Source organism: Xenopus laevis, chromosome 4L (genome assembly GCF_017654675.1).
Source record: "Xenopus laevis strain J_2021 chromosome 4L, Xenopus_laevis_v10.1, whole genome shotgun sequence".
NCBI classification, from domain to species: Eukaryota; Metazoa; Chordata; class Amphibia; order Anura; family Pipidae; genus Xenopus; species Xenopus laevis.
The window spans coordinates 25225576-25297664 of record NC_054377.1 but is presented as its reverse complement, the minus strand read 5'-3'; the positions used below and the strand labels follow the sequence as shown (position 1 = coordinate 25297664).

Genomic DNA, 72089 nt, shown 5'->3' with positions numbered 1-72089 from the left:
GAAGTTCAATGATACTTAGGTTTGATCGCCAGTAGGCCTTGGTACTTGAGGGTGTTCACCTTCTTAATTATCTTGCGAGCGGCCGACTTGAACTAAATACAAAGCCGCCTCTCGGGCATTTGCCCGAATGGACAGATTGCAATGCCGGACCTGCCTCAGTAAATAATCATAAACGGACTACAAAGAGTTAGCTGTACCTACATTCATGCAGGACTTCTCAAACTGGAACCAACCAAAACAAAAAAAGAGAAAAATGTAGAACACACATTCCCATAAAGCAAAACCACTATTTATTGTTTCATTAAAACACTGAGGTGGCTGCTTTGGAATGGGTGCCTAACACATTTTGGGAACAACCCATAAAGGTATTCTATCTTGATTTTTCTGGTTTACTTTATATTTCTAAATTACAGTGTTTACATTGCAAATAATTCACTCTTGAAGTCAATCACACATAGAATGTATGGTCTCATAGGCTGTTCAGTTCCTTGGAGGGACCCCGCCAGTGTGTATAGTTTCCTCGTGGCTCTCACTGTGATCCTAGTGTGATGTCACTTCCTGCATGACACTTGGAATAAGGATTTGTGTTATACCTGGTCCGACCAATTCTATCCCCTTGATTATAATTGAGGTTGGACACAGAAACGTAACTAGAGGGGGGCGGGCCCTGGCGCAGGACGTGCAGCCGGTCCCCTCGCCCCCTTCTGTACACCCGGAACTGGCCGGGAATATGCGGCGCAAATCGGCGCGCAGACTGCCGGGGGGCCCTGAGGGGGTGCGGGCCCTGGCCCACTCGCACCCCCTGCTCCCCCGGTAGTTCCGCCACTGGTTGGACACACGTCAGTATAGCAATTACTTAAAACAGATTTAGAAAGAAAGAACCCCACTTATATCAAGTTACAACTTGACACTGGTTACTTATTCAACAGATAGCTCTCATTTTTTCTCAATTCACTTTGTAAAATGAATCATTAATTATCTATTAAATATACTTAACAGCAATGAATTCACTACTGGTCCTTAGGACTTATTTAATCATAGTAATTAAAGTACAGTGCAATAAATTAAAAAATCATGAATTAAATTAATTAAAAGAAATGTATTCCCAAACTTTCAGTGAGTCCCAATAATCAAGTAATTTGTTTTTATACTAGTTAGTGTTAGTGTTTTAGTGAATATGCTTAATATCTTATCTTAATTTAAAGTGCAGTACAAAAAATAATCACTTATTTAAATTCACAGTTCATGGTATTTAAAAATAGAGAATTAATTGGTAGCCGGAATAAATTAATTAAGAATGAATTATTTATTGCTCACATTGCATGAAATTGTAGGAAGGAAAATGAAATAAGTAGGGGTGGAGTTGTCCCGAGTTCTACTGCCTGATTATTTGCTTTCCCGGGGACACCACAATGCTTGGAGAACACAGGGTACCCGAGACTGTGTTCTCGTTGTTTACCTGCCCTGTACTGTTAGAGAAAACTAGCTAAACCTCAAAAACCACAAAACCTAGGCCCCTTAGAAGTGTAGCAAGAAGAGAATGTGTTTAAAAATTAGCTTCCCTCTTTTTCAACATTATTCAAGTTGCAACTAAGGGAGGAGCTCCACACTGCGGCTGGAGCCAAAATGTCGCCATGCAACAAAACGCATGGCACGTGTCGGATGTTCTGAAGATAACAGGAACTGAAGGAGAAATTGCAGGTAAGAACTACATTTATCTGACTGTCGGATGAAAACGCACGCTGGACTTATCATGGACTGGACTGATAATTATTGCTATGAAAGTGAGTTGCCAAGGAAAGAAACTCCATGGTGATAGCAATACAGTACCGTTAACAGACCCAAAGGGATAATCTGCACAGTATATTTAATAAAACACTTAGGCTGATTTAATAAGATTACAGACTGATTTTTTACCAATTAAAAGATTTCCAAATTCAACTTTTTTGGAAAAAAAAGAAATCTTCTGTAGTTTTACCACTAAAGTCATTTATTTTTTCACATTTCACAAAACAGTCAAATAATGTAGAACTGAATGCAGCAACTGCAATTATGTTTTAGGTTTTTTTTTATACCAGTGCCCTTTTACCATGAAGTACACATGCTTATTTTCCAATTATCAATTAAGTTAAAAATTACGTTTTTTGTGGTTTTTAAAATGTTTATTTTTTTCTACATTTTTGCTCTGCAACTTTCAAGCTTGGAACTGCAACTGTGATATGGTCTCTAATGCTTCATTTTCCTCAAAAACAAGCACTAGGTTTAAAGTCAGATTGGAAGATCGGTAGGAGAGGGTCTGATAAAAAGATAAGCAATTAGAAATAAGAATAAATCGGAGCCTTCACAGCCAATCTGCTTTGGAAATAGTCATTTCTGTTGCAAGTTGGAAAAAGGCAGAATAGGAAAGTTAAAATTGCAAAAAACATCCAAAATAAATAATTAAGACAAACTGAAAAGTTGCTCTGAACAGGGTAAAGGATAATAAAAAGGTTAATATCCACTTCAAATGGACAGTACACCTCTGGTTTAACATGTATTTAAAGAATAGGGCTTGTGTTTTACATAATTTGTGTTTTTGTTATACCTTGAGCTAAACACTGCAAAATGGGAAACTGAAGCGACTCCATATTTGGTCCTTTCAAGGCAGTGCTCCCTGTTTGGTGCAAGAAATAACACAAAAAAATAGACTTTTCATGAATAAAACAATAGGCAAAAAGTATGAACTCTGGAAAATGGAGGACAGGCTTGCTGGTGCTTATTACAGGCCTTGTGCTTGGGCCTTTGTGTACATTAAACATCAGGGTCTAATTTGAATCATAATCCATGCATGACTGTGTACTGATAATTTTAAATGTAAAGGTATTTCTACTAATATATATGAAACCAGCGGATATATATAAGTTGGTTGGCTATTATTTAATTATTATCTACTGGTGTTTAGTAAGTACTGAAATGTAATAGTAATGTGTACTTATGGGTTACAGCCTATTCTACACAGGTAATGATATATTGTTTTTTAGTTTGACTGGTAGCAACTCCAGACAAACTATATCAATTAGTGGTATCTAGGGCGCTGTGGCTTAGTTGGTTAAAGCGCCTGTCTAGTAAACAGGAGATCCTGAGTTCGAATCTCAGCAGTGCCTAGTTTTAACATTGTCTTTCTGGATAAGGAAAAACATGATTTGCTTGTGTTCAGTAGCTCACAACATGTAGGGCTGCCCTGGGGAGCTTACATTAGCAGACATTGTCAGTTAAGGGGTTCCCCTGCCAAGGGCTGGACCTTCAAGAGGTCTTGCAAAAAAAAAGTTCTCTGGCTTCTAATACCTGTATCAAAATTACTGGCCTAGGCCCTAGGCATTAACTGTTACTTAGTTCAAGTAAACACATTCTTTCTTTCATGCAAAGAAGCAAAATTTAATGCAGAAAGTTTTCTTCTGCGTCACTCCATATCAGCACAAATAAGCAGTATTAGCCTCTCCCACACTGGGAGGCAGGACCTATAACATTAGCCAATCAAAATAAAACATGACCTATAAGACCACCTGAATTCCTCCTCACCACTGTTACTTTTCGTCTTACTGGACAGGGAGGTAGTAGTGATGTGTGGGCTGACCTGATACCCCAGGGTTGACACACTGGTCGGGTGGGTTCGGGCTGAATTTTGGGCATCCATGGCGGGTGCGGGTCTGGTATGGGTCATACTGAGGTACTACAATACTGTAGTGGCTGTGTAGTAAGATATGGCTTTTTATGACTCGTACCACTGATCTGGGTTGTGGGCCCTACAATGCAAAGATTTTGCAGGTTAGGGTTGGGTTATGGTTTTGTGGATCAGGGTCAGGTGTGGTTTGATTGTTCCTCACCACTGGGAGGTAGAACTTCCCTTATTACTCTTTTGGTGAATCTTGATAGCTTTATTTTTTACTTCTGTGTGGACTCAGATGAATGATTCCCAGTTAATAGAGAAGAATTTACCTGATGCCCCAACATACAGTACATAATATGCCATTTCTTGCTTATTGGGAAGAAATGCAGATGTGGGCATAACCATGGTCCTAGTCCTGTGCTAAAATAGTCCCCTTGCTATATGATCAACCATGCACAAGATTCTGTCTGTTTGATCTTTGCACATGGTCCCTAAGTGGCTAGAATTGGAAGTATGTTTTGTATTTAAGATAATATATGATATAACTTTTCTGTAACATGGTTTGGAAATTTCCATTAGGTGAGGCTTGAATGGTGACAAAAAATTTTAACGAAAAGTAACAAAAAGTAGTAAAAAAAAGATTTTAGTGTTCCGTACTTCCTTGTGGCTCCATAGCTTGGGTTTTAGCGCACTGACCTTATAAATCAGGGGCTGCAAGGTCAAATCTTGTTGGGGTCTAGTGCCAATTTTTAAACTTTGACCTGAAATTCTATCAGCTGAAATCTTTAGTCAAGTAGGAGTTTATTGCCATTTGTACTTGAAGTACATAGGAATTTTTTGTGCAGCATAGGGCAGTAAGAAATTAGAACCAGTTGTTATGAATATTTAAAAGAAATCTTTCTTACAGGTAAACAGAATCCACAGATTTCCAGTCCAGGTCTGCCCTACACTTGTGTTAACTCTTTGTTACCGCTCACTTTTGTGAACTTTATTTTATGGGTACAGATTGGTATTCTTTTTTTATATAAAATAGTTTTTTATGGTGAATCCGCTATTCACACACAAAAGTCCCTGTTTGCTCCTTTGATAAACATGCCCCCTTATGTGATATGTTTCTAAAGAGACCTGTTTAGGGGTATAGTTTTAGTTTTCAAGTTATAGTTTTTATAAAACTCTGTGAAATCCTAGAAACGTCATCACAAACATAATGTTTGGCTAAAACCTGGAGATGCCGGGGATTGAACCCAGGGCGTCATACATGCAAAGCATGCGCTCTACCACTGAGCTACATCCATTCCATGGTAACATTTTAAGAGAAACTTTCAGTGATATTTTTTTATTTACCCTGTGTGCTGTTCAATATTCTAAAATAGCTATAATTCATGATTTTAGAAAAGTAACATTTCTGGGGAACTCTCTCGTGGGGGATGAATTCTTTCATAGTATAAGATGTGAACAAAATTACACATGCAGAAGGTTCCACCGAGATTTGAACTCGGATCACTGGATTCAAAGCCCAGAGTGCTAACCATTACACCATGGAACCACCCAGAGAAATAGACACACCTCTGAACCAGTCCTTCATCACTAGACATTATCTTGAAAATATTTTTTCTTCATAAATGATTCTTAATAAACTTCCTGACAATCACTACAGCCCTTAGTAACAGAAGTCAAAAATACAAATGTTTGCATCCTTTACACATCATATATGACACTTTTATTCTCACCAATAATTATTTCATTTACATTAAAGGGGTAGTTCACCTTTAATGAAAACCAATTGCAAAGTTGCTTGGAACACGTCAATAACTTTAATTGAATTAACCTATGAACAGCACTGTGAAAGGCTCATAGATTATAAAATAACATTCAGACCTCGTGGCGCAACAGTAGCGCGTCTGACGCCACATCAGAAGGTTGCGTGTTCAAAACATGTCGGGGTCTACACAGCATCGTGACCTGATCATCTACAGTCGCAGTTGGATTTTATAGCAACAGTTTTATGTTATATACATTACACTCTCTGTGGCTTGAGCTGTGAGGTCTAGCAAACCTCTAGGGACACTATCTCCCTACCCCTTTCCATCCCACCCCTCCCCCCCCCCTTTTTTTTTCCCCCTGCTTCTGCGTCTGCCTCTGTATCAATAGGCTTTGCCCATGCCTTGACCTTTGGCTGCCCCTTTTACTACAATAAATGACATCACAAAAGTGGTCAGTTCTACCAACATGCAATTTATCAATTGTAAGTTAGTACTTCGCATTGCAATGTATTATTACTACCATGTCTTCCTACGCCAGAAATGTCATTTTGGGTTTTTTATATCCTACTCCAATGTTGTTACCAGTTTACTAGACTGTTATATCTATCGTCTGACTATGTGTATTCTACTCCATGCCCCTCTATTCTACCTTTTCCTCTCCCCCCCCCTTTTTTTTTTTTTTTTTTCCCTTTTTCCTTCTCTCTCTTGCTCTTTTCTCTTCCCTTCCACCTCTCTTCTCTCCCCCACTGTTCTCGTTTTTCTTTTCTCTCCTATCCATATTGGATTTGCTACGTAATCCATATTCATGAGACTCTTTAGCCTCTTAAAAAAAGTGTTACTTACATAGTGTAACTGTACTTTACTATAAACAGTTTCTATTGTTCATGCTTCACATGTTCCTGCAATTGTTACGGTTTTTCTTGTTGAGCACCTCTGAGAACTGGTGCCCGAGTGCTGGCCGGGGCACCGGGGGCGGGGGCCCTCCCTCTGGTACCTTATAGATCTTCAGACTCACACCCAGACCCCCCTCTCTCACACGTCACTTGAAACCCTACAGGAGTAGTGCTTTGGGCCTACGTCTTGTAGCGACGTACTTCATTCCCCTTTCCCTTACCTCTTCCCCTCCCACCTCCGTCCCTCTGTGCGACCACATTTTAATACTCACCACTCTTAAAAGAGTCTTACTTCATGCCTGTTCTTCAATCGAAGACTCCAAAACGACTAAGCTCTTTTAAGATTGTTAGTATCAATGCCAATGGTCTAAAATTCCCCACAAAAGCGCATTTTACTTTCATCTGATCTCCAAAAACAAAAAGCCAATGTTATTTTTATCCAGGAGACACATTTTAAAGATGGTGCAGTACCCAAATGGAATAACAAACATTTCCCTGAGCTCTACACTAGTAGACCGCAACCTGCTAAAACACGTGGAGTTGCTATCACTTTCTCCCATAATTTTGGTTTTTCTGTGACAGACAGGAAAAGTGATGTAGCAGGAAGGTACATATTTTTGAAAGGCCTTTATATGGGACACAAATACACTTTTGACAATCTATATCTGCCTAATATCAACCAAGACCAAGAACTTGTGCGAATAACTGATGCCTTGACGTTGTTTGCGGAGGGCACTTTAGTGGTAGGGGGTGAATTTAATTTGCCGTTAAAGCCTCAACTGGATTGCTCTACAGGCAAATCTAGCATAACTTCCCGGCTTCTGTCATGCTGCAGACAAAAACTGCATTCCCTCCAACTCACAGACCCATGGCGCATTTTGTATCCCAGTGAAAGGGACTACTCTTTTTACTCCAACAGACACAATATTTATACGAGAATTGACTATATCTTTTTGTCCCATTCTGCTCTAGATAATGTAATAGCTAGTGATATTCTAACTAGAACCTGGTCGGACCACTCAATGATAACTTTAACACTACGTACTCCCCTCCCCACGTCCAAACAGGGTGTCTGGCTACTCAATGAATCCCTTTTGACAGATGCAACGATACGCCAAGACTTAATGACACAGCTATCTCATTATTTCGCTGAAAACCTTACCCCTGACGTCTCGCCCTTGACATGTTGGGAAGCCCACAAATGTGTGATCCGGGGACACCTAATTAAACATGGGGCCAAATTGAAGAGGGACAGGGAAAAGACCAGAAACAACCTCATTTCTAGGATACAGAAACTAGAGAAAAATCATAAGATAACACACTGCACAGCTATTCTTACAGAACTAACTGAAGCGAGAAAAGCTCTATTTGGGCACTTTAATATTTTTTATTCAAAAAGCGATCACTGTATTTAGACATAGGTTATATGAACATGGAAACAAATGTGGCCGTCTCTTAGCTAGAGTCCTAAAGCATAAACAAGGTAAGAATTTTATCCCGGCTATTAAGAAAACCACTGGGGTCACTGTACACACTCCAGAACTGATAACTGAGGCTTTCGAGCTGTTCTATAAGAAACTCTACCAGTTACCTGATAACTCTATGGACAATATGCCTGAATATGGTCACTCCCTACAGGAGTTTTTGTTCTCCTCCCATATGAAACGTATATCCTCCACGGACGCTGATATTTTGGACACTGATCTGACTTTGGGAGAATTAGAGTTAGCTCTCCAACACACACCAACAGGAAAGGCACCTGGACCAGATGGCCTGACTACCCTGTATTATAAAACATTCAAAGACTGTTTACTACCCAATTTACTTAAAGCTTTTCAAGATATCCAACACAGCTCCCATTTTCACAAGCAATCCCTGGAAGCGCATATTAGTCTCCTGTTAAAACCTGGGAAAAACCCGAACGACCCCGGCAGTTATAGGCCAATTTCGTTAATAAATGGAGATGTTAAACTTCTTGCGAAGATTTTAGCTAATAGGATAAATACCATACTTCAAAAAATAATAAATCCGGAACAGGTTGGCTTCGTAAAAGGTAGGGAAGGTAGAGATAACACCAACAAACTGATAAACGTTCTCCATTGGTCAAAAACCCACAAACTACCATTGATGCTTTTATCCACAGATGCGGATAAGGCCTTTGATCATGTCAATTGGTCCTACATGTTTTCTTGCTTGAAATACATTGGATTTGGCCCAAAGACATTATCTTGGATACGCTCTCTATACAATAACCCCATTGCCAGAGTACGAGTTAATGGTCAACTATCTAATTACATAGATATTCGAATGGCACTAGACAGGGCTGCCCCCTATCCCCAACACTCTTTATACTTGCCTTAGAGCCGTTTCTTTGTCATGTACGCTTGAGTCCAGATATTAATGGAGTCTCCATTAACAACCAGCATCACAAGGCCGCACCCTATGCTGATGATCTTCTTTTTTTCATTACACAACCCATTGTCTCTATACCTGTTTTGAACCAATTATTGACTCGCTACGGCTATTTTAGCAACTTTAAGATCAACTTTTCCAAGTCTATGGCACTAAATATCTCTTTATCCCCTAGAACAGTGCAAGCCCTATCACAAAATTTTCCTTATAAGTGGTCCCAGTCTCACATTACTTATCTAGGACTTCAAATTACCAAAGACTATAATGACTGGTGTTAAGTAATCTTAGGGTGCTACTGACAGCTATTACCAGGGATCTTAACTCATGGATTGACAAACCTCTTTCGTGGTTTGGCAGGATTAATGTTGTCAAAATGAATGTTCTTCCCCGCATTTTGTACATTTTCCAATCTCTCCCCCTGCCAGTTCCAGAACAAATGCTAGATTCTTTGCAGTCCACTATTTCTAAATTTATATGGCAGAATAAAAAAAGTAGACTCAGTTACAACACTCTTGTAAAACCCAAGAAACAAGGAGGGGTATCTCTCCCTGATTGCAGACTTTACTATTATGCAGCAGTTTTGGGACGAATTGTAGACTGGTCTCATCATGCCGAATCCAAGTTATGGGTTGGGATAGAGCAGCAATCCACCTTTAGCTATTTACTTCACCTACCCTGGTTGGATGGCAGATACCGCCGTATTCGTTATGCTGATCACCCGCTCCTTCTCCATACTCTATCTATATGGGATAAATGCCGACAGAAATTTAAATTAACTCAATTCCCATCTCCACTTACGCCGATAATTAATAACCCGGCCTTTCCAATAGGGCAACAATCAGCGTATTTCTCCCATTGGCTGATAGAAGGCAACCTACAATTATTCCATTATACTTGAAAAGGGAGAGTTCATCGATAAGGTTCAGTTTCAAAGGGTTAAGCCCTTTTCGAGGCTCGAATATCTGAAATTTGCACAAATCAAACATTTCTTTCATAGTCTAGGAGGTACCTCCATTTTGGGTAGGAACCAGACCGCATATGAATCCCTATGTTCAACTGAACTCCCTCCTTCCCATATAATTTCGCAAATTTATAAAATGTTGTGTCTTACACGCATCTCGAACTCCCCTTCATTTGTTACCTCGTGGACCACGGATTTAGGTATCCACTTTCAGGAGGGCCAATTCGCTGACACTATGACTAAACTCCTTAAGAGTACTAGATGCTGTAGAATACAGGAGACCAATTATAAAATCATTTCACGTTGGTATTTCACTCCTACCAGACTAAAACATATTTTCAAAAACACCAGCGACAGATGTTGGAGATGTGGCTCGGATACAGGCTCCCTATTGCATATTTTTTGGTCCTGTTCGCTTATTAAGCCTTACTGGAAAGGGGTGAGACAAGCTATGCAGGAAATTTTACATTATGATATACCCGACGACCCGGCATATATTTTGCTTTTTTATATGGATAAACCGTTTGGTACCTTCACTTCAACAATAGAGCCTCATTTATTAAATGCGGCTAAAATGCTCATTCCATTAAGATGGAAACAAACCTTAGCTCCAACGTTACAGGATTGGTACTCAAAAGTTGACGAACTCCACAAATTTGAAGAACTCTCCCTTTTCATGTCTGACTCATATGATACTTATAGTGTGAGATGGCTTCACTGGCTTTCATTTAAAGAATCTGCATGTAACAAGCAAACCTCTTGATTACATGTTGGTTGTACAGGATCCTATTGTTTTGACACCCTTCACTTTCCTGTTATGTCGGGGATTATGCAACCCCCCCTTTTTTCTTTTCTTTTCTGATTGTATCTCAGATTACAACCTTGATTATTTGTACTATCTGCCCCCCACCCTTCTTTGTTTTCTGTACCCCTGATTTTCCTTTTTTTTTGAAAACTCAATAAACATTCAATTAAGAAAAACACGTCGGGGTCAACATTTTAACAATAATTATAACTTACTCATTTGTGTTCATTTAAGTTAACTATGACTATAGCTACTTCTAATTAGCATTAAAAACTAAGAAATATCACTCTGGGATATCAAGCTAGTAAACTGTTCAAGTATCCCTTTCCTTGCATAAAATAGGGGCAATGTCTGCCACAGTATATGCTCTGCCATGAAACTTTCCAACTGAAGAACAAAGCTAAGCATACATAGCAAGTCAAGACTTTCAAAACAAAATATGTTTTTAGATTTTCTTTTTTGCAGTAGAGCTAAAGGCTCCATAGCTCGGGGATTAGAGCACAACTAGCCTTGTAAACAAGCGGTCAAATCTTGCTGGAATATGTGATTAGTCTTGTTAGTCATTGGTCTTTATTAATTTAGATACAAGAGGATCATTTTAAAGCAACTGTTTACTCACTTACTGTTTACCCACTTACTTATAAGTGGTGGTGTCTGGCCTCTTGTGCCAAAGGCAAACAAGTGTTCCAGTAACTGTTATCGCTTGAAAAATATAGAAAGTCTTTGTCTGGTTTCTTAATGCTGTCAGAGTGGTATTCAATGCTAGCACCTACTTATTCTTTTAATTCTTTATTTGTAATTTTTTCACAACAAAACAAAAAAAAACAAGAGTACTGAAAAAAGAAAGAAGGTCACAGGCAGGCCAAAAATTGCCAATAGTTTACATTTCTTAATAGAAAAGCTGTACACTGATTACAGGACCAAGCTAAATTACGATTGCAACAAGTATGTGGTGCAGCATTTTAATTAATATTAGATAAACTGCCAGAAGAGTGATGAAAAATGGAATGAAAGAAGAGCAGAGAAGAGACAGAAGGGGGAGAAATTGAACTAGTAAGGAGAGAGATCTTACATATTGCCCATGACTTTGAGAAAATCTAACCAAGGAGACCATATTTTCAAATATTCTGAACTTTTATTTTCCAAAATAAAGGTCAATTCTTCAAGTTGTCTAATCTCTTCAAATTTAGCAAGCCAGTCAAACAAAGTAGGTGATTGCCTCGATTTCCATTTTACTGGTATCAGGGCCTTTACTGCTTGGAGAAGATGTAGAGTTAATGCATTTGTGATCATATTATTTAACTCTTGGTTAAAGTTTAAAATGATTAACACTTGGTTATCCTTTCATAGATCACACTTAGTAACGCTATTAATTGTGTTTAAAATCTATTTCCAGTAAAGATTAAAACAAGAACAGGAAAGCCATATATGGGTATATGTCCCCTCTTCTATGTTACACCTCCAACATTTGTTTGAAGAATTGAAGTACATTTTTATCAATTTAGCGGGTGTGTAGTATGATCTTGTGATGAGTTTATATAATGCTTCAGTTGCTTTAGATGATCTAGATGTTTTATGAATTGACTTAAAAATATAGGACCATGTCTGCTCCGAAAGACTTGTTTTATAATTCTCTAGTACAGTGATCCCCAACCAGTAGTTCATGAGCAACATGTTGCTCTACAACCCCTTGGATGTTGCTCCCAGTAGCCTTAAATTACAGGTTTGGAGCCAAGTTTTGGTTGTAGAAAAACCAGGTGCACTGCCAAACAGAGCTCAATCTAGTTTATAATCCACATAGGAGCTACCAAATGACCAATCACAGCATTTATTTGGCATCCTAAGAAATTTTTTTATTCTAGCATTGCTCCCCAACTCCTTTTACTTCTGAAAGTTGCTCACAGGTCTGAAAGGTTAGGGATCCCTGCTCTAGCGCATGCTGAACAAAAAGATGGTGTGTCCTGGGGGGTTATTTATTAGTGTTTTGTAAATTTTAGATAACAGTTTGACTGTTATCATGTAGGTGTTAGCTGATTCTCAAGGGGGAGTAAAGGTGTGATCCAGTAACAATGGTTCCATAAATCTCATTGAGTCAGGGGTTCATTTTTCAAGTGATGTAACTGGAAGTAATGCAAATACCATTCAGATGAACTGAAGAAGCCACTGGTATGAAAAGCGAAACATTCAGACTTATAACTACTAAATATTGCGTACCTCCTATAAGTATTGAATTTGGCATCAAGGACTCCAAATAGGGGGATATTGTGGAAAGAGGGCTAATGTGAAGCATGTCTTGACATAACCCAAATGTTGGGAGGTATGGGTTTGTTGTATCACCTATACATGGCATCTGTTCCATGCAATGAAAAGTTCTTCATAACCCCCAGTGATAAGAACACTCCACACCTTAAGCATAGATTTTTTTTACCTTTTTCTATACATGAATAAAGTATATTACTGCAGAAGGATAAGGACCCCAATAGAAATATATTTCAATGAAACAATGTGACTTTATAAATTGTCTTGATAAAGTAAAAGTGACCTCGACGTGATTTGAACACGCAACCTTCTGATCTGGAGTCAGACGCGCTACCGTTGCGCCACGAGGTCCCCATAGTTCACATTGCCCTATTCCCCTACACAGCTGTGGTCATTTTCACAAAATATTAGTTGAAAAAGTCACCAAAAGTTCTTACAAGAAAGCCGTGCCATGATCAAAGGACATTTCAGAAGAGACGAACAAGCAGATATAGAAATATATTAATGTAAAAGTCCTCTGGCGCTGCCATGGATTGAAGGGGTGTAGCTCAGTTGTAGAGTGCTTGCTTTGTAAGTATTAGGTCTGGGTTCATCCCTGGCATCTCCACTTTTTCTCTTGTTATTCTTCATTCTATAAGAGAAACAAAATACTTAATTTTGAAAGCAAGTTATTGCTCAGTGGTTGAGTGCATGTATGGGACCCTGGGTTGAATCTGGGTAATCCATGTTTTCTATCATCATTGTTCAATCTAAATTTTTCTTTAGAACTTCCATGAAAGAGCAAAAAATGCTGAAAAATGACATTTAGTGTAAAGGAAGAACAAAGCTCTTTTGACTCAAAAAAGACTTAAACAAACAAGTAACTTGGCACAAAGATTCAGAGTCACCACTGACTCCTCAGTACAGGGCCGGACTGGGAGTAAAAAGCAGCCCGGGCAAAAAAATCAAAGCAGCCCACATGTAAACACTCGATGTATTCATCCACTCAAATATTGGGGTAAAACTGCAAATGTGCATAAAGAGCTGCCTTTCTCACTTAAGTGTATTTAATGTAAAATATGTAAAAGATTCTGCAGCCTTGAGCCTTTATATGGTCACGAAATCCCTCAGTGACTTCTAGGGGCATAGTTATCAAGAGTCGAATTGAAAAAAATTATAAATTCAAAAAGCCCAACTGAAATTAAGTCAACGTTTTTTTTTTTGGTCGAATAGGTTCGTTTTCGTCCGAATTTGAATCGAAGGAATATCGCATTTGCTCGAATTCGATTGAAAGTTTTTCCCAAAAAAACCTTTGATTTTTCAAAGTCCACCAATTGACTCCAAATAGGTTCTAGAAGGTCCCCCATAGGCTAAAACAGCAATTTGGCAGGTTTTAGATTTTTAAAGAGAGAGTACATGATACATTTCGATATTCAAATTTTCAAATTTGAATCGAATTTGGACTATTCCCTAGTCGAAGTACACAAAAATTAGCTTGAAATTTGAATTTTTAAACAAGAAAATTCACCTCGACCTTTGATAAATCTGCCCCCTAATATCCTTATCATTTACAGTAGGGGGTACATTAACCCTTATAATACATGAGTGATACTCAGAGCTTGCTGTATATCTCAGCCTGCGGCCTTGTGCCTTTATATGGTCACAGAACCCTTCTGTAAATTCTAATATCCTTATCATATACAGTAGGGGGTACATTATCCCTTATAATACATGAGTGATACTCAGAGTTCCCTGTATAACTTCAAAACAATCAAATTACTGGTCCCAGCGTAAAATTCAGTGGTTGTATCGCTGTGAATTCCTATGAGCCTGTGCCACACTCCAAAAAGTACACGATAAAGTTAAATACTTGGAATAAAACAGCTTCAAAGCAGTATTTTCAAACTGCATATGTTTTATTAGCAGTGCAACACACTACATGTTTCGGGTGAAACCCTTTTTCAAGTGTATTAGGAAGTGCAATTAAACATGAGGTTAAATACCCTCCTTCCCTCCAGGAACCTCCCCCAACCAAATCAGGAATTCAACGAGCTCCACAGTTTGGAACAATAAATATTGAATAAATATTAATAAATATTAATCTAAAAGTCCAAAAGCCAAATCCAAAGTGTCCTGGTGTCATTCCAAGGTGTACGTGAAATCCACAAGTCCAGTGTGTAATATAAAATTCATAACCGGGAAATTGCAATATTCAGCCTATCCCTGGTAAAAATGCAGAAAATTCAAAAGTACTGCAAACAAATGCCTACTTAAGGGTCACAAGAAGCATGTATATATTATTATTTAACAAGTTTAGAAAACTGAACCAGCATGTATTCAACCAGCATATTTAAATAAGCTTATATGAATATATCTTAATAGGTAACTCCGGTATCAGTACTTTACACTGATTAGTACATATTAGTTATTACTTACACGGCAGGAGTTCCGTGAAAAATTTCAACATCGCTATCTGACATTTAATATCTAAGAGAAAGGGAAAAAAGGATAGAATATTAATAGTTGGCATTCATTAACTTTTAAGAGCAAGAGAATATAAGAGCAGAGAGACTTTGTTACCTTAAACATTATTACAAAAAACATTTAAAACTATTATGATCATTCATGCCCTTAGGCCAGATGAAATGGAAAGTGCTGGAACAAGTAAGGAGACCCCCAAGAGGAGGGAATTGGGATAAACTCCTGCTTCAAAGTGAAGCACGGTGGATAATGAAATTAGATTGCATTAAACCTAAGGGTATGAATGATCATAATAGTTTTAAATGTTTTTTGTAATAATGTTTAAGGTAACAAAGTCTCTCTGCTCTTATATTCTCTTGCTCTTAAAAGTTAATGAATGCCAACTATTAATATTCTATCCTTTTTTCCCTTTCTCTTAGATATTAAATGTCAGATAGCGATGTTGAAATTTTTCACGGAACTCCTGCCGTGTAAGTAATAACTAATATGTACTAATCAGTGTAAAGTACTGATACAGGAGTTACCTATTAAGATATATTCATATAAGCTTATTTAAATATGCTGGTTGAATACATGCTGGTTCAGTTTTCTAAACTTGTTAAATAATAATATATACATGCTTCTTGTGACCCTTAAGTAGGCATTTGTTTGCAGTACTTTTGAATTTTCTGCATTTTTACCAGGGATAGGCTGAATATTGCAATTTCCCGGTTATGAATTTTATATTACACACTGGACTTGTGGATTTCACGTACACCTTGGAATGACACCAGGACACTTTGGATTTGGCTTTTGGACTTTTAGATTAATATTTATTAATATTTATTCAATATTTATTGTTCCAAACTGTGGAGCTCGTTGAATTCCTGATTTGTTTCGGGGAGGTTCCTGGAGGGAAGGAGGGTATTTAACCTCATGTTTAATTGCACTTCCTAATACACTTGAAAAAGGGTTTCACCCGAAACATGTAGTGTGTTGCACTGCTAATAAAACATATGCAGTTTGAAAATACTGCTTTGAAGCTGTTTTATTCCAATAATTTAACTTTATCGAGTTCCCTGTATAACTCAGCCTGCAGCCTTGTGCCTTTATATGGTCACAGAACTACCACTCAGTGACTTCTAATATCCTTATTATTTACAATAGGGGTACATTATCCCTTATAATACATGAGTGATACTCAAAATAGTCCCTGGCATTCCAAGTACAAGAGGCCCAAACAACCTCCTACCAGCCCAATAAACAGTAACTTTCTATGGCAACTTACAGCAGTCCCTCTGGCATTTGCCAGAATCCACAGATTTCCAGTCCAGCCCTGACTGTTAGAGAAAACTAGCTAAACCTCAAAAACCACAAAACCTAGGTCCCTTAGAAGTGTAGCAAGAAGAGAATGTTCAATGTGAATGAAGCAGTTCCTCCCAAACACCACTCCACTCTTAGAGTATCGGACTGAAAAAAGTAAAATTGTTTAAAAATTAGCTTCCCTCTTTTTCAACATTATTCAAGTTGCAACTAAGGGAGGAGCTCCACACTGCGGCTGGAGCCAAAATGTCGCCATGCGACAAAACGCATGCCACGTGTCGGATGTTCTGAAGATAACAGGAACTGAAGGAGAAATCGCAGGTAAGAACTACATTTATCTGACTGTCGGATGAAAACGCACGCTGGACTGATCATGGACTGGACTGATGATTATTGCTATGAAAGTGAGTTGCCAAGGAAAGAAACTCCCTGGTGATAGCAATACAGTACCATTAACAGACCCAAAGGGATAATCTGCCCAGTATATTTAATAACACATTTAGGCTGATTTAATAAGATTACAGACTGATTTTTTACCAATTAAAAGATTTCCAAATTCAACTTTTTTGGGAAAAAAAGAAATCTTCTGTAGTTTTACCACTTAAGTGATTTATTTTTTCACATTTCACAAAACAGTCAAATAATGTAGAAGTGAATACAGCAACTGCAATTATGTTTTAGGTTTTTTTTTATACCAGTGCCCTTTTACCATGAAGTACACATGCTTATTTTCCATGCTTATTTAAGTTAAAAATTAAGTTTTTTGTGGTTTTTAAAATGTTTATTTTTTTCTGTATTTTTGCTCTGCAACTTTCAAGCTTGGAACTGCAACTGTGATATGGTCTCTAATGCTTCATTTTCCTCAAAAACAAGCACTAGGTTTAAAGTCAGATTGGAAGATCGGTAGGAGAGGGTCTGATAAAAAGATAAGCAATTAGAAATAAGAATAAGAATAAATCGGAGCCTTCACAGCCAATCTGCTTTTTTGGTTGCCAGGGTCAGTGACCCAAAAAAAGAAGAAATAGTCATTTCTGTTGCAAGTTGGGAAAACCATCCAAAATAAATAATTAAGACAAACTGAAAAGTTGCTCTGAACAGGGTAAAGGATAATAAAAAGGTTAATATCCACTTCAAGGAGAGGGTCTGATAAGCAATTAGAAATAAGAATAAGAATAAATCGGAGCCTTCACAGCCAATCTGCTTTTTTGGTTGCCAGGGTCAGTGACCCAAAAAAAGAAGAAATAGTCATTTCTGTTGCAAGTTGGGAAAACCATCCAAAATAAATAATTAAGAGAAACTGAAAAGTTGCTCTGAACAGGGTAAAGGATAATAAAAAGGTTAATATCCACTTCAAATGGGCAGTACACCTCTGGTTTAACATGTATTTAACGAATATGGCTTGTGTTTTACATAATTTGTGTTTTTGTTATACCTTGAGCTAAACACTGCAAAATGGGAAACTGAAGCGACTCCATATTTGGTCCTTTCAAGGCAGTGCTCCCTGTTTGGTGCAAGAAATAACACAAAAAAATAGACTTTTCATGAATAAAACAATAGGCAAAAAGTATGAACTCTGGAAAATGGAGGACAGGCTTGCTGGTGCTTATTACAGGCCTTGTGCTTGGGCCTTTGTGAACATTATAGAAATGAAAAGAAGTAAAACCCCTCTCTATTCAATTGACCACCAATTAAAGAAAATTCAAATATTAGTGCAGCAGTGTCAGAGTTTATTAACAGTTTCGTTAACGGTTACTAACCCAGTGTTGCTTCAATTATTGGGCAGCCATTGCTGGGTTACCCAATAAAGTGCTATGTGCTAGGTGCTAATAATTCATTAGCAATTAAAAATCATGTAACAGGATTAATTAATATTGTGCTATAAAGTGCTAGTGCTTCAAATGAAATTAAGAAGTTAACTTAAATAACCAGGATTAAATTGACCCAAGTGAGATTAAAGTTAATTCATTATTATATATCACACATTAAAATCCATTCATTATAGAAGATTGTAGATAACTGATTAACTGTTAAAAAGTAAACTTTACTAAATTCATTAAAATTGTTTCGCCTGCTGGCTTTGTCAAGATTTTGCCTTGACAAAGCCAGCAGGCGAAACACGTGTTGGCACACTGGGAAGCGCTTTTTGTGAAGTCTCCTGGGCGCTTTCCTTATTTTTACTATTGCAAAATAATTTCCTATTGATTTTAAACCTTTGCGACCGCATTGATTCTTCTTTTATAATCTTACCTGTTATCCAATGGCACTGTGGGATTTGTAGTTTTATAGGGAAGATTAGCTCTCCGAATTATAAGATAGCAAGGTAAAATTGAGACTACAGTCCCCAGTGACCTACTTTCTCCTCCGTGTGGGGTCCCAGACTTAGAAAAATACAGGCAGCTAGAACTTGGGACTTCTCCACCTCTAACAATTTTCCTATTCCTCCTTTCTCTTTCAATGCTGGTCTCCTTTGAATAATTTTATGCAAACGTTTTTTAACACCCTATAACTTTAACGGGGGTGTATGGATTAATTATTACTCACCAATTTTTATGCAGTCTTTAAAGATTACCTTAATTGATTTGCAGCAATTTTAATGAATTTAGTAAAGTTTACTTTTTAACAGTTAATCAGTTATCTACAATCTTCTATAATGAATGGATTTTAATGTGTGATATATAATAATGAATTAACTTTAATCTCACTTGGGTCAATTTAATCCTGGTTATTTAAGTTAACTTCTTAATTTCATTTGAAGCACTAGCACTTTATAGCACAATATTAATTAATCCTGTTACATGATTTTTAATTGCTAATGAATTATTAGCACCTAGCACATAGCACTTTATTGGGTAACCCAGCAATGGCTGCCCAATAATTGAAGCAACACTGGGTTAGTAACCGTTAATGAAACTGTTAATAAACTCTGACACTGTTGCACTAATATTTGAATTTTCTTTAATTGGTGGTCAATTGAATAGAGAGGGGTTTTACTTCTTTTCATTTCTATAACACATTATTTTGGTAATCACACCTCTTTCGTTCGGAAAACATATTGCTTTTTTAGGAAGGTACACTGAACAATTCTATCTTTATACCTTTGTGTACATTAAACATCAGGGTCTATTTTGAATCATAATCCATGCATGACTGTGTACTGATAATTTTAAATGTAAAGGTATTTCTACTAATTTATATGAAACCAGCGGATATATATAAGTTGGTTGGCTATTATTTAATTATTATCTACTGGTGTTTAGTGAGTACTGAAATGTAATAGTAATGTGTACTTATGGGTTACAGCCTATTCTACACAGGTAATGATATATTGTTTTTTAGTTTGACTGGTAGCAACTCCAGACATAACTATATCTACTGGTGGTATCTGGGGTGCTGTGGCTTAGTTGGTTAAAGCGCCTGTCTAGTAAACAGGAGATCCTGAGTTCGAATCTCAGCAGTGCCTAGTTTTAACATTGTTTTTCTGGATAATGAAAATCAAGATTTGCTTGTGTTCAATAGCTCACAACATGTAGGGCTGCCCTGGGGAGCTTACCTTAGCAGACATTGTCAGTTAAGGGGTTCCCCTGCCAAGGGCTGGACCTTCAAGAGGTCTTGCAAAAAAAAAAATTCTCTGGCCTCTAATACCTGCATCAAAATCACTGCCCTAGGCATTAACTGTTACTTAGTTCAAGTAAACACATTCTTTCTTTCATGCAAAGAAGCAAAATTTAATGCAGAAAGTTTTCTTCTGCGTCACTCCATATCAGCACAAATAAGCAGTATTGGCCTCTCCCAGACTGGGAGGCAGGACCTATAACATTAGCCAATCAAAATAAAACATGACCTATAAGACCACCTTAATTCCTCCTCACCACTGTTACTTTTCGTCTTACTGGACAGGGAGGTAGTAGTGATGTGTGGGCTGACCTGATACCCCAGGGTTGACACACTGGTCGGGTGGGTTCAGGCTGAATTTTGGGCATCCATGGTGGGTGCGGGTCTGGTATGGGTCATACTGAGGTACTACAATACTGTAGTGGCTGTGTAGTCAGATATGGCTTTTTATGACTTGTACCACTGATCTGCGGTTGTGGGCCCTACAATGCAAAGATTTTGCAGGTTAGGGTTGGGTTAGGGTTTTGTTCATCAGGGTCAGGTGTGGTTTGATTGTTCCTCACCACTGGGAGGTAGAACTTTCCTTCTCACTCTTTTGGTGAATCTTGATAGCTTTATTTTTTACTTCTGTGTGGACTCAGATGAATGATTCCCAGTTAATAGAGAAGAATTTACCTGATGCACCAAGATACATAATATGCCATTTCTTGCTTATTGGGAAGAAATGCATTAGGTGAGGCTTGAATGGTGACAAAAAATATTAACGAAAAGTAACAAAAAGTAGTGAAAAAAAAGTTTTTATTGTTCCAGGTATTCTTTTTTAATATAAAATAGTTTTTTATGGTGAATCCGCTATTCACACACAAAAGTCCCTGTTTGCTCCTTTGATAAACATGCCCCCTTATGTGATTTGTTTCTAAAGAGACCTGTTTAGGGGTATAGTTTTAATTTAAGGAAATCCCACAAACGCCACTGAGTGTGGATATTTTCAAGTTAGAGTGTGAAATCCGAGAAACTTCATCACAAACATAATGTTTGGATAAAACATGGAGAGGCCCTATAAAGGGGTAAACACTCCACATCGCAGTTAAAAGACCACACAGACATCAGCGCTAAAAAAGTAACCCCCCCACACAAGTTGTAAAAAGCTATTGATGGTCAGGGCCCCCTTATAAATAATTGGGGCCCCAAAAAAAAGAAAAATTTTTTTTATTTTTTTTTTAAAAACATTGGTGGCAGGGGCCCCCTTATAAGTTAAAAAAAACTTGGGGCCCCAACAAAAAATTTTTAAAAAAACTAAAAAATAAACAAACATTGGTGGCAGGGGCCCCCTTATAAGTTAAAAACAAATTGGGGCCCCAAAAAAAATTTTGAAAAAAAAATTTTTTTTTGAAAAAAAAAAAAAAAACTGGTGGCAGGGGCCCCCTTACAAGTTAAAAAATTAAAAAAATTTTAAATTTAAAAAAAAAAAAAAAAAAACAATGGTGGCAAGGGGCCCCTTACGAGTTAAAAAAAAATTGGGGCCCCAAAAAAAAAGTTTTAAAAAAAAGATTGGAGGCAGGGGCCTATAGAATATTAAAATAATACATTGGTGGCCAGGGGATTAAAAAAAAAAAAACCACAAACTGGTGTTCAGTAGGATTGAACTCATGGCTTCAGTACTTCCACTTCGCCTCCTTTCGTGACTTCAGGTCTTTTCACCGCTTCAGGACTTCAATTTCGGCTCTTTTCGTGACTTCGGGTCTTTGCGCTGCTTCAGGACTTCGGCTTCGGCTGTTTTCGTGACTTCGGTTCTTTTCGGCGCTTCGTGACATCGGCTTTTTCCGTGACTTCGGGTCTTTTCGGCGCATCGGCTTTGGCTTTTCGGCACTTCCGCATTCGGCACGCAAGAGGCAAGACGTACGGCTCGGGCGCTCGTAAGGGGGGCCCGGATCTTCAAAAAATGCAGCGCTGCCGGGCCCCCCTTCATGCCCGGGCCCGGTACGCTTGTCCCCCCTGTCCCCCCCTGATGGCGGCCCTGGTTGCAACTAAGGGATGAGCTCCACACTGCGACTGGAGCCAACACGTCGCCATGCGACATAACGCATGCCACGTGTCGGATGTTCTGAAGATAACAGGAACTGAAGGAGAAATCGCAGGTAAGAACTACATTTATCTGACTGTCGGATGAAAACGCACGCTGGACTGATCATGGACTGGACTGATAATTATTGCTATAAAAGTGAGTTGCCAAGGAAAGAAACTCCATGGTGATAGCAATACAGTACCATTAACAGACCCAAAGGGATAATATGCCCAGTATATTTAATAACACACTTAGGCTGATTTAATAAGATTACAGACTGATTTTTTACCAATTAAAAGATTTCCAAATCCAACTATTTTGGAAAAAAAAGAAATCTTCTGTAGTTTTACCACTAAAGTCATTTATTTTTTCACATTTCACAAAACAGTCAAATACTGTAGAAGTGAATACAGCAACTGCAATTATGTTTTATTTAAATTTTTTTTTATACCAGTGCCCTTTTACCATGAAGTACACAGGTTTATTTTCCAAGACAATTATCAATTAAGTTAAAAATTAAGTTTTTTGTGGTTTTTAAAATGTTTATTTTTTTCAGCATTTTTGCTCTGCAACTTTCAAGCTTGGAACTGCAACTGTGATATGGTCTCTAATGCTTAATTTTCCTCAAAAACAAGCACTAGGTTTAGAGTCAGATTGGAAGATCGGTAGGAAAGGGTCTGATAACAACAGGGCCGGAACTAGGGGTAGGCAGAGTAGGCATGTGCCTAGGGCGCAAAGCTGGGGGGGCGCCAGGCACGTACCTGCTCTGTCGCCCACCCCATTGTCCGGCCCTGTCTCTCCCCGACTGCCGTGTATATTTTTTTCTTAATTGTGCTTTTGCGCATGCGCGTACGTAGTTTTGCGCATGCGCGCCATATCGCAACTTTGCGCATGCACGCCATAGCGCAGTTTCACGCATGCGCGCCATAGCACCGTAACGCGCATGCGCACCACAGCACACACTCAGCCGGCACCGTGGCCAGCCAGGTTGCCTAGGGCGCCTGGCTGGGTTGGCCCGGCTCTGGATAAAAAGATAAGCAATTAGAAATAAGAATAAGAATAAATCTGAGCCTTTACAGCCAATCTGCTTTTTTGGTTGCCAGGGTCAGTGACCCAAAAAAAAGAAGAAATAGTAATTTTTGTTGCAAGTTGGAAGAAGGCAGAATAGGAAAGTTAAAAATGCAAAAACCCTCCAAAATAAATTAAGACAAACTGAAAAGTTGCTCTGAACAGGGTAAAGGATAATAAAAAGGTTAATATCCACTTCAAATGGGCAGTACACTTCTGGTTTAACATGTATTTAACGAATAGGGCTTGTGTTTTACATAATTTGTGTTTTTGTTATTTCTTGAGCTAAACACTGCAAAATGGGAAACTGAAGCTACTCCATATTTGGTCTTTTCAAGGCAGTGCTCCCTGTTTAGTGCAAGAAATAACACAAAAAAATAGACTTTTCATGAATAAAACAATAGGCAAAAAATTTGATCAGCACTGCCCCTTTAACTGTGTAGTAGATGTAATTGAGAAACTCTGGAAAATGGCGGACAGGCTTGCTGGTGCTTATTACAGGCCTTGTGCTTGGGCCTTTGTGTACATTAAACGTCCAGGTCTATTTTGAATCATAATCCATGCATGACTGTGTACTGATAATTTTAAATGTAAAGGTATTTCTACTAATTTATATAAAACCAGCGGATATATATAAGTTGGTTGGCTATTATTTTATTATTATCTACTGGTGTTTAGTAAGTACTGAAATGTAATAGTAATATGTACTTATGGGTTTCCCCTGCCAAGGGCTGGACCTTCAAGAGGTCTTAAAATAAAAAAAGATCTCTGGCCTTTAATACCTGCATCAAAATCACCAGCCTATGCCCTAGGCATTAACTGTTACATAGATCAAGTAAACACATTCTTTCTTTCATGCAAAGAAGCAAAATTCAATGCAGTTTTCTTCCGCGTCCAGGGCTGCCATCAGAAATCACGGGGCCCCGCACAACAAAATTTTCTGGGCCCCCCTCGCCCCCCTTCCCTAAGTATGAAGGCCACACAAGAAACAGGCATTAAAACATTAAGTGCCCCCCTACAAGTTAAAAAAATAACTTTGGTGCCCAGGCCCCTCCTACAAGTTTTGGTGTCAGGTTAAAGAAAAAAAACATTTGTGGCCAGGGCCCCCACACATTTAAAAAATAAACAATGAGCCAGGGCCCCCACACATTAAAAAAAACAATTAGCCAGGCCCCCACACATTTTAAAAATAAACAATGAGCCAGGGCCCCCACACATTTAAAAAAAAAAAAAATAGCCAGGGCCACCACACTTTTTTTAAATAAACAACAATTAGCCAGGGCCCCCACACATCTTTAAAAAAACTAGCAAAGGGCCCCCACACATTTAAAAAAAACAATTACCCAGGGCCCCACACATTTAAAAAATAAACAATGAGCCAGGGCCCCCACACATTTAAAAAAAACAATTAGCCAGGCCCCCACACATTTTAAAAATAAACAATGAGCCAGGGCCCCCACACATTTAAAAAAAAAAATAAAAAAAATTAGCCAGGGCCACCACACTTTTTTTTAAAAAACAACAATTAGCCAGGGCCCCCACACATCTTTAAAAAAAAACTTGCAAAGGGCCCCCACACATTTAAAAAATAAACAATGAGCCAGGGCCCCCACACATTTTTTAAAAAAAAACAATTAGCCAGGCCCCCACACATTTTAAAGATAAACAATGAGCCAGGGCCCCCACACATTTAAAAAAAAAAAAAATTAGCCACGGCCACCACACTTTTTTTTAAAAAACAACAATTAGCCAGGGCCCCCACGCATCTTTAAAAAAAACTAGCAAAGGGCCCCCACACATTTAAAAAAAAACAATTAGCCAGGGCCCCCACAGATTTAAAAAAAAAAAACAATTAGCCAGGGCCCCCCACACATTTTAAAAATAAACAATGAGCCAGGGCCACCACACATTTAAAAAAAAAATAAAAAAAATTAGCCAGGGCCACCACACTTTTTTTAAAAAAACAACAATTAGCCAGGGCCCCCACACATCTTTAAAAAAAAACTTGCAAAGGGCCCCACACATTTTAAAGATAAACAATGAGCCAGGGCCCCCACACATTTAAAAAAAAAAAAATTAGCCACGGCCACCACACTTTTTTTTAAAAAACAACAATTAGCCAGGGCCCCCACGCATCTTTAAAAAAACTAGCAAAGGGCCCCCACACATAAAAAAAACTATTAGCCAGGGCCCCCATACATTTAAAAAAAACACAAATTTAAAAAAAAATAAAAAAAAAAATATCAAAGGCCCCCCACACATTTAAAAAAAAAACTATCAGCCAGGGCCCCCATACATTTAAAAAAAAAAAAATAAACAATTGGTCAGGGCCCCCACAAGTTAAAAGAAAAAAAAACTGCACGTACCTTAGCCAGGGAGTTCAGATGCCGGTATCTTCAGTTTCTTGTGCTCTGATTCGCCAGTGAAATGTAAGTCCCGGTAAACCCGCATGGTGATTGGTTAAAGTAGAGGGGAGGTTCAAACTTCTCCCAACCAATCCGCATGTGGCTTTACCGGGACTTACATTTAATGGCGAATTAGAACACAAGAAGCCAGTCATCGGAGCTCTGATGCAGGGGCCCGGCTGTGCAAGTAAATGCAAGTAAGTGCAAGTAAATGCAGCACGGCCGGGCCCCCCTTAACTCCCCAAACCACCAGGGCCCGGGACAACAGTCCCCCTTGTACCCCCCTGATGGCGGCCCTGCCCGCGTCACTCCATATCAGCACAAATAAGCAGTATTGGCCTCTCCCAGTCTGGGAGGCAGGACCTATAACATTAGCCAATCAAAATAAAACATGACCTATATGACCACCTGAATTCCTCCTCACCACTGTTACTTTTCGTCTTACTGGACAGGGAGGTAGTAGTGATGTGTGGGCTGACCTGATACCCAGGCCCGGACTGGTAATCTGTCCAATCGGGCAACTGCCCGAGGAGCCAATCTGCCCTGTGTTTAAGTGGGCCGCACGCTGCCTAATTAACACTTTGCTAGTGCTTTGATTATGCGCTCCATTTTTGCACAAATTTTTTTTTTCACAGCTGGGCCCGCCCCCAAAGTGGACCACGTTGCCACTCCAAAAAAAACCCCTTGTGAACTAAGTAAATAATTCATAAATCCTGTAACATGACTAGTTCCCTGATCCAGAGGGAGAGGCTGTTGAGAACTCATTTTACACTGGGAGCACGGACACACAGGAGCAACTGCTGATCGCTTCGTTCTTTGCAAATATTCAATGAGCCATAACGTTGGTAGGTCCCTTCCTTTAAGCAGTCTTTACCAAATGCATCAGTGACCTGTGCTTGCAATAAATATTTCTCCCTCTCCGAGTCTTCATTCTTGTTGTGTCTATAATGACAATAGCCTGTTCATAGACTTGGCGGCTGGTGTAACAGACCAGATCTATGAGATTCCGAGAGAACTTTGATGAGAAAGATTTACACAGGACTCCTGCACAGGGCACTTATTCTTCTTTGCCAGAGCTGCAATAAAACTGGAGCAGTGATCACAAGTTCACAAAGCAAAGTCTGGGGTAGCATGATGGTTTTTGCACGTAATGTATTAGAAGCAGTGAATAACAAGCATTTATATATTTAGGCACCATACAGTATATGTTTTTTATCTATATATATACACACTGATAAATACACTATAGAGATTTAGTGCCTTTATCAGCCTTTTATATCCAGTGCTGTATTAAGGCACTGGTGGGTGAAGACAGGGGTGCTGCACCAGTGAGGTGAGTTGAGAAACTCCCCTCAGGCGGCAGCACCCCACTGGTTACCAGGGGCAGCAAAGATGCAGCTCCTGGTAACTTTAAGAGCTTTTACACAGTACACAGTAAAAAGTACCCCCTACTGTAAATAAGGATGTTAGAAGTCACAGAGGGTTTCTGTGGCCATATAAAGGCACAAGGCTGCAGGCTGAGTTATACAGGGAACTCTGAGTACCCCCTGTGTATTATAAGGGATAATGTACCCCCTACTGTAAATGATAAGGATATTAGAAGTCATTGAGGGTTTATTCTGTGACCATATAAAGGCACAAGGCTGCAGGCTGAGTTATACAGGGAACGCTCAGTATCACTCATGTATTATAAGAGACAATGTACCCCCTACTGTAAATGATAAGGATATCTATATATACATATATAAAAGATGCGTGTGTATAAGTAAAACAAGAGCACGCATATATGTGTGGGCTGCTTCGATATTTTTGCCAGGGCTGCTATTTAGTCCCAGTCCAGCCCTGCTGATACCCCAGGGTTTACCCACCGGTTGGGTGGGTTCGGGCTGAATTTTGGGCATCCATGGCAGGTGCGGGTCAGCCATGGGTAATACTGAGGTACTACAATACTATAGTGGCTGTGTAGTAAGATATGGCTTTTTATGACTCGTACCACTGATCTGCGGTTGTGGGCCCTACAATGCAAAGATTTTGCAGGTTAGGATCGTGTAATGGTTTGGTGGGTCAGGTGTGGTTTGATTTTTACTCACCACTGGGAGGTAGAATTTTCCTTCTCACTCTTTTGGTGAATCTTGATAGCTTTATTTTTTACTTCTGTGTGGACACAGATGAATGTCTAAAACATCTATAATTCGTGATTTCAGAAAAGTAGCATTTCTGGGGAATTCTCTCGTGTGTGAGGAATTCTTTCATAATATAAGATGTGAACAAAACTACACATGCAGAAAGTTCCACTGAGATTTGAACTCGGACCGCTGGATTCAAAGTCCAGAGTGCTAGCCATTACACCATGGAACCAACTGGAAAAGTCTATTTTAAAGGAATAGACACACCTCTGAACCAGTCCTTTATCACAAGAAATCATCTTGAAAATAGTTTTTCGTTCATAAATGATTCTTAATAAACTTCCGGACAATCACTACAGCCCTTAGTAACAGTAAAAAATAAGTCAAAAATACAAATGTTTGCATCCTTTACACATAAAATACAACACTTTTATTCTCACAATTAATTATCTCATTTACATTAAATGGGTAGTTCACCTGTAATGAAAACCAATTGCAAAGTTGCTTGGAACACGTCATTAACTTAAAGGTAAATCACCCCTTTAATTGAATTAACCTATGAACACCACTGGGAAAGTGTCATCAATCAGACCTTGTGGCGCAACTGTAGCGCGTCTGACTCCAGATCAGAAGGTTGCGTGTTCAAATCACGTCGGGGTCAACATTTGTTTTCAAAACATGTCAATCTAATTATAAAGGCCAATATTATAACTTACTCATTTCTGTTCATTTAAGTTAACTATGACTATAGCTACTTCTAATTAGCATTAAAAACTAAGAAATATTACTCTGGGATATCAAGCTGGTACACTATTCAAGTATCCCTTTCCTTGCATAAAATATGGGTGATGTCTGTCACAGTATATGCTCTGCCATGAAACTTTCCAACTGAAGAACAAAGCTAAGCATACATAGCAAGTCAAGACTTTCGAAACAAAAAATGTTTTTAGATTTTTTTTGCAGTAGAGCAAAAGGCTCCATAGCTCAGGGAGTCTGGAATCTGTGATTAATCTTGTTAGTCATTGGTCTTTAATAATTTAGATACAAGAGGATCATTTTAAAGCAACTGTATACTCACTTACTGTTTACCCACTTACTTATAAGTGGTGGCGTCGGCCCTCTTGTGCCAAAGGCAAACAAGTGTTCCAGTAACTGAAAAATATAGAAAGTCTTTGTCTGGTTTCTTAATGCTGTCAGAGTGGTATTCAATGCTAGCACCTACTTATTCTTTTAATTCTTTATTGGTATTTTTTCAAAACAAAACAAAAAAAACAAGAGTACAGAAAAAAGAAAAAAGGGGGGAGGTCACAGGCAGGCCAAAAATTGCCAATAGTTTACATTTCTTAATAAGAAAGCTGTACACTGATTACAGGATCAAGCTAAATTACGACTGAAACAAGTATGTGGTGCAGCATTTTAATTAAGATTAGATAAACTGCCAGAATAGTGATGGAAAATGGGATGAAAGAAGAGCAGAGAAGAGACGGAAGAGGGGAAATTGAACTAGTAAGAAGAGAGATCTTACATATTGCCCATGACTTTGATAAAGTCTAACCAAGGAGACCATATTTTCAAATATTCTGAACTGTTATTTTCCAAAATAAAGTCAATTCTTGAATTCTTGAACCTCTTCAACTTTGGCAAGCCAGTCAAACAAAGTAGGTGATTGCCTCGATTTCCATTTTACTGGTATCAGGGCCTTTGCTGCTTAAAGAAGATGTAGAGTTAATGCATTTGCGATCATATTATTTAACTCTTGGTTAAAGTTTAAAATGATTAACACTTGGTTATCCTTAGTAGTTCTATTAATTGTGTTTAAAATCTATTTCCAGTAAAGATATGTCCCCTCTTCTATGTAACACCTCCAACATTTGTTTGAAGAATTGAAGTACATTTTTATCAATTTAGCGGGTGTGTAGTACCATCTTGTGATAAGTTTATATAATGCTTCAGTTGCTTTAGATGATCTAGATGTTTTATGAATTGACTTAAAATTAAAGGATCATGTCTGCTCCGAAAGATTTGTTTTTAATACTCTAGCCCAGGGATCCCCAACCTTTTCAAACTGTGAGCAACATTCCGAAGAAAAAGGAGATGGGGAGCAACACTAACATGAAAAATGTTATTAGGGTGCAAAATAAGGGCTTTGATTGGCCATTTGGTAGCCCCTATGTGGATTGTCAACCTACATTGAGGCTCTGTTTGACATTACACCTGGATTTTATGCAACCAAAACTTGTCTCCAAGCCTGGAATTCAAAAATAAGCTCCTGCTTTGAGGCCACTGGGAGCAACACACAAGGGTTTGGAGAACAACATGTTGCTCAGGAGCTACTGGTTGGGGATCTCTGCTCTAGCCCATGCTGAACAAAAAGATGGTGTGTCCTGGGAGGAGTTATTTATTAGTGTCTTGTACATTTTAGATAACAGTTTGACTGTTATCATGTTAGCTGAATCTCAAAGGGGGGTAAAAGTGTGATCCAGTAACAATTGTAAAGAAAGAAGAAAGCAAATGGCACACACAGCATGTTCAAGCAGGGAAACCCTTGCGTATATTTATTTGCACACGATGCAACGTTTCGGGGAAGGTCCCCTTTGTCAAGCATATTCCAGTGAAACAGTGAAAAACTTTTAACACCACACGGTCACAGTGATTGGTCAGTTACAAAATTGAATAATTAATCATGTGACATCAAATTGAAAAAGCAAAACAAGTTTAAAAAGTCACAAAAAAATTCAAAACAGGACGCATAAATACAGCGTGTAATGCATAAATACAAGTAAAGGTGAAGTGAGATCAGAAATTCACATAAAACATATAATACATAGAATCATTTCGGCAATCTCATGAAAAATCCAAAACAAGACCAAAATGTATCTATTCCACTAGTTTCTTAAACAATCTTACAAGTACAGGATTATTACGAGATAGTAGCAAAGCAATCAGCCACAATGTCAAATATTAATTATAACTGACAATACTTTGTTGCTTTTTCATTTTTCTCTTACCCTACAGGAAGGGAATGCAAAAAGGAAAATCTGACCCTGCAGGGGATTCATGGGACAGCTTATCTTGATTATCTGGAAAGATAAAACATACATGTAAAATCATAAGTAGCAGGACATACTAAAGTCCTCATTTAACCCTTTAGGGTACCTCGTCTACTGCAGCTGTCCCATGAATCCCCTGCAGGGTCAGATTTTCCTTTTTGCATTCCCTTCCTGTAGGGTAAGAGAAAAATGAAAAAGCAACAAAGTATTGTCAGTTATAATTAACTCCATGGTGATAGCAATATAGTACCATTAACAGACTCAAAGGGATAATCTGCCCAGTATATTTAATAACAAACTGAGGCTGGTTTAATAAAATTACAGACTGCTTCTTTCCCAATTAAAAGATTTCCAAATTCAACTTTTTTGGAAAACAAAAATCTTATGTAGTTTTACCATTAAAGTCATTTATTTTTTCACATTTTACAAAACAATCAAACTGTATGTAGAAGTGAATGCAGCAACTGCAATTATCTTTTAGGTATTTTTTTTATACCAGTGCCCTTTTACCATGAAGTACACAGGCTTATTTTCCAAAACAGTTTTCAATTAAGTTAAAAATTAAGTTTTTTGTGGTTTTTACAATGTTTATTTTTTCTGCATTTTTGCTTTGCAACTTTCAAGCTTGGAACTGCAACTGTGATCTGGTCCCTAATGCTTAATTTTCCTCAAAAACAAGCACTAGGTTTAAAGTCAGATTGGAAGATTTGCAGGCAGGGCCGGAACTAGGGTAGGGTTGCCACCTTTTAAAAAAAAAAAAAAAAATTACCGGCCATGGTGGGGGGCGGAAAAGAAAGGGGCGGGCGTGATGCAAAAAAGGGGCAGAACTGATGAGGGTGCCACAAAGGGGCAGAGCCACAGAGACTAGCATCACAGAAGGGGCAGGCCATGTGGAGTAGCGTCACAAAAGGGTCTGGGCCACCGCCCGAAGCCGACGAAAATTTAAGTTTTCGTCGGCGGGCAGGGGATTTTGTAAATGGTATTACAAATTACCGGCAGCTACATTGCTGGTAAATTTGTAATACCGGCCCCGGCCCTGGCAGGTGTTTTACTGGCTAGGCCGTTAAAATACCGGCCGGGTGGCAACCCTAAACTAGGGGTAGACAGAGTAGGCACGTGCCTAGGGCGCAAAGCTTGGGGGCCCCAGGCAGGCACCTCCTCTGTCGCCTTCCCCCAGTCCGGTGCTCGAGAGGGTATATATAAATCGGTTGGCTATTATTTTATTATTATCTACTAGTGTTTAGTAAGTACTGAAATGTAATAGTAATGTGTACTTATGGGTTCACAACTCAAGACATAACTAAATCTACTGGTGGAGTAGGTGGATGCTTCATGTAAGGCGCTGTGGCTTAGTTGGTTAAAGCGCCTGTCTAGTAAACAGGAGATCCTGAGTTCGAATCTCAGCAGTGCCTCATTTTAACATCTATTTTTGTACAAGGAAAATCATGATTTGATTGTGTTCTTCTAGTTCAGTAGCTCAAAACATGGAGGGCTGCCCTGGGGAGCTTACCTTAGCAGACATCCTCAGTTTAGGGGTTCCCCTGCCAAGGGCTGGACCTTCAAGAGGTCTTTCAATAAAAAAGTTCTCTGGCCACTAATTCCTGCATCAAAATCACTGGCCTAGGCCCTAGGCATTAATGGTTACTTAGTTCAAGTAAACACATTCTTTCTTTCATGCAAAAAAGCAAAATTCAATGCAGAAAGTTTTCTTCTGTGTCCCTCCATGTCAGCACAAACAAGCAGTATTGGCCTCTCCCAAACTGGGAGGCAGGACCTATAACCAGGGCAGCCATCAGGGGGGACAGGGGGGAGAGTTGTAGGGGGCCGAGGGTGAGGGGGGGGCCCGGCCACGCCGCTCTTTCTTGATTAGCCAGCCCCTCTGCTTTCTGAGAGCTGCTGATTTCGGGAAGGCAGGGTGGGGGCACAAGGGGAGGTATCTTCTGTCCATTCCTTTCCCTTATTGGTCACTGAGTTTAAGTCCCGGTTGCGCTGCTCAGGGATTGGATAGCTGAGGTTTGAACTTCTCCTCCAGCTCATCCAATCACCATGCAGCTTTACCAGGACTTGAAGTTCTGTGACCAATAAGAGAAGAAAATGCTGTCACTGGAAGAAGATGCAGCCACCTGTGCTCCCCTCCTCCCTTCTGTAGTTGGCAGCTCACTGACAGCAGGTGGGCCACACTAATGAAGTAAGTGCAACATGGCAGGGCCCCCCTAAAGGTAACCCTTTGTGGTCCCTGTTGTGTGGTGGGGCCCTGGGCACCAAATTTTTTTTAAACTTCTGGGGGGGGCATGTTTTTTTACATGGATGTTTAAGGGGGGCCCTGACCACCAATTTTCTTACAAGTGGGGGGGGCCCTGGCCACCAATAGTTTTTGCCCATGTGGGGTCCTAGCCACCAATATTTTTTAATGGAGGGCCCTGACCACAAATGTTTTTTTTAATGGGGGGGGCCCTGACCACCAATATTTTTTTATTAACATGTGGGAACAATAGCCACCAATGTTTTTTTTTAGTGTGTGGTGGGGGGTGGGGCTTGTGGTGGGTGCAGCCCAGGGGGCACAGGAAATTTTTTCATATGGGGCCCTGCGATTTCTGATGGCGGCCCTGCCTATAACATTAGCCAATCAAAATAAAACATGACCTTTAAGATCACCTGAATTCCTCCTCTCCACTGAGCCAACAGCCCCCCCACCAGCCCACTAAATACTGATTTCTATGGCACCTTATAGCAGCCCCTCTGGCATTTGCCAGAACCCACAGATTGCCAGTCCGGGCCTGGTCCTAGTCCTGTGCTAAAATAGCCCCCTTGATATATGATCAACCATACACAAGATTCTGTCTGTTTAATCCTTGCACATGGCCCCTAAATTGGCTAGAATTTGAAGTATGTTTTGTACTTAAGATAAAATATGGAAAAAAAATGAAAAAAAAAAAAGATTCTATTGTTCCTTAATGTTATTTAAATGTGGCTCCATAGCTTGGGGTTAGTGCACTGACCTTATAAATCAGGGGCTGCAAGGTTAAATCTTGTTGGGGTCTAGTGCCAAATTTCAAACTTTGACCTGAAATTCTATCAGCTGAAATCTTTAGTCAAGTAGGAGGTTATTGCCATTTGTACTCAAAGTACATAGGTATTATTGTGCAGCATAGGGCAGTAAGACTTTAGAACCAGTTGTTATGAATATCTGAAAGAAATCTTTATTACAGGTAAACCGAATCCACAGATTCCCAGTCCAGGTCTGCCCTACACCTCTTTGTTACTGCTCACTTTTGTGAACTTTATTTTATGGGTACAGATTGGTATTCTTATTTTGTATGAAATAGTTTTTATGGTGAATCCGCTATTCACACACAAAAGTCCCTGTTTGCTCATTTAATAAACATGCCCCCTTATGTGATATGTTTCCAAAGAGACCTGTTTAGGGGTATAGTTTTAATTTTAGAAAATCCCACAAACACCACTGAGTGTGGATATTTTCAAGTTATAGTTTTTAGAAACCTCTGTGAAATCCTCACAAACATAATGTTTGGATAAAACCTGGAGATGCCGGGGATTGAACCCGGGGCCTCATACATGCAAAGCATGCGCTCTACCACTGAGCTACATCCCCTTCTTTGCTTTGGTCCTTCCTTTAGTCTTTCCTTCAGTCTTTCCTGTTGTCTAAATTATTGACTGTGCCAATATATATATATATAAATGAGAATTGCCCTCTTTCATGTTTTCTTAATCAAAGATAATATGTCTCTTTATCAAAGTAACTTGTTTTTTGCAACTATTTGCAACTATTTATTAACAACTTCTTTTGCCACATTGTAACAATGACACACCCATTAAATTTAATAGTATTTTCTAAGTATTTGAATGGACAAGGTCCAGTGGTGTCATTTGACGCAGTTGTGTACTGATTGGTTCACCAATTTGTTTTTACCTATTTATTGTGATTTTAACCTGAAAACAATGTCTTGATAAAGGTCCAAGATGGGGACCGAAACGTTGGCCTGTTTTCTTTTAATGATACATTAAATAAAAGTTAAGTTTTTATTTTTCTAAAAATCCTTGTGTGCATCCGGAATTGATGAATACTTCTACATACCAGACAAATGGATAGCACCTGGGTGAATTGATGAATTAGAGCGTGGGAGTGCCTGGTCCAATACTTTTTATATATATATATATATATATATATATATATATATATATATATAGATAGATAGATAGATAGATATATATATATATTTTCTCAATTCTCAAATGTCCCTGGGTCATGGTAACGTGTTTATAGATACTTTACAGTGACAATATTTTGTGAAACAGGGGCATAGGTTAAGAGGGAAAGCATGGAACTACCTAGGACACAGCCAGATAGGCCAAAACATTCTCATGATTCACATTAGCCCCACCCACTTTTTGCTCAATATACTCCCTATTCAGGGTCCTCAGTTGAGAAATGAGTACAATTATAAGCTATGCAGTCTGTAGTAGTGTTAACCCTTTAAGTGCCAGCAGAATTTCACATTTTGGTTACGCGAAATGCCAGCCGTTTTTGAAACATTTTGTGCTCTCTCACTTTAGGGGCATTTTCTGAGGGGAAACCTATAGTTTACCTAGGAAAACTATACATTGTTTTTTTCGGTAGAAACTGAGCTTTCTAAATCTGCCTGAGTTTTTATGTATTTCCACCTGTGCAAAAAAATTTGTAGTGCTAAATAGCACAAAAAAATGAAAAATGACCATTTTTCATAGTATATCAATTTATACCAGAAAAATATTTCATTTTACGGATGAAAATCCAACTGATTTGGAAAGCCTTATGTCTCTCAAATGTGCCAATACCAGATATGTATAGTTTTAGGGAGATTTAGGACTTCTGTAAAGCAAAAACTCCCGGCAGTATATTACCGAATTTTGAAAGCACGAAGACAGAAAACGGCATGCCTTAGATTCCAAGGCAAAAAATCCTGAAACCGTAGGTTTACCCCAGAAAACCATACATTTTTGAAAAGTACACATTCTGCTGATTCTAAAATGGGTAACTATATCTCTCTACTCCCAACTACCAAACATAAAAGCTTGTCTGAACATAGCGGTTTTTCTAAAAAAAAAAATCTAAATTCTGAAAAATCACTTCAAAGGTTTTATTTTGCTGCTCCGCATATCCCAAACTATATTAGGTATGAAATATGATTGCCAGGGGTCCACTGAACAGTTTGATGCCCATTATGCATAGGTTTACCAAAGTATCTGGCATTTAGAGACACCAATATGAAGTTAGCACATCCAAATTGTTCAGGACTTTACTTCAGCTACTGAGAAATCAACACATTGACTGCAATTTTTGTGGGGTAAAAACACAGAAATATATGTTTACCCCCCAAACCCATATATTTTTGGAAAGTACACATTCTACAGAATCTAAAATGGGTACCCATGGCTTTCTGCTCCAAAGTACTGAGTCGCAAGGCTTTGCCAAATTTGGCGGTTTTGGTGAAATATCTGAAAATTGCCTCAAAGCTTCAACTTTCCAGCATCGCATTGTCCAAGTATCATTACCAGCATAAAACATCCTAAATATGAACACCAGGGGTCTACTGAACACTTTGATGCCCAATATGCATAGATATACCAAACTATGTGGCACACAGAGACCCCCAAATGACAATAGTGTATATACATTTTCACAGCTGACGCGCTGGCTGCTGCAATATAAGCACCTGGTGTGTGTATTATGTGACATTAGACCCTCCTAACAGTACAGAGACCCCAGAAAACCATATATTTTCAGAAAGTACACATTCTGACGAATCCAATATGGGTAAATAAGTGTTTCTACTGCAAACTGCCAAACTGCAAAGCAATGCTGAACGTAATGGTTTTTATCAAATTTCTGAAAATCGTCACGAAGCTTGAATTTTACCCCATTATATGCCCCACATTTGTAACATATCAGCATAAAACATCCGAAATATGAACGCCAGGGGTCTACTGAACACTTTGATGCCCAATATGTATAGATATCCCAAACTATGTGGTGCACAGAGACCCCCAAATGACAATAGTGTATATACATTTTCACGGCTGACGCGCTGGCTGCTTCAATATAAGTACCCGCTGTGTGTATTATGCGACATTAGACCACCCTAACAGTACAGAGACCCTAGAAAACCATATATTTTCAGAAAGTAAACATTCTGACGAATCCAATATGGGTAAATATGTGTTTCTACTGCAAACTGCCAAACTGCAAATTTCTGAAAATTGTCTCAAAGCTTGAATTCTACCCCATTAAATGCCCCACATTTCGTAAAGTATCCGCATAAACCATCCTAAATATGAACGACAGGTGTCTACTGAACACTTTGATGCCCAATATTCACAGACTTACCAAACTATGTGGCGCACAGAGACGCCCAATTGGATATATAGTAGATAAAATTTACAAGACATCCTGTAACAAAATAATACAGAAAGTGTAAAATTCAAATAAGTTACTAAAATCCAATAAAACCACAAAAATCTATGCTTTTTTTCCAGACTAGTGTAATCAGACATCAGAATTACAGTTTGAATATTTTAGCTTGGCAAAATAGGTTTTATGGACAGAATAAAGCAAGCAACAGTTATGCAGAGCTGAAAATGCAATAAAATGGCTGACAATGCACCAAAATCCCCAAAATTTCAAAATAATCACCGAAATAACATACAAAAGGTATTGCACAGTACAGTTAGCGAATACGCTATTCTCAAAGGCAATAAAACATTTTTTTCAGCCAAAAACACAATGATGCCATAAGGAAAAAAAAAAAATACACAACAGCGTATGTGTGTATGCATGTGTACAATTGGTAAATTGCATGTTATGTGCGTGTGTTTGTGTGTGCAAGTGCGTGTGACCCCCCCAAGTTTGTGTGACCCCCCCTGATCCCCCAAAAATGGATCTGAGTGTGTGTAAGTGTAAATCTAACCATGTATTAGTGCAGTGGTCCCCAACCAGTACCTCGCGAGCAGCATGTTGCTCACCAACCCCTTGGATGTTGCTCCCAGTGGCATCAAAGTAGGTGCAAATTTTTTAATTCTAGGCTTGGTGGCAAGTTTTGGTTGCATAAAGACCAAGTGTACTGTCAAACAGAGCCTCCTGTAGGCTACCAGTCCATATAGGGACTACCAAACAGCCGATCACAGCCCTTATTTGACATCTCCATGGACTTTTTCATGCTTGTGTTGCTCTCCAACTCTTTTTACATTTAAATGTGGCTCACCAGTAAAAAAGGTTGGGGACCCCTGTATTAGTGTATAAAGTGTGTGTAAGTGTATTTTGTGTGTGTGTTACACCAACCTGGGGTGTGTAGCTGCAGAACTAGATTCTACGTTCTGTGGCACTTAAAGGGTTAAATCTAAATCAATTGGACATTAGGAGATATGAAAACAATCACATAAATATATCATTGTATAAAATACTCGCACATGCACACTTGAACGCAAACTCCTATTTCTTCTGATATTTAGTCATTTATCCTGTATGCTGGTCAAAATGCTAAAACATCTATAATTCATGGTTTTAGAAAGTAGCATTTCTGGGGAACTCTCTGTGTGATGAATTCTTTCATAGTATAAGATAAGGCTGTAGACTGCTGAAGGTTCCACTGAGATTTGAACTTGGATCGCTGAATGAGTGCTAACCATTACACCATGGAACTAAACATAGCAAAATATTTTAAAGGAATAGACATACCTCTGAACCAGTCCTTCATCACTAGACACCATCTTGAAAATAGTTTTTTGTTTATAAATGATTATTAATAAACTTCCTGACAAGCGCTACAGCCATTAGTAACAGAAGTCAACAAATACAAATTTGTGCATCTTTTACACATCAAATATGACATTTTTATTCTCACCATAACTTATCTCATTTACATTAAAGGGGTAGTTCACCTTTACTGAAAACCAATTTCAAAGTTGCTTGGAACAGGGCATTAAACTAAAGGTAAATCACCCCTTTAATTGAATAAACCTATGAACACAGCTGTGAAAGGATTATAGATCAAATATAAGTAGCAAACAGAACTTGTGGCACAATGGTAGTGCGTCTAACTCCAGGTCAGAAGGTTGCGTGTTCAAATCACGTTGTGGTCACCTACCTTCTTCAAAACATGTCAATCTAATTATAAAACCAATATTATAACTTACTCATTTCGGTTCATTTAAGTTAACTATGACTATAGCTACTTCTAATTGGCATTAAAAACTAAGAAACATTACTCTTGCATAAAATAGGGGTAATGTCTGCCATAGTATATGCTCTGCCATGGAGCTTTTCAACTGAAGAACAAAGCAAGGCATACAAAGCAAGTCAAGACTTTGTTTTTAGATTTTTTTTTTGCAGTGGCATACTGCACACCTTAAGCCATTTCTTGGCATAGAATTTTTACCCCTTTCATACAGGACCCCATTAGACATATTTTTCAACGAAACAATGTGACATTGTAAATTGTCTTAATAAAGTAAAAGTGACCCCGACGTGATTTGAACACGCAACCTAAAAGTGACCCCGACGTGATTTGAACACGCAACCTACTGATCTGAAGTCAGACGCGCTGCCGTTGCGCCATGAGGTCCCCAAGGTTCTTGTTGCCCTGGCGGTTATTGCGTAGGATTGCGTACAGTGCCCAATAACCTTTCTTATAATGAATATAAGGCTTTACAAGAAAACAAACAAAATTATCTTTCAATAGTAGAGCCAGCTGATAAAGGTGGAGCCATGGTTATTATGGACAAAATAATGTACATAATTGAGGTTATGCGACAGTTGCAAGATACTAGCATTTACGAGTGTGTGGATGTTAATCCTATTTTTTCTATACAGAAGAAGGTGGAATTCTTTGTACGGGATTACCTACAGCTTGATATAATAGATCATGTGTTGGCCCAATTTTTGAAAAAATCCTTTCCCATTGCTCCCATATTTTATATAATTCCTAAAACCCATAGTTTAAACAATCTGCCAGGGCACCCCATTGTCTCATGTATGGATTCAGTTTTGTCCCCACTTTAAATTTTTGTTGACAGGGTCATCAATTGTTATGTTCTGGAGCATAGATTTTATTTAAAGGACACAAGTGCTATTTTATCTAAGTTGCAAAAATAAAAAATGTTCCATTGCATGCAATATTGGTCACATTTGATGTGGAGAGCCATGATGGGTGTGTGGAGGCTGTCCTCATTGAACTGGCAAGTGATGTGACCATGGATGGGGCACAAATTTTTTATTTTTTTGCAACGTCTTGAATTGGTTCTTCATAATAATTACTTTATGTTCCAGGACCAGTTTTTTATGCAGTTACAGAGCACAGAAATTGGGACCAATGTGGCTTCATCCTATGCGAATATTTTCATGAATAATTTGAACATAAGTTCTAATGAGCTGTTTCAAAGACACTGTATGATATGGACTTGTTACATCGATGATGTGTTCATTATTTGGACAGGTGCAGTTTGGGCCCTATATACCTTCTATCAAGAGATAAATACTGCATTGCCTTTCATTAACTTTACCCTACATTTAACTGGTGACCATTTTGCCTTTTCGGACACCTTGGTAATTAAGAGGGATGGAGATTTGATTACTGTCAATCCAGACTAGGAAGTTGTTACCTTAGTTTCAGCAACAACATGCAGATATTCATGAATCCAGGGGAGGTTCTTCTAGTCAACACAGGAGTAAATTAAAACATATTCCCTTTTGTTTCCTACTTCAGCACAGTTAGTCAGGAAGTGGCTAAAATTATACACAAGCATTGGGGACTATTGAGGGATGGGATACCTGAGGTGGAGTCTTTCCAGAATATGCCCCTTATGTCGTAGAAAAGAAATAAAACAATCGGATCATTACTGGGGAAATCTGATTTGGGGGTATCAATAAGGGAGGGCCGATAGTTGCATTCAAGAAATATTGGGACCTTTCCTTGCCTGTCTTGCAATTGTTGTTCTAATGTTCTTAGGGGTGATATAGTGTATCATCCACGCAAGGGTACCCCTATTAAGATAAATGTTTTTCATACATGCAATTCTATTTTTATAATATATGTGATCAAATGGCCATGTGGATGATTATACGTGGGTGACAAAACTTGTGCGATAAAAGGGAGCATATGTGAACCCAAATCTTGCGGTTAAATTGAAAAAATTAGATCAGGCAGTGTCATGTCATTTTGCTGAGAAGTAGGGATGTCGCGGACTGTTTGCCGGCGAACTTGTTCGCGCGAACATCAACTGTTCGCGCTCGCCGAATGTTCGCGAACGTCGCGCGACGTTTGCCATTTTGGGTTCGCCTTACCTGGCGCTTTTTTTTGACCTCTCACCCCAGACCAGCAGATACATGGCAGCCAATCAGGAAGCTCTCCCTCCTGGACCACCCCCACACCCCCTGGACCACTCCCCTTCCATATATAAACTGAAGCCCTGCAGCGTTTTTTCATTCTGCCTGTGTGTGCTTGGAAGAGCTAGTGTAGGGAGAGAGCTGTTAGTGATTTCACTGATTTGAGGGACAGTTGATAGTAAGTTTGCTGGCTAGTAATCTACTTGATACTGCTCTGTATTGGAGGGACAGAAGTCTGCAGGGATTTGAGGGACATTTTAGGTTAGGTAGCTTTGCTGGCTAGTAATCTACCTTCTACTGCAGTGCTCTGTATGTAGCTGCCTGCTGTGGGCACTGATCTCTTCTGATCTCATCTGCTGACTGCTGTAATAACCCAGTAGTCCTTGTAAGGACTGCTTTTATTTTCTTTTTTGTTTTTTTACTTTGCTAGTTGCTACTATAAGAGCCCAGTGCTATTAGTCTAGCAGTGTTGGGGAGTGGGACTGGTGTGCTACTGTGCTGCTCCTAGTAGTTCAGCAGCACCAACCCGAGAATTTTTTTTTTTTTAATATACATATAATTTTTTTTTATTTTACTTATCTTACTGTTCTTTAACGTGTACAGTGCTGTTTGCTGTTCTTCATAGTAGTACACCAATAGTAGTGCACTTGCAGGCATTATTTGCCCAGTGTGTTCTTCAAACAACTGCCATCTAGCTGTGTGAGCTTGTTCACATTCTGTCTAAATATCAATAATAATACCGTCTCCAGAACCACCACCCGAGTGACGTTTTTCAAGCAGCAATAATTATTCCGTATCCACTGCTGTAGTAGTGTATACGTTGACCTTGTAGGCATTGTTTGCCCAGTGTGTTCTTCATTTTCAAACAACTGCCATCTAGCTATGTGAGCTTGTTCACATTCTGTCTAAATATCAATAATAATACCGTCTCCAGAACCACCACCTGAGTGACGTTTTTCAAGCAGCAATAATATATTCCGTATCCACTGCTGTAGTAGTGTATACGTTGACCTTGCAGGCATTGTTTCAATTTGTTTGCCCAGTGTGTTCTTCATTTTCAAACAACGGCCATCTAGCTGTGTGAGCTTTTTCACATTCTGTCTAAATATCAATAATAATACCGTCTCCAGAAACACCACCCGAGTGACGTTTTTCAAGCAGCAATAATATATTCCGTATCCACTGCTGTAGTAGTGTATACGTTGACCTTGTAGGCATTGTTTGCCCAGTGTGTTCTTCATTTTCAAACAACTGCCATCTAGCTGTGTGAGCTTTTTCACATTCTGTCTAAATATCAATAATAATACCGTCTCCAGAACCACCACCTGAGTGACGTTTTTCAAGCAGCAATAATATATTCCGTATCCACTGCTGTAGTAGTGTATACGTTGACCTTGTAGGCATTGTTTGCCCAGTGTGTTCTTCATTTTCAAACAACTGCCACCTAGCTGTGTGAGCTTGTTCACATACTGTCTAAATATCAATAATAATACCGTCTCCAGAAACACCACCTGAGTTGTTGTTGTTTTAAAAATAATGCCAGGCAAAGGCAGGCCGCCACGCAGAGGCACTAGGGGCCGTGCTGCTATGCTATCCTGTGGCCCTAGGAAATTGCCCAGTTTTAAAAAGGCAATGACCCTGAACTCCCAAAACGCTGAAGAGGTAGTTGACTGGCTTACACAGCACACCCCATCCTCTACCGTTTCTAACTTTACCACAACATCCTCATCCTCCACTGCTATGGCCACCCCACGTAACACTTCCTCCACCACCGGCGCCCCTTCTTCACTGGAGTCAGAGGAGTTATTTTCACATGAGTTTCTTGAACTGAGTGATGCGCAACCATTATTGGCAGAAGAAGATGAAGGAGATGAGGACGTTACACCAGATTTAATTCTGGCAGAGAACACAACAGAGATCGACATAATGAGTGATGAGGAGGTCCCCGCTGCTGCTTCCTTCTGTGAGCTGTCAGAAGAAATTGATGCATCTGAGGAGAATGATGATGAGGAGATTGATGTTTTGTGGGTGCCCAGTAGAAGAGAGCAAGAGGAGGATAGTTCAGATGGAGAGACGGAGAGTCAGAGAGGCAGGAGGAGAATAAGACTTAGAAGAAGCAGGGAGGACAGCTCGCAGGGAACAGTAGGGCAACAACATGTATCGGCACCTGTGGTCAGCCGGCCAACGCGCCCGCCATTGCCGCCAACGCCGCCAACTTCTACTGTTACCGCCAGATTGCCAGCTTCAAAAAGGTCAGCAGTGTGGGATTTTTTTAATGTGTATGCCTCTGACAAAAGTGTTGTAATTTGCAATGAGTGCAGTCAGAAACTGAGTCTTGGGAAGCCCAACAGCCACATAGGTACAACTTCTATGCGAAGGCACATGAACGGCAAGCACAAAGCACTTTGGGAGCAACACCTCAAAGGCAACAGGCAAACTAAAAGCCACCCTCCTTCTGGTCCAGCATCTTACTGCTCTACCTCTGCTGTCCTTGACCCGTCTGAACCACCCTCCACTCCGCCTTCCACCTTGACCACCAGTTCCCATTCCCAGTCATCTGCCCCCAGCCAAGTTTCTGTGAGGGCCATGTTTGAGCGTAAGAAGCCAATGTCTGCGAGTCACCCCCTTGCCCGGCGTCTGACAGCTGGCTTGTCTGCACTCTTAGCCCGCCAGCTTTTACCATACCAGCTGGTGGACTCTGAGGCCTTCCGCAAATTTGTAGCAATTGGGACACCCGCAGTGGAAGGTACCCAGCCGCAATTTTTTTTCAAAAAAGGGAATACCACACCTGTACCACCATGTGCAGAGCCAAGTCACCGCATCTCTGTCACTTAGTGTTGGGCCAAAGGTCCATATGACTACTGACGCATGGTCCTCCAAGCATGGTCAGGGCAGGTATGTCACCTACACTGCCCACTGGGTGAACTTGGTAATGGCTGGGAAGCAGGGAACGTGTGGCTCAACAACGACAGTGGAGTTGGTGTCACCGCCACGGATTGCACGCGGTTCTGCCACCACCTCTACTCCTCCTTCGCTCTCTACCTCGTCTTCTTCCTCTTCTTCCTCCTCTGCTGCTGGGTCCTCCTCCTCCACACCTGTGCACCCCCAGCTCCTCCTAGGCTATTCGACGTGCCAGGTACGCCGTTGTCATGCTGTCTTGGGGATGACGTGCCTGGAAAGCAGAAACCATACCGGATCTGTACTCCTGTCATCTCTGCAGTCACAGGCCGATCGGTGGCTGACCCCACACCAACTGAAGATCGGAAAAGTGGTGTGTGACAATGGAAGCAATCTGTTGGCAGCACTGAGACTGGGGCAATTTAACACATGTGCCCTGCATGGCACATGTTCTCAATTTAATAGTCCAACGTTTTGTCTCGAAGTACCCAGGATTCCAGGACGTTCTCAGGCAGTCCAGGAAGGTGTCGGCCCATTTCAGACGTTCCTACACAGCCATGGCACGCCTTGCTGACATTCAGCAGCGGTACAACATGCCAGTCAGGCGTTTGATTTGCGACAGCCAGACTCGCTGGAATTCAACGCTCCTCATGTTGGAACGTCTGCTGCAACAACAAAGAGCCGTCAACGAATACCTGAACTGGGTGGTAGGACTGGATCTGCAGAGCTGGGGATTTTTTTCCCCCGTTACTGGGTGCTTATGCGCGATGCCTGCAGGCTCATGTGCCCTTTTGAAGAGGTTACAAATATGGTCAGTCGCACCGAAGGCACCATCAGCGACCTAATACCCTTTGCTTTCTTCCTGGAGCGTGCCGTGCGACGAGTGACAGATGAGGCTGTAGACCAGCGTGACGAGGAGCAGGAAGCGCACGATTTCTGGTCGGAATCACCAGAACGAACCCAGGCACCTGCTGCAATGCAGGGAGAGGTGTCAGAAGTGGAGTCAGAGGAGGAAGGTGGCTTTGTGGAGGAGGAGGACCAACAGGAGCAGGCTTCCCAGGGGGCTGGTGGTGACCTTTTGGGGACCCCTGGTCTTGTACGTGGCTGGGGGGAGGAGACCGTGGATGATGCAGTCCTTGATAACGAGGAAGCGGAGATGGATACCTCTGCATCCAACCTTGTGAGAATGGGGTCTTTCATGCTGTCATGCCTGTTGAAGGACCACCGTATCAAGAGGCTTAAGGAGAAGGACCTGTACTGGGTCGCAACGCTACTAGACCCTCGGTACAAGCATAAAGTGTCAGAAATGTTACCAACGTACCACAAGTCCGAAAGGATGCTGCATTTACAAACCAGCCTGCAAAACATGTTGTACAATGCTTTTAAGGGTGATGTCACTTCAGGAACTCATCAACATTCCAGGGGCAGAGGTGCCAGTAATCCTGCCACGAGCGCACCTGCAAGGACAAAGCACTTTGGCCACTCTGTAACATCAGACATGCAAATGTTTTTCAGTCCAAGGCAGCGCCAGAACCCTTCTGGATCCACCCTCAAAGAACACCTCGACCGGCAGGTAGCGGACTACCTGGCATTAACTGCAGATATCGACACTCTGAGGAGCGATGAACCCCTGGACTACTGGGTGCGCAGGCTTGATCTGTGGCCAGAGCTGTCACAATTTGCCATGAACCTCTTGTCTTGCCCCGCCTCAAGTGTCCTCTCAGAAAGGACCTTCAGTGCAGCAGGAGGGATTGTAACTGAGAAGAGAACTCGCCTAGGTCACAAAAGTGTGGATTACCTGACCTTTATTAAAATGAATGAGGGGTGGATCTCGGAGGGTTACTGCACGCCAGAAGACTTGTTCTGAGTTTCTGACTCCCCATGCAGCTGTCCTTCTCTGCACGCCTCATGACTCCACACACAGCTGTCCTTTAGCGTCCTCCTCCCTCCGCCACCGTTACAAACTAGGGTGCAAACCCTACTGGTTTCATCTGAATCCAGGTAAATCCTGAGTTTTTCTGGCCTCTGTGCTTCAGTGGCTGCAACCAAAAAAATGAATATTTTCAGCATTTATATGGCATATTTTTTATGGCCTCTGTGCTTCAGTGGCTGTGACAAAAAAAAATTAATATTTTCAGCATTTATATGGCATATTGTTTCTGGCCTCTGTGCTTCAGTGGCTGCGACAAAAAAAAATGAATATTTTCAGCATTTATATGGCATATTTTTTCTGGCCTCTGTGCTGCAGTGGCTGCGACAAAAAAAAATGAATATTTTCAGCATTTATATGGCATATTTTTTCTGGCCTCTGTGCTTCAGTGGCTGTGACAAAAAAAATGAATATTTTCAGCATTTATATGGCATATTTTTTCTGGCCTCTGTGCTTCAGTGGCTGCGACAAAAAAAAAAATGAATATTTTCAGCATTTATATGGCATATTTTTCTGGCCTCTGTGCTTCAGTGGCTGTGACAAAAAAAATGAATATTTTCAGCATTTATATGGCATATTTTTCTGGCCTCTGTGCTTCAGTGGCTGCGACAAAATTTTTTTATATTTTCAGCATTTATATGGCATATTTTTTCTGGCCTCTGTGCTTCAGTGGCTGTGACAAAAAAAAATTAATATTTTCAGCATTTATATGGCATATTGTTTCTGGCCTCTGTGCTTCAGTGGCTGCGACCAAAAAAAATGAATATTTTCAGCATTTATATGGCATATTTTTTCTGGCCTCTGTGCTTCAGTGGCTGTGACAAAAAAAAATGAATATTTTCAGCATTTATATGGCATATTTTTTCTGGCCTCTGTGCTTCAGTGGCTGCGACAAAAAAAAATTACATTTTTAGCATTCATATGGCATATTTTTTCTGGCCTCTGTGCTTTAGTGGCTGCGACAAAAAAAACATAATTTTTCAGGAAAGTACACATGCCTAATTTTTCAGGGTTCTGCAACAGTGGCAAAATCGCATCTTTTATGGTCACCACAGGTGATCAATAAAGTAGACCAAAACTGGGCCCACACTGCAGAATCAGTGTTTTTTGGTTCACTTCACTGTACATTGAATTACCTCTGCCTGGCCGTGCACGTGCGCACAAGCACGGTGACTGCTAAACACACCACTACAGAAATATTGCCACCAACAGGACGAACATCCTGGAGTTGACAAGCTCAACTAGTAATTAACAAATATTATTTGCTCAGTTGACGGTATCATTCATTAAAGCTCTTTGCGTTTTTTTGCGTTGCAGTAAGCGCCGCGTTTCGTCTTTGCGTGTGAACAGGCTGTAACCTTTACATGTAGACGCTGGACGTTTTAAAGCAGTTTATTACACAGGTTTAGAAATTTAGTGTGATTTCTGCCCTTTACAGCACAAAACGCAGCGCTGTGTCAACAATGTATTTTTCAGATACATTTTTGCCCTTGATCCCCCTCTGGCATGCCACTGTCCAGGTCGTTACACCCTTTAAACAACTTTAAAATCATTTTTCTGGCCAGAAATGTCTTTTTTAGCTTTTAAAATTCGCCTTCCCATTGAAGTCTATGGGGTTCGCGACGTTCGCGAACCGTTCGCATTTTTGACGCAAGTTCGCGAATATGTTCGCGAACTATTTTTCCGACGTTCGCTACATCCCTACTGAGAAGGGCCATGGGGTTCAACAGTTAAAGGGTCAGGTGGTGGATAGCATACCGAAATTTTGTTGCGGTGGTGACCATGTAAAATGTTGCTTAAAAGGAAGCTATGTAGATACGCCACTTGAGACTTTGGAACTCCATGGTCTTAAATGGGAATATGATTTGCACCCTTTATTCCAATAGATTCTTTTTAATTGTGGTCTTGTTTTTAATTATACGATGATCATTGTTTTTTCTAAAATTTGGTCAGTTATTGATTTGTCTGAAAACTGAGCCATGATACCAATAAAAGCTTTTTAAACTGAGATACATAGATGGTGCTGTAACTTCACTTGTAAATATATAAGATAACTATACAGATGGCTCCATAGCTCAGTGGTTAGAGCACTGGTCTTGTAAACCAGGGGTCGCGAGTTCAATTCTCGCTGGGGCCTAGCAACTTCTTTATTAATTATTGAGCTTTCAAAACATTAATGTTTTGAAAAAGACACTCACACTAGAATTATGGATACAAGTATTTTTTGGAATTGTTGACTGTAAGCCTATTTATATAATGTATCAAAATAAAAGCAATAAAAATGCCATTCGCTATACTTTGTGTCTGTGAACATTGGTGCTGTTAGGCTAGGGACAGACAGGGACAGAAATTGCCTGCTGAAAACTACAGGCCAATTTCAGCCTGTCACCATGAGCAGTATCCTCTTCTTCTATTACATCTGGAACCCTTATGTTGATCCTAGTGTGAACACATATGGCGGATTTTGGTGAAGGAATGCGCAACTTTTTACCCCAAAAAGAGAGTGTTTGTGCCGGAGCTAACACAAGGGTTCTGGATGCAAAGGAAGAAGATACTGCTTGCAGACAGGGGCTGAAAATGACATGTGGTTTTCAGCAGGGTGGTTTTGGCCCTTCTGGCCCTAGCCTAAAAGCATGGAGATATCAGGCATGAAGGTATGCATGATACACACCGAACATACACTACACTTAGTAGCTGCAATGCATTAGAAAGCATATATATATATATATATATATATATATATATATATATATATATATATATAACAAACAAGGGAAAGTTGTGCTCACCACTATTTTTTAAAACCATTAGGCGGGGGTGCAATGAGGCTGTGACCACAAAATACATATAGGCGGGGGTGCAATGAGGCTGTGACCACAAAATACATATAGTCAAATACAAGAGTCCTCTGCACTCAACCCATTATCAATATATTTAAGACAGCGACATTTTAATGGGGTTGAGTGCAGAGGACTCTTGTATTTGACTATATGTATTTTGTGGTCACAGCCTCATTGCACCCCCGCCTATATGTATTTTGTGGTCACAGCCTCATTGCACCCCCGCCTAATGGTTTTAAAAAATAGTGGTGAGCACAACTTTCCCTTGTTTGTTATAGTTTATACAGGAGCAGTGACCAGCTCCATGTTGTAGCTCCCACCCCTTCCCAGCTATAGTCAGGTGATCCCACTGGTGTCTTATAAAAGGGCAGCCAAGTTTGGGAGGTTTACTTTGAAAGCAGCAAGTTAAGTTGCAGGTAAAACCAAGTCCCTTTGTAAAATGTATAATGAAGCAACAGAATTCTTAATGAATCAGATAAAATTGAGCATAGGACTGGCCAGACATGGGATGACTTTGACGTAGTTGGCCAGCTTAAATATATTGCAATATATGGACAAACAATCCCTGTTTTGTTTAAAGGGTAAGGCATTTTTTAGTAGCAGTATGCACAAAATGTCGCTGTCTTAAATATATTGATAATGGGTTGAGTGCAGAGGACTCTTGTATTTGACTATATATATATATATATATATATATATATATATATATATATATATATATATATGCTTTTATTAAGGATTTTTTCATAATAAAAGCACAACTTTTTTGAATCTTAAGACCTGTGTGTGCTCGCCTAATTTTGGACTATATATATATATATATATATATATATATATATATATATATATATATATATATATATATATATATATACAGGTATGGGACCTGGTATCCAGAATGCTCTGGCTTCCGGATAACAGATCTTTCCGGAATTTGGATCTTCATATCTTAAATCTGCTATAAAATCATATAAACATTAAATAAACCAAATAGCCTGGTTTTGCTTCTAATAAGGATGAATTATATCTTAGTTTGAATCAAGTACAAGCTACTGCTTTATTATTACATGGAAAAGGGAAATCATTTTTAAACATCTGGATTATTTGGATAAAATGGAGTCTATGAGAGATATATATATCATGATAAATGGACCTGTATGTAACATTAAGCTTTTGACGCACCCCCTTCTATTAAATCCGGTAAGAGTGTATTCACCTATATGGACGCTATATATATATCGATATAGATATAGATATAGATATAGATATAGATATAGATATAGATATAGATATAGATATAGATATAGATATAGATATAGATATAGATATAGATATAGATATATATATATATATATATATATATATATAAATCATAAACATGTTATTTTGATTATTTACAAAAGTTCCTTAAAAAGCATGCATATTTAAGGTGTTATATTATAGTTAGATTCCCTTAAGACCATATATGACATCCTTTACACATCAGATATGACACTTTTATTCTCACCATAACGTACCCCATTTACATTAAAGGGGCAGTTCACTTTTACTGAAAAGCAATTGCAAAGTTGCTTGGAACAGGTGATTAACTTAACAGTGAATCACCCCTTTAATTTAAATAACCTATGAACACCACTATGAAGGGTCATAGGTAAACACAAACTAGTCAGACCTCGTGGCGCAACGGTAGCGCGTCTGACTCCAGATCAGAAGGTTGCGTGTTCAAATCACGTCGGGGTCAACTTTTGTTTTCACCTTTATTATAATTGCCTCATTTGTGTTCATTTAAGTTAACTATGACTATAACTATAACATTTATTAATTAGAAATATTTATAGATATCAAGCTGGTAAACTTTTCAAGTATCCCCTTTCTTTGCATAAAAGAGGGATGTCTGTCACACTATACACTCTAGTAATGCAACTTTGGCTCCCGCACACCCTCCGATAATTATCAAAACGATACCTAGTGCACAGAGGTAGAGGATCAAACAATGCAAGAAAGCTGCCTTGCGTGTTTATTGCGAAATGCAACCTTTTCAGGGTCACGCCCCTTTCTCAAGCATAAAGAACACAGTGCAAAGGTTGAATATAAAGCAATTGATATGCAAATAAAGTCAATTAGAGTCCATCCACCAATGGTGGATCATCCAAAGGTGTGCATCCTCAGTGTGTCAGTGATCCTGTGTAAAATTAGTGAAACATGTTCTAGATTCATAAAAAGTTAATGCATCATAAAACCATGAAACTTGCAGATTCAAAGGGTTAAAATGCATTAATAGAAAAAAGTTAATTTACCCAGTGCATTAAAGTGAACCAATCAGAGATACAAAACAGACATAAATACAAAATAGCATTTACAATTAATACAATCAAAATATAGTGTATTGAAACTTCTTACCCTAAACGAAGGGGGAGCAAAAGGAAGCTGTCCCTGATACAGAAGGGAACAATAAAGAATTCATCTGGAAGAGAATAAAGTCAAGATAAATATTACAAAAAGCAAGCCATATTAAATTCTTAATTTAATCCTTTACGATATCTAGCATGTAGCAGCCATATCCAGTAACACGTTGGAGCAACACTCTTTTTAAATCTTGGCCCTGTTTTACTACCACTTTTTCCAGAATTTGCCACCTCAACTGTGACACCTGGCTGTGGTTGCCCTGGGCTGGTACAGAAGGCCAAAACATAATGTAAAAGATCTCTAGCCTACTTCTTTAGTTAAGCTTTAGTTCTCCTTTAAGACATTCCTTTGTATAGAATTATTACCGGTTTATATACATTAATAATGTAGAAGGATAAAGAATATATGACTTTGACGTGATTTGAATACGCAACCTTCTGATCTGGAGTCAGACGGGCTACCATTGCGCCACAAGGCCTCCGTGAGGATATTTGCCATATGCCCCATACATAGCTGTGGTCATTTTCACAAAATATTAGTTGATGTGCAATAGTCACCATAAAGTTTCTACAAGAAAGTCATGCCGTGATCAAAGGACAGATGCAAACAAGCAGATGTAGAAGTATATTGGTATAAAAAGCAGCTAAAAGCATTGAAGGGGATGTAGCTTAGTGGTAGAGCGCATGCTTTGCATGTATGAGGCCCTGGGTTCAATCCCTGGCATCTCCACATTTAGTTTCAAGATGTTTTTTTGTTAAAACTTGTTTGAAATTATTTGGTCTTTTAAATACTATTTTTGGCTGGGGTGGAAGAGTGCCCTGGAGTTCTACATCATCTTTCAGGATATTCCATTCATGTTTTCTTCCATCATTGTTCAGTCTAAATGTTTCTTTTGAAATGTCATTATAGAGCACAAAGTGCTGAAAAAGGGCATTCAGTGCAAAGGAAGAACAAAGCTCTTTTGACACAAAAAAGACTTAAAAGAACATTGCTTTAATTGGTTTCTTCTACATGCACATAGATGACACTGTAGATGTGAGTATAAATCTGTGTGACTATGTGTAGTTAAGTAACTTGAAAAAAGGCCACGTTTGGGCCTGAAACGTTGTTCTTTGTCTGAGAGCTGAGCCATGATACCAGTAAAGGCTTTTTAAACTTAGATACATGGGTGGTGCTGAGACTTTATTTCTCAAGTATATAAGAACACGCATAGTGCTGGCTCTGTAGCTCAGTGGTAAGGGAGCAATGGTTTTGTAAACCAGAGGTCGCAAGTTCATTTGAGCTTATGAAACAATAGTGTCATTTTGAAACAGACAATTAGAAATAAAAGTAGTTCTTGGAAATGTTGACTGTAAGCCCATGTATGTAACATATCAAAATGAAAGCACTAAACATGTCTTTCACCATACTTTGTGTTTGTGAACATTGGTACTATTAGGCTAGGGACAGACGGGCCAGAATCCACCTGCTGAAATCTGCAGACTGATTTCAGCCCCTCACCGTGAGCAGTGTCCTCTTCTTCTTTCACATATAGAACCCTTGTGTTGATTCCGGTGTGAACACATATGGTGGATTATGGTGAAACTTTGCATTTCACCCCAAAATCCGCAGAGAGTGTTTGTGCCGGAGCTAACACAAGGGTTCTGGATGCAAAGGAAGATGATACTGTTTGTGGCGAGGGGCTGAAATTGACATGAGGTTTTCAGCAGGCTGATTTTGCCCTTCTGGCCCTAGCCTTTAAGTATGGAGATACCGGGCATGAAGGTATGCATGATACACACTGAACATACACTACACTTAGTAGTTGTAATGCATTAGAAATGCATAGATATATGTAGAAAACATAAAAGGTAAGTTATTTAGATAATTTACTAAGGTTCTTTAAGAAAGCAAGTGCATTTAAGGTGTTATTTTTAAAGGAATAGTTCAGTGTGAAAATAAAAACTGGGTAAATAGATAGGCTGTGCACAATAAAAAATGTTTCTAATATAGTTAGTTAGCCAAAAATGTAATGTATAAAGGCTGGAGTGAACAGATGTCTAATAAAACAGCCAGAATCCAACTTCCTGCTTTTCAGCTCTATAACTCTGAGTTAGTCAGCGACTTGAAGGGGGGCCACATGGTACATTTCTGTTCAGTGAGTTTGTAATTGATCCTCAGCATTCAGCTCAGATTCAAAAGCAACAGATATGACCTATGTGGCCTCCCCTCAAGTCTCGGATTGGTTATAGCCTGGTAACCAGGGTAACCAGTCAGTGTAAACCAAGAGAGCTGAAAAGCAGGAAGTTGGGTTCTGACTGACAAGTTATACATCTATTCACTCCAGCCTTTATACATTACATTTTTGGCTAATTAACTATATTAGAAACATTTTTTTATTTTGCACAGCCTATTTATTTACCCAGTTTTTATTTTTACACTGAACAATTCCTTTAAAGGGATACTGTCATGGGAAAAATTTTTTTTTCAAAATGAGTCAGTTAATAGTGCTAATCCAGCAGAATTCTGCACTGAAATCCATTTATCAAAAAAGCAAACAGATTTTTATATATTCAATTTTGAAATCTGACATGGGGCTAGACATTTTGTCAATTTCCCAGCTGCCCCAAGTCATGTGACTTGTGCTCTGATAAACTTCAATCACTCTTTACTGCTGTACTGCAAGTTGGAGTAATATCACCCCCCCTCCCTTTCCCCCCAGTAGCCAAACAAAAGAACAATGGGAAGGTAACCAGATAACAGCTCCCTAACACAAGATAACAGCTGCCTGGTAGATCTAAGAACAACACTCAATAGTAAAAACCCATGTCCCACTGAGACACATTCAGTTACATTGAGAAGGAAAAACAGCAGCCTGCCAGAAAGCATTTTTCTCCTGAAGTGCAGGCACAAGTCACATGACCTGGGGCAGCTGGGAAATTGACAAAATGTCTAGCCCCATGTCAGATTTCATAATTGAATATAAAAAAATCTGTTTGCTCTTTTGAGAAATGGATTTCAGTGCAAAAGTCTGCTGGAGCAGCACTATTAACTGGTGCGTTTTGAAAAAAACATGTTTTCCGATGACAGAATCCCTTTAAGGTTAGATTCCCTTAAAACCATACATGATGGCATATCAATGATGGCAACTGGGACTGGCTATCCAAATGTGAGTAATCTGGTCATTTTATAGAACTTTTTTTTACTCCTCATCCCAGTGGCTTCTTCAATTCATCTGAATAGTAAAAACAATAGTGTTTTACAACAAATTACATTACTTCAAGTCTCGTCACTTGAAAAATGAACACTTTTCTCAATGAGATTAATGGTACCATTGTTATTGGATCACACTATACCAACCCCTTTGAGATTCAGCTAACACCTACATCAGGAGTACCAATACTTTACTAATGCAAAGTCTACTTTCAAACAAGGGAAAGTTGTGCAATGAGGCTGTGACCACAAAATACATATAGACAAATACAAGAGTCCTCTGCACTCAACCCATTATCAATATATTTAAGACAGAGACATTTTATGCATACAGCTACTGAAAAATGCCTTACCCTTTAAACAAAACAGGGATTGGTTGTCCATATATTGCAATATATTTAAGATGGCCAACTACGTCAAAGTCATCCCATGTCTGGCCAGTCCTATGCTCAATTTTCATCATTTTTTTTTGACTTGCTATGTATTACTTGCTTTGTTCTTCAATTGGAAAGCTCCATGGCAGAGCATATATTGTGCCAGACAGCAACCCTCTTTAATTCAAAGAAAAGGGTTTAGGGATGGGCGAATTTGACCCATTTCATCAAAAATTTGCCGCTGGCAAACTGTCGCCAACACGTATAAAAAACTGTTATTGCGCAGCGAAAATTTTCTGATGCGCTTTTTTTTTTTTTTTACGCACGACGTCATACAAGGCTATGGGCATCATTTTTGCGGCAAAACAAGTTGAAAAAATTTGCCCATCCCTAAAGGGGATACTGGAACAGTTTACCAGCTTGATATCTAGTAATATTTCTAAGTTTCTTCCTTTGCATCAGAACCCTTGTGTTAGCTCCGGCACAAACACTCTCTGCAGATTTAGGGGTGAAAATTTGCATTTTTCTATGCCAAAATCTGTCATATATGTTTGCACCAGAAACGACACCATATGTGAAAAAAGAAGAGGATAGTGCTTGTGGTGAGGGGCAGAATTGGCCTGCCATTTTCAGCAGGCGGATTCTGGAACCGTCTGTCCCTAGCCCAACAGCACCAATGTTCACAAACACAAGTATGGTGAATGACATGTTTAGTGCTTTTATTTTGATATGTTACATACATGGGCTTATAGTCAACCGTTCCAAGAACTACTGTTATCTCTAATTCTCACTGGTGTGAATGTTTACAAAACCAGTGCTCTAACCATTAAGCAAAAAGTTGTGTCTGTTGATTTCTGTTACTAAGGACTGTAGTGTTTGTCAGAAAGTTTATTAGGAATCATTTATACACAAAAATCTATTTTCAAGATGATGTCAAGTGATGGAGGATTGGCTAATAGGTATAGTTATTACTTTAAAAATGGAAGCTTTGGTTTCTTCCATGGTGTAATGGTTAGCACTCTGGTCTTTGATTACAGTGATCAGAGTTGAAAACTTGGTGGAACCTTAGGTAATATTCAGGAAATGTAATTTTGTTCTCATCTTATATTCATCAACCATGAGAGAGTTCCCCAGAAATGCTACTTTTTTAAGATCATGAAATAGATGTTTAAGAATTTTGAACAGCATACAGTGTAAATTACTAAATATCAGAAGGAATGGCAGTTGACATTCAAGTGTGCATGTGCGAATATATTATACAATAATAAGTTTATGTGATGTATCATCATCATCTATTTATATAGCGCTGTCAAGATACGCAGTGCTTTATGTATGATGATGAATGATATGTTTAGTTCTTTTATTCTGATACCTTACATAAACAGGATGACAGTCAAATTTCCGACTTCTCACAGATGTGTATCTCTTTCATTATTAATATCTCAAACATTAGGCCCCAGCGAGAATTGAACTCGCGACCCCTGGTTTACAAGACCAGTGCTCTAACCACTGAGCTATGGAGCCAGCTGTAGGGCTATATTTATATGCCAGAATCTGAGATGTATCTGAGATGTATCTGAGATGTATCTGCTTGTGTTGTATATAGCTAATACTTGCTTTACGGGGGCTGTTTTGAAAGTAGCAAAGGAGGAGCACTGTATTTAAATTTGATGTGACATATGTAAAGTCCCCACGGCTCTCCTATTAGGCACTCTACTTCCAAGCCTCAGTCTATAAATGAAGGGGTTTAGCATAGAGTGTTCACTGCTCATATATAAATAATGACATGGTGACTATGCAAATAACACAGTTGTAGCTATGGATGTTATATAAATTGGACAGTCTTTATCTATTTTATAGACGTGACAGTATTTTATACTAGACACAAGATAAGGGATAAAGAAGGGCCTATTTATCAAGATTTGAATTTGTGTCATTTTAGAGTTTTTCTACTTTGAATAAACTCAAAAGTTTGCTATTTATTTTAAAATCCGAACATAAAAAACTAATTTGCATAAAATAGTGGGAAAAACTTAAATACCTTCAATTTGTAAATTTAAATGCTTGAAAAACGTGAAAAAAATCTTTTTTTTTCCCCCTAGGACAAGTCCCAATCACTTCTAATGTATCATCAGCATAGAGCTGGCTAACAGAGAGAGGGAACCTAGAGATCTATTTAACTCAAAGAAAGGGGATACTTGAGCAGTTTACCAGCTTGATATCTAGTAATATCTAGTTGTTAATGTTAATTAGAAGTAGCTATAGTCATAGCATTAACTTAAATGAACACAAACGAGGTGATCATAATATTAATCTTTATAATTAGATTTACATTTTTTGAAAACTAAAGCTGACCCTGACATGATTTGAACACGCAACTTTCTGATCTGGAGTCAGACGCACTACCGTTGCACCACAAGGTCGTATTTCTCTGGCTTTAACTATTACCCTTCACAGTTGTGTCATAGGTTATATCAATTAAGGGGTGCTTTACCTTTAAGTAAGGTTTTACAGTGTTATAGAATGCCCTGCTCCAAGCAACTTTGCAATTGCTTTTCAGTAAAAGTGAACTGCACCTTTAATATAAATGGGATAACTTATGGTGAGAATAAAAGTGTCATATTTGATGTGTAAAGTATGCAAAACATTTGTCAGGAAGTTCATTAGGAATCATTTATAAACAAAAACCTATTTTTAAGATGATGTCTCTTGACTGAGCACTGTTTCAGAGGTGTAGCTATTAATTACAGGAGCATTTTGGTTGGTGTAATGGTGTAATAGTTAGCGCTCTGGGCTTTGAATGCAGAAATACAAGTTCAAATCTTGGTGGAATCTAAAGAAGTCCCCCAACAACAATTCTTTTATACTATGAAACAATTCACCAAACATAAGAGAGTTCCCCAGAAATTCTACTTTTCTAAAAGCATAGAACTGCCCAGGACACAGCCAGTTAGGCCAAGACATGGTTCACAGTAACCCCACCCACGTTGCACAATATCCTCCATATTCAGGGTCTTCAGTTTTGAAATTAGTAAAATTATAAGCTACTAGACATTAAGCCCGTTATATTAACGGGCGCTAGAACATATGTAGTCAAACATTTATAAAAACAGAATTGTTCTAGGTCGGCGAACGGTAACGTATTTACGTTTTTCAGACTATCACCCACAATGGTAAAACACGCCACAGCGTAAGGGTGCGAAGTTGCACGTCTATCTACCATACCTCCCAACATTTGAGACTAAAAAAGAGGGACAAAAAATTGTGCTGCGCGTAGCCCACTTTATGGCCACTCCCCCTCATAAGTCACGCCCATTTAACAAAAACACACAAATTATTTATCTAGAAAGCATCCGTTATGTGTGAAGAGGATATCAGCCTAGTGTATGAGCCTGACATGTGACTGCACAGCCAGGGTCCAGGAATTTACCATGGCGGTCAGGGGAGGGGCAATAAGTGTTTAATTCAGGTGATTTGCGATGTCTAATTGATATGCTCAAGAATAGCACCCAGTACACAGTGAGAATCCTCTATATGGATTTCTATATAAGTTATATAAGTTGCCCTATCCTATCAAATTACTGCCACACTGAGCCTTTGCACAGAATGACAGAGTGACCAGATTAGTAACAAATGCGCCCAAACTGTAATGACCAAAACACAAAACATTTCATGCTTCACATTTAGAATTGTGAAACTGCATTGCCCGACTGCATTGTTTGTTTACCTATCATTTCCCGGGATCTTCATGTTTTCCCTGCCTCCAGCGGCAGAAGTAAGGGAGAGGAGGAAGCATGAATGGGCGTGAGTAATGAATTGAAGGATCTACCACTTCTGATGGGCACATACGTGCAGAAGAAAATAATGCCGCATGCCATCGCCTAATTTTTCTCTCACCCCCATCCGGCTGCAGTCACACTCCGCACCTCTGTCCTGGCTCCTCCCTCAGGCTCAGAGACTATGAGACTATGCGCGTGACATCACGTGCATAGTCTCACCGCGAGACTTCGTCAAACGGTGCAAAAATAACCAGGAAGTGTATAAGAGCTACAGTGAATGCGAGACATTGCACCCACAACCCGAGAACTGACTGAAGTCTATGGAAGCAGCATAAAGGTTTTTCGCTAGAGGGGAGGAGAGAGAGGAGCGCGACGCAAAGTAAGAGTTCAGTTCCGGGACTCCGTTTGCAAACGTCACGCTCCCTTGGTTTATTGTCGGTTTCCTTTACAGAAAGCGCGGTCCGCAAGAACCCGCAGCAGGACTTCGAGCTCGTCCAACGGGTTGGCAGCGGCACCTATGTTTAATGAATTCTTTCATAGTATAAAAGATATATAAGATGAGAACAAAATGCACTTCTTTAGAGCCTGCTTAAGATACCACTGAGATTTGAACTTGGATCGCAGAATTCAATGGCCAGAGTGCTAAACATTACACCATGGAACCATACAGAACTGACAATTTTGATGTAATAGCTACACCTCTGAACCAATTCTCAGTCACTAGACATCATCTTGAAAATAGATTTTTGTTTATAAATGATTCCTAATGAACTTCCTGACATCCTTTACACATCAAATATGACACTTTTATTCTCACCATCCCATTTACATTAAAGGTGCAGTTAACTTTTACTGAAAACCAATTGCAAAGTTGCTTGGAACAGGCGATTAACTTAAAGGTGAATCGCCCCTTTAATTTTAATAACCTATGAACACCACTGTGAAGGGTCGTAGGTCAACATAGGCCAGTCAGACCTCGTGGTGCAACGGTAGTGCGTCTGGCTCCAGATCAGAAGGTTGCGTGATCAAGTCGGGGTCAACTTTAGTTTTCAAAACTTGTCAATCTAATTATAAAGACCTTTATTAAAATTTCCTCATTTCTGTTCATTTAAGTTAACTGTGACGAAAGCATTAAATACTTAGAAATATTTCTGGATATCAAGATGGTAAACTTTTCAAGTATCCCCTTTCTTTGCATAAAAGAGGGATAATGTCTGTCACACTATACACTCTGCCATGGAGCTTTCCAATTGAAGAACAAAGCAAGTCATAAATAGCAAATCAATCAACAAAAAAAATCAACAAAAAAAAATTGTTCTGGAACATGGAGTCTAAAGTGGAGCGGTGTTACAGATCAGTAGCACATTTATTAACCCTGTGAAGATGCCACACATGTTGTTTAACTCGGCACATCGATAAAGGGACATCATTTATGCTCCACACTGATACACTGAGCAATAGCTCATTAACTACCACGTGGCGGAATACTCTGCTGATACTGTTTTTACTAATCACCTCCAACATTTAATGCTGTCCTCACAAGAACATTCCTTGGGTCAGGAAACTGGATCATCACAAGGGATCAAGATATTTACACATGCCTAGGATTTTATAAATTCATTACAGGTTATTTTTTACAACCTAAACAACATGGGACACTAACTGCAGTTTGGAGTTAGGGATACATATGTTAACATTTTGACACTTCTATTGACAACTTCATGGTCCTTTATTATTAACTTTTCTGCATTATAGCACATGTTGATATGTGTATTACTTGAATTAAGCTCTATAGAGTGCTATAACTTAAATAGGAGGGGCCCCTTCTTTTACATAACAGCTCTAATTGGTTTTAAGTGTTTTTATTTGTATTGTGATTCCCTGGCACGGTTGTCTAATAAACATTGCCTTTTTATTCATAAACATGTTGATACAAATATCTAAGTAGTACTCAGCTGGTTCTAAGAGTATAAATCCATTTTTTTTGTATATAACTTTTGGTTTGATATGCCCTTGCGGTTGTGGAGATACTCTTTTGGCAATTTCCGGTGCATATACTATTGGATTGTTGCTCAGTTTACTAATAGAATTTCGAGAATGCTAACAATGCTTTTATGGATGTAGATCATATTGGGAGATCATGACTAAAAGTGGACTTCGCATTAGTAAAGTATGGGCACTCCTGATGTAGGTGTTAGCTGAATCTCAAAGGGGTGTAAAAGTGGTACCAGGAATCTCACTGAGAAAGGTGTTCATTTTTCAAGTAACTTGACTGGAAGTAGTGTCATATGTTGTGAAACACTATTGTTTTTATAATTCAGATGACCTGAAGAAGCCACTGGGATAAAGAGTGAAACATCATCAAGGTTTTGAAAAAGACACTCACACTAGAATTATGGATACAAGTAGTTTTTGGAATTGTTGACTGTAAGCCTATTTATACAATGTATCAAAATAAAAGCAATAAAAATGCCATTCGCTATACTTTGTGTCTGTGAACATTGGTGCTGTGAGGCTAGGGACAGACAGGGACAGAAATTGCCTGCTGAAAACTACAGGCCAATTTCAGCCCCTCACCATGAGCAGTATCCTCTTCTTCTTTTACATCTGGAACCCTTATGTTGATCCTAGTGTGAACACATATGGCGGATTTTGGTGAAGGAATGCGCAACTTTTTAACCCAAAATCCGAAGAGAGTGTTTGTGCTGGAGCTAACCCAAGGGTTCTGGAAGAAGATACTGCTTGCAGCGAGGGGCTGAAAATGACATGTGGTTTTCAGCAGAAATAAACGTGCCTGGCTGCGCGATCAGTAAATAAACTATACAAAGCAAAAAAGATCAGCACTCACAGGTCTTAGAAAAATAAAATAAAAATGATTTATTAAAGAGCATGGACTAACGTTTCGGCTCTTCCAGAGCCTTTCTCAAAGTAGCAAAACAGACAATGAACATTGTTTAAATACATACACTGGCGGGAAACACACAGCACTGATTACGTATATGTATCGTCATATGTTCAGCGACTATAATTAACCCATCACACTGATGTTGCAAACTTTAATCCATAAGGAATTAAAACGTACCCATATGTACCTAAATTGTATCATAACGACTAAGAATAAAAACAACCATATGTAACATTCTTATCTCTAGTAATTAGTAACTTTGTATCATTCTCGCAGAAAAATCATTCTTTACAAATAAACTCCATAACCTGTGTTACAATATGTTAAAATGAGAAAAAAGATCTAATACATGGCCCATGGGTATTCCTCTCCCATTCCTCGAGTTCTCTACTCTCCAAAACTACTTTTTGTAGCCCAACTAAACCACTTATAAAAGCCCTGTCCGTATAGATACTGCATATCTTTATTTTTATTATTTATTATTTATTTAATTAATGCCCTTGTCCTATTACCCTGATGGTTACCTACAGTCTTATAAATTGATTTATACTTAGTTGCCTTTATGCTATTAAATGACCGTACTTGTCATTGATTTATTTACAAAGTTGTGTTTATGCTACTAAATGACAATATTTATACTATCATACCACTAGGGGTCTGCCTCTGAGGAATGCGCTCATATTACAAAAGCTCCTCTGTCCTGTGTACTTTTAGGTAATAAACCATTATAACTGTTCCATGATAAGCCCATAAGTGATGAATCATTCCATTTAAGTGTAAAGCTAAAAACGCACTCATGTTATAATCACTCCTCTGCCTTGTGTGTTGTTAGGTGATAGACCATTTACCAATTCCATAATAAGGTTACCCCATATATCATTAATCAATCATTCCATTTAAATGTGAAGCTATATCCCTAAAATATCTCGTCTATATATACATAATATGAAGATCGTGTAGACAAATCAAATACTACAGAAAATTTGCATCCATACCTACAGATAAAAATATTATCCCCATAGTATCAATTATTGTAGTACTAAGTCAAACACCTAAATAAGTGAAAAATTAGAAAAAATGTTAGAAAAAATGAAAAAGAAAAGAAAAACAAAATTTTTTTTAACCCTTTTGTATGTGTCTTTAATAAATCATTTTTATTTTATTTTTCTAAGACCTGTGAGTGCTGATCTTTTTGCTTTATATATATATATATATATATATATATATATATATATATATATATATATATATATATATATATATATATATATATATATATATGAATCATAAACATGTTATTTTGATCATTTACAAAAGTTCCTTAAAAAGCATGCATATTTAAGGTGTTATTTTATAGTTATATTCCCTTAAAACCATATATGACATCCTTTACACATCAGATATGACACTTTTATTCTCACCATAATTATCCCATTTACATTAAAGGGGCAGTTCACTTTTACTGAAAAGCAATTGCAAAGTTGCTTGGAACAGGCGATTAACTTAACAGTGAATCACCCCTTTTATTTAAATAACCTATGAACACCACTATGAAGGGTCGTAAGTACATACAGCCCAGTCAGACCTCGTGGCGCAACGGTAGCGCGTCTGACTCCAGATCAGAAGGTTGCGTGCTCAAATCATGTCGGGGTCAACTTTTGTTTTCAAAACATGTCAATCTAATTATAAAGACCTTTATTAAAATTCCGTCATTTGTGTTCATTTAAGTTAACTATGACTATAGCATTAAATAATTAGAAATATTTCTAGATATCAAGTTGGTAAACTTTTCAAGTATCCCCTTTCTTTGCATAAAAGAGGGATGTCTGTCACACTATACACTCTAGTAATGCAACTTTGGCTCCCGCACACCCTCCGATAATTATCAAAACGATACCTAGTGCACAAAGGTAGAGGATCAGCCGCCTCTCAAACAATGCAAGAAAGCTGCCTTGCGTGTTTATTGCGAAATGCAACCTTTTCAGGGTCACGCCCCTTTCTCAAGCATAAAGAACACAGTGCAAAGGGTGAATATAAAGCAATTGATATGCAAATAAAGTCAATTAGAGTCCATCCACCAATGGTGGATCATCCAAAGGTGTGCATCCTCAGTGTGTCAGTGATCCTGTGTAAAATTAGTGAAACATGTTCTAGATTTATAAAAAGTTAATACATCATAAAACCATGAAACTTGCAGATTCAAAGGGTTAAAATGCATTAATAGAAAAAAGTTAATTTACCCAGTGCATTAAAGTGAACCAATCAGAGATATAAAACAGACATAAATACAAAATAGCATTTACAATTAATACAATCAAAATATAGTGTATTGAAACTTCTTACCCTAAACGAAGGGGGAGCAAAAGGAAGCTGTCCCTGATATAGAAGGGAACAATAAAGAATTCATCTGGAAGAGAATAAAGTCAAGATAAATATTACAAAAAGCAAGCCATATTAAATTCTTCATTTAATCCTTTACGATATCTAGCATGTAGCGGCCATATCCAGTAACACTCACGTTGGAGCAACACTCTTTTTAAATCTTGACCCTGTTTTACTACCACTTTTTCCAGAATTTGCCACCTCAACTGTGACACCTGGCTGTGGTTGCCCTGGGCTGGTACAGAAGGCCAAAACATAATGTAAAAGATCTCTCGCCTACTTCTTTAGTTAAGCTTTAGTTCTCCTTTAAGACATTCCTTTGTATAGAATTATTACCGGTTTATATACATTAATAATGTAGAAGGATAAAGAATATATGACCTCTAGGGATGTAGCGAACGTCGGAAAAAAAGTTCGCGAACATATTCGCGAACTTGCGCAAAAACGCGAGCGGTTCGCGAACGGTTCGCGAACCCCATAGACTTCAATGGGAAGGCGAACTTTAACATCTAGAAAAGACATTTCTGGCCAGAAAAATGATTTTAAAGTTGTTTAAAGGGTGCAACGACCTGGACAGTGGCATGCCAGAGGGGGATCAAGGGCAAAAATGTATCTGAAAAATCTGCCTGTGTGTGCTTGGAAGAGATAGTGTAGGGGGAGAGCTGTTAGTGATTTCAGGGACAGATGATAGTAAGTTTGCTGGCTAGTAATCTGCTTGATACTGCTCTGTATTGGAGGGACAGAAGTCTGCAGGGATTTGAGGGACATTTTAGCTTAGGTAGCTTTGCTGGCTAGTAATCTACTGTTCTCTTTAAACAACTGCCATACGTTGACCTTGTAGGCATTGTTTGCCCAGTTTTTTTGGACGCAGCCACTGAAGCACAGTTGCCAGAAAAAATATGCCATATAAATGCTGAAAATAGTCATTTTTCGCCATACGTTGACCTTGTAGACATTGTTTGCCCAGTTTTTTTGGACGCAGCCACTGAAGCACAGTTGCCAGAAAAATTATGCCATATAAATGCTGAAAATATAAATTTTTTTGGTTGCAGCCACTGAAGCACAGAGGCCAGAAAAATTATGCCATATAAATGCAGAAAATATGCATTTTTTTGGTCGCAGCCACTGAAGCACAGTTGACAGAAAAATTATGCCATATAAATGCTGAAAATATAAACTTTTTTGGTTGCAGCCACTGAAGCACAGAGGCCAGAAAAATTATGCCATATAAATGCAGAAAACATGCATTTTTTTGGTCGCAGCCACTGAAGCACAGTTGACAGAAAAATTATGCCATATAAATGCTGAAAATATAAATTTTTTTGGTTGCAGCCACTGAAGCACAGAGGCCAGAAAAATTATGCCATATAAATGCAGAAAATATGCATTTTTTGGTCGCAGCCACTGAAGCACAGTTGCCAGAAAAAATATGCCATATAAATGCTGAAAATAGTCATTTTTTGCCATATACGTTGAGTCAACGTATGGCAAAAAATGACTATTTTCAGCATTTATATGGCATATTTTTTCTGGCCTCTGTGCTTCAGTGGCTGCGGCCAAAAAAACTGGGCAAACAATGCCTACAAGGTCAACGTCGTTGACCTTGTAGGCATTGTTTGCCCAGTTTTTTTGGCCGCAGCCACTGAAGCACAGAGGCCAGAAAAAATATGCCATATAAATGCTGAAAATATAAATTTTTTTGGTCGCAGCCACTGAAGCACAGTTGCCAGAAAAATTATGCCATATAAATGCTGAAAACATAAATTTTTTTGGTTGCAGCCACTGAAGCACAGAGGCCAGAAAAATTATGCCATATAAATGCAGAAAATATGCATTTTTTTGGTTGCAGCCACTGAAGCACAGAGGCCAGAAAAATTATGCCATATGCCATATAAATGCTGAAAATAGTCATTTTTTGCCATACGTTGACCTTGTAGACATTGTTTGCCCAGTTTTTTTGGTTGCAGCCACTGAAGCACAGAGGCCAGAAAAAATTAAACCAGTAGGGTTTGCACCCTAGTTTGTAACGGTGGCGGAGGGAGGAGGAGGACGCTAAAGGACAGCTGTGTGTGGAGTCATGAGGCTTGAAGAGAAGGACAGCTGCATAGAAGTCAGAACAAGTCTTCCGGCGTGCAGTAACCCTCCGAGATCCACCCCTCATTCATTTTAATAAAGGTCAGGTAATCGACACTTTTGTGACCTAGGCGAGTTCTCTTCTCAGTTACAATCCCTCCTGCTGCACTGAAGGTCCTTTCTGAGAGCACACTTGAGGCTGGGCAAGACAAGAGGTTCATGGCAAATTGTGACAGCTCTGGCCACAGATCAAGCCTGCGCACCCAGTAGTCCAGGGGTTCATCGCTCCTCAGAGTGTCGATATCTGCAGTTAATGCCAGGTAGTCCGCTACCTGCCGGTCGAGGCGTTCTTTGAGGGTGGATCCAGAAGGGTTGTGGCGCTGCCTTGGACAGAAAAACATTTGCATGTCTGACTGGCCAAAGGGCTTTGTCCTTGCAGGTGTGCTCGTGGCAGGATTACTGGCACCTCTGCCCCTGGAATGTTGATGAGTTCCTGAAGTGACATCACCCTTAAAAGCATTGTACAACATGTTTTGCAGGCTGGTTTGTAAATGCCGCATCTTTTCGGACTTGTGGTATGTTGGTAACATTTCTGACACTTTATGCTTGTACCGAGGGTCTAGTAGCGTTGCGACCCAGTACAGGTCCTTCTCCTTAAGCCTCTTGATACGGGGGTCCTTCAACAGGCATGACAGCATGAAAGACCCCATTCTCACAAGGTTGGATGCAGAGCTATCCATCTCCGCTTCCTCATTATCAAGGACTGCATCATCCACGGTCTCCTCCCCCCAGCCACGTACAAGACCAGGGGTCCCCAAAAGGTCACCACTAGCCCCCTGGGAAGCCTGCTCCTGTTGGTCCTCCTCCTCCTCCTCCACAAAGCCACCTTCCTCCTCTGACTCCACTTCTGGCACCTCTCCCTGCGTTGCAGCAGGTGCCTGGGTTCGTTCTGGTGATTCCGACCAGAAATCGTGCGCTTCCAGCTCCTCGTCACGCTGGTCTACAGCCTCATCTGTCACTCGTCGCACGGCACGCTCCAGGAAGAAAGCGAAGGGTATTAGGTCGCTGATGGTGCCTTCGGTGCGACTGACCATATTTGTCACCTCTTCAAAAGGTCGCATGAGCCTGCAGGCATCGCGCATAAGCACCCAGTAACGGGGGAAAAAAATCCCCAGCTGTGCAGATCCAGTCCTACCACCCAGTTCAAAAAGGTACTCGTTGACGGCCCTTTGTTGTTGCAGCAGACGTTCCAACATAAGGAGCGTTGAATTCCAGCGAGTCTGGCTGTCAGAAATCAAACGCCTGACTGGCATGTTGTAGCGCTGCTGAATGTCAGCAAGGCGTGCCATGGCTGTGTAGGAACGTCTGAAATGGGCCGACACCTTTCTGGACTGGGTGAGAACGTCCTGGAATCCTGGGTACTTGGAGACAAAACGTTGGACTATTAAATTTAACACATGTGCCATGCAGGGCACATGTGTTAAATTGCCTAGTCTCAACGCTGCCAACAGATTGCTTCCATTGTCACACACCACTTTTCCGATCTGCAGTTGGTGTGGGGTCAGCCACCGATCGGCCTGTGACTGCAGAGATGACAGGAGTACAGATCCGGTATGGTTTTTGCTTTCCAGGCACGTCATCCCCAAGACAGCGTGACAACGGCGTACCTGGCACGTCGAATAGCCTAGGGGGAGCTGGGGGTGCACAGGTGTGGAGGAGGAGAAGGAGGACCCAGCAGCAGAGTAAGAAGAAGAAGAAGACGAGGTAGAGAGCGATGGAGGAGTAGAGGTGGTGGCAGAACCGCGTGCAATCCGTGGCGGTGACACCAACTCCACTGTTGTTGTTGAGCTACCCATTCCCTGCTTCCCAGCCATTACCAAGTTCACCCAGTGGGCAGTGTAGGTGACATACCTGCCCTGACCATGCTTGGAGGACCATGCGTCAGTAGTCATATGGACCTTTGGCCCAACACTAAGTGACAGAGATGCGGTAACTTGGCTCTGCACATGTTGGTACAGGTGTGGTATTCCCTTTTTAGAAAAAAAATTGCGGCTGGGTACCTTCCACTGCGGTGTCCCAATTGCTACAAATTTGCGGAAGGCCTCAGAGTCCACCAGCTGGTATGGTAAAAGCTGGCGGGCTAAGAGTGCAGACAAGCCAGCTGTCAGACGCCGGGCAAGGGGGTGACAGTCAGACATTGGCTTCTTACGCTCAAACATGGCCTTCACAGAAACTTGGCTGGTGGCAGATGACTGGGAATGGGAACAGGTGGTCAAGGTGGAAGGCGGAGTGGAGGGTGGTTCAGACGGGTCAAGGAGAGCAGAGGTAGAGCAGTAAGATGCTGGACCAGAAGGAGTGTGGCTTTTAGTTTGCCTGTTGCCTTTGAGGTGTTGCTCCCAAAGTGCTTTGTGCTTGCCGCTCATGTGCCTTCGCATAGAAGTTGTACCTATGTGGCTGTTGGGCTTACCAAGGCTCAGTTTCTGACTGCACTCATTGCAAATTACAATGCTTTTGTCAGAGGCACACACATTAAAAAAATCCCACACTGCTGACTTTTTGGAAGTGTGCGATCTGGCGGTAACAGTAGAAGTTGGCGGAGTTGGCGGTATTGGCGGCAATGGCGGGTGCGTTGGCCGGCTGAACACAGGTGCCGATACATGTTGTTGCCCTGCTGATCCCTGCGGGCTGTCCTCCCTGCTTCTTCTAAGTCTTATTCTCCTACTGCCTCTCTGACTCTCCGTCTCTCCATCTGAACTACCCTCCTCTTGCTCTCTTCTACTAGGCACCCACAAAACATCAATCTCCTCATCATCATTCTCCTCAGATGCATCAATTTCTTCTGACACATCACAGAAGGAAGCAGCAGCGGGGACCTCCTCCTCATCACTCATTATGTCCATCTCTATCGTGTTCTCTGCCAGAATTAAATCTGGTGTAAGGTCCTCATCTCCTTCATCTTCTTCTGGCAATAATGGTTGCGCATTACTCAGTTCAAGAAACTCATTGGAAAATAACTCCTCTGACCCCAGTGAAGAAGGGGCACCGGTGGTGGAGGAAGTGTTACGTGGGGTGGCCATAGCAGTGGAGGATGAGGAGGATGTTGTGGTAAAGTTAGAAACGGTAGAGGATGGGGTGTGCTGTGTAAGCCAGTCAACTACCTCTTCAGCATTTTGGGAGTTCAGGGTCATTGGCTTTTTAAAACTGGGCAATTTGCTAGGGCCACAGGATTGCATAGCAGCACGGCCCCTAGCACGGCCTCTGCGTGGCGGCCTGCCTTTGCCTGGCATTATTTTTAAAAAAACAACAACAACAACAAAAACTCAGTTGGTTTTTCTGGAAACGATAATACACACAGCTAGATGGCGGGTTGAAGAAAACACTGTGCAAATAATGCCTACAAAGTCAACGTATACACTACTACAGCGGTGGATACGGATTACGTAAAATATATGAATGCTGCTTGAAAAAAAGTAACTCAAGTGGTTTTTCTAGAGACGATAATATTATCAATATTTAGACAAAATGTGAACAAGGTCACACAGCTCGATGGCGGGTTGAAGAAAACAGTGTGCAAATAATGCCTACAAGGTCAACGTATACACTACTACAGCGGTGGATACGGATTACGTAAAATATCTGAATGCTGCTTGAAAAAAAGTAACTCAAGTGGTTTTTCTAGAGACGATAATATTATCAATATTTAGACAAAATGTGAACAAGCTCACACAGCTCGATGGCGGGTTGAAGAAAACAGTGTGCAAATAATGCCTACAAGGTCAACGTATACACTACTACAGCGGTGGATACGGATTACGTAAAATATATGAATGCTGCTTGAAAAAAGTGACTCCGGTGTTTTTTCTGGAGACGGTAATATTATGGATATTTAGACAGAATGGGAACAAGGTCACACAGCTCGATGGCGGGTTGAAGAAAACAGTGTGCAAATAATGCCTACAAGGCCAACGTATACACTACTACAGCGGTGGATACGGATTACGTAAAATATATGAATGCTGCTTGAAAAAAGTGACTCCGGTGTTTTTTCTGGAGACGGTAATATTATGGATATTTAGACAGAATGGGAACAAGGTCACACAGCTCGATGGCGGGTTGAAGAAAACAGTGTGCAAATAATGCCTACAAGGCCAACGTATACACTACTACAGCGGTGGATACGGATTACGTAAAATATATGAATGCTGCTTGAAAAAAGTGACTCCGGTGTTTTTTCTGGAGACGGTAATATTATGGATATTTAGACAGAATGGGAACAAGGTCACACAGCTCGATGGCGGGTTGAAGAAAACAGTGTGCAAATAATGCCTACAAGGTCAACGTATACACTACTACAGCGGTGGATACGGATTACGTAAAATATATGAATGCTGCTTGAAAAAAAGTAACTCAAGTGGTTTTTCTAGAGACGATAATATTATCAATATTTAGACAAAATGTGAACAAGCTCACACAGCTCGATGGCGGGTTGAAGAAAACAGTGTGCAAATAATGCCTACAAGGCCAACGTATACACTACTACAGCGGTGGATACGGATTACGTAAAATATATGAATGCTGCTTGAAAAAAGTGACTCCGGTGTTTTTTCTGGAGACGGTAATATTATGGATATTTAGACAGAATGGGAACAAGGTCACACAGCTCGATGGCGGGTTGAAGAAAACAGTGTGCAAATAATGCCTACAAGGCCAACGTATACACTACTACAGCGGTGGATACGGATTACGTAAAATATATGAATGCTGCTTGAAAAAAGTGACTCCGGTGTTTTTTCTGGAGACGGTAATATTATGGATATTTAGACAGAATGGGAACAAGGTCACACAGCTCGATGGCGGGTTGAAGAAAACAGTGTGCAAATAATGCCTACAAGGTCAACGTATACACTACTACAGCGGTGGATACGGATTACGTAAAATATATGAATGCTGCTTGAAAAAAAGTAACTCAAGTGGTTTTTCTAGAGACGATAATATTATCAATATTTAGACAAAATGTGAACAAGCTCACACAGCTCGATGGCGGGTTGAAGAAAACAGTGTGCAAATAATGCCTACAAGGCCAACGTATACACTACTACAGCGGTGGATACGGATTACGTAAAATATATGAATGCTGCTTGAAAAAAGTGACTCCGGTGTTTTTTCTGGAGACGGTAATATTATGGATATTTAGACAGAATGGGAACAAGGTCACACAGCTCGATGGCGGGTTGAAGAAAACAGTGTGCAAATAATGCCTACAAGGCCAACGTATACACTACTACAGCGGTGGATACGGATTACGTAAAATATATGAATGCTGCTTGAAAAAAGTGACTCCGGTGTTTTTTCTGGAGACGGTAATATTATGGATATTTAGACAGAATGGGAACAAGGTCACACAGCTCGATGGCGGGTTGAAGAAAACAGTGTGCAAATAATGCCTACAAGGCCAACGTATACACTACTACAGCGGTGGATACGGATTACGTAAAATATATTATGGCTGCTTGAAAAAAGTGACTCCGGTGTTTTTTCTGGAGACGGTAATATTATGGATATTTAGACAGAATGGGAACAAGGTCACACAGCTCGATGGCGGGTTGAAGAAAACAGTGTGCAAATAATGCCTACAGGGCAAATAATGCCTAAAAGGTCAACTTATACACTACTACAGCGGTAGTAAAATAAAAAAAGTAAAATAAAAAAAAAATGAATATTAAAAAAAAAAATTAAAGTTGGTGCTGCTGAACTACTAGGAGCAGCAGATTAGCACACCAGTCCCACTCCCCAACACTGCTAGACTAATAGCACTGGGCTCTTATAGTAGTAGTAGTAGTAGTAGTAGTAAAACAACAAAAAAATAAATAAAAGCAGTCCTTACAAGGACTACTGTTATTGCAGCAGTCAGCAGATGAGATCAGAAGCAGGACAGCTGCCCACTGCAGCTACATACAGAGCACTGCAGTAGAAGGTAGATTACTAGCCAGCAAAGCTACCTAAGCTTAAATGTCCCTCAAACCCCTGCAGACTTCTGTCCCTCCAATAACAGAGCAGTATCAAAACGATTACTAGCCAGCAAACTTTCAACTGTCCCTGAAATCA

The 72089-nt window shown here is 39.6% G+C and overlaps 15 non-coding genes across 15 annotated transcripts; 8 read left to right on the top strand and 7 right to left on the bottom strand.

Annotated features, from left to right (window-relative positions):
* Positions 1-3069: 3069 nt before the first annotated feature.
* Positions 3070-3143, top strand: trnat-agu. The gene has a single exon. It is a non-coding gene; the product is annotated as a tRNA-Thr (tRNA).
* A 1726-nt stretch (positions 3144-4869) lies between these two features.
* On the bottom strand, positions 4870-4944 carry trnaa-ugc. The gene has a single exon. It is a non-coding gene; the product is annotated as a tRNA-Ala (tRNA).
* A 176-nt stretch (positions 4945-5120) lies between these two features.
* On the bottom strand, positions 5121-5192 carry trnaq-uug. The gene has a single exon. It is a non-coding gene; the product is annotated as a tRNA-Gln (tRNA).
* A 7826-nt stretch (positions 5193-13018) lies between these two features.
* On the bottom strand, positions 13019-13090 carry trnaw-cca. Its single transcript has one exon. It is a non-coding gene; the product is annotated as a tRNA-Trp (tRNA).
* Positions 13091-19887: 6797 nt separating this feature from the next.
* Positions 19888-19961, top strand: trnat-agu. The gene has a single exon. It is a non-coding gene; the product is annotated as a tRNA-Thr (tRNA).
* A 7976-nt stretch (positions 19962-27937) lies between these two features.
* trnaq-uug lies at positions 27938-28009 on the bottom strand. The gene has a single exon. It is a non-coding gene; the product is annotated as a tRNA-Gln (tRNA).
* Positions 28010-28366: 357 nt separating this feature from the next.
* On the top strand, positions 28367-28438 carry trnaw-cca. The gene has a single exon. It is a non-coding gene; the product is annotated as a tRNA-Trp (tRNA).
* A 3727-nt stretch (positions 28439-32165) lies between these two features.
* On the top strand, positions 32166-32239 carry trnat-agu. Its single transcript has one exon. It is a non-coding gene; the product is annotated as a tRNA-Thr (tRNA).
* A 2129-nt stretch (positions 32240-34368) lies between these two features.
* Positions 34369-34440, bottom strand: trnaa-ugc. Its single transcript has one exon. It is a non-coding gene; the product is annotated as a tRNA-Ala (tRNA).
* A 13657-nt stretch (positions 34441-48097) lies between these two features.
* On the top strand, positions 48098-48170 carry trnat-ugu. Its single transcript has one exon. It is a non-coding gene; the product is annotated as a tRNA-Thr (tRNA).
* Positions 48171-50542: 2372 nt separating this feature from the next.
* Positions 50543-50614, top strand: trnaw-cca. Its single transcript has one exon. It is a non-coding gene; the product is annotated as a tRNA-Trp (tRNA).
* Positions 50615-51685: 1071 nt separating this feature from the next.
* Positions 51686-51757, bottom strand: trnaw-cca. The gene has a single exon. It is a non-coding gene; the product is annotated as a tRNA-Trp (tRNA).
* A 179-nt stretch (positions 51758-51936) lies between these two features.
* trnaa-ugc lies at positions 51937-52008 on the top strand. Its single transcript has one exon. It is a non-coding gene; the product is annotated as a tRNA-Ala (tRNA).
* A 4288-nt stretch (positions 52009-56296) lies between these two features.
* trnat-ugu lies at positions 56297-56369 on the bottom strand. The gene has a single exon. It is a non-coding gene; the product is annotated as a tRNA-Thr (tRNA).
* A 6742-nt stretch (positions 56370-63111) lies between these two features.
* On the top strand, positions 63112-63183 carry trnaw-cca. Its single transcript has one exon. It is a non-coding gene; the product is annotated as a tRNA-Trp (tRNA).
* Positions 63184-72089: the final 8906 nt, after the last annotated feature.